General features: G+C 41.3%; 2 protein-coding genes across 2 annotated transcripts; one reads left to right on the top strand and one right to left on the bottom strand.

Annotated features, from left to right (window-relative positions):
• Positions 1 to 7,493: 7,493 nt before the first annotated feature.
• Positions 7,494 to 28,070, bottom strand: LOC122563611 (uncharacterized). Its single transcript, XM_043717563.2, has 5 exons — positions 27,929 to 28,070; positions 20,789 to 21,127; positions 18,679 to 19,023; positions 13,719 to 13,829; positions 7,494 to 7,880 (listed from the first exon to the last, which is right to left on the bottom strand). The coding sequence occupies exons 1-4, from the start codon at positions 27,996 to 27,998 to the stop codon at positions 13,720 to 13,722; spliced, it is 864 nt and encodes a 287-aa protein (XP_043573498.2). The 5' UTR covers positions 27,999 to 28,070; the 3' UTR covers positions 7,494 to 7,880; position 13,719.
• A 9,558-nt stretch (positions 28,071 to 37,628) lies between these two features.
• Positions 37,629 to 58,584, top strand: LOC122563612 (B- and T-lymphocyte attenuator-like). Its single transcript, XM_087976976.1, has 6 exons — positions 37,629 to 37,692; positions 51,145 to 51,474; positions 53,029 to 53,145; positions 53,256 to 53,299; positions 56,215 to 56,313; positions 56,508 to 58,584. The coding sequence occupies exons 1-6, from the start codon at positions 37,629 to 37,631 to the stop codon at positions 56,550 to 56,552; spliced, it is 699 nt and encodes a 232-aa protein (XP_087833102.1). The 3' UTR covers positions 56,553 to 58,584.
• The last annotated feature ends 362 nt before the right edge of the window (positions 58,585 to 58,946 follow it).

The raw sequence follows: 58,946 nt of genomic DNA, 5'->3' as shown, positions 1-58,946 counted from the left end.
GATGTGGGTGGCACTGAGAGGAGATTATTACCCATTTCTAGTTGTCCAAAATGGTTTGATAGAACTGAGTAGCTTCTTGGGAGCTATCAAGAATCGATCCATTTGCTGTGGGTCCAAGTCACATACAGATGGAATGAGAACAACAGGTTTCCTTGCCCAAATGCATATGTGGAAATTTGTTGTTGCTTTAACAGTGTCATTAGTGCAGCATTTTCTTAGGAACATTGATTTAGAACAACTTTCATAGAAACCCTACTGTGCAAATAGAGGTTATTTAGTAGCAAATCTGCACCGATCCTCCAACCAGCATCTGATCCCCACCTAGCCTGCACACTCCAGAGCAATTTAGCATGACCGATCCACATAACTTGCACATCTTTAGAATGTGAGAAACCAGAGCACACAGATACAGGAAAAATGTGCAAACTCCACACAGGCAGTCACCTAAGGCTGGAATTGAACCTGGGTCCCTGGTGCTGTGAGGCAACAGTGCTAACCACTGAGCCACTGTGCACCCACAAGCTACAGTTGAAAGTAGCAGTGACACAGGTACAGAGGGCTGCATATTGGCACCTCAGTCATTCACTGTCCAGGGATGGTTTGTCCATGGCAGGATATTATCTGAAAAGGTTACAAAATTGCCAGCTTGCAGAGTGGCCATGATGTTGGTATCGAATCACCCATGAGGTTATCAAGGTTAGATCACATGGAATACATGGAGAACTAGCCAGTTGGACACAGAACTGGCTCAAAGATAGAAGACAGGGGCGTGGTAGAGGGTTTGCTTTTCAGACTGGAGACCTGTGATCAATGGTGTGCCATGAGGATCAGTGCTGGGTCCAATGCTTTTGTCATTTACATAAATGATTTGGAAGTAAATATATGAGGTATAGATAGTAAATTTGCAGATGACACCAAAATTGGAGGTGTAGTGGACAGTGAAGAGTGTTAGATGGGCCAATGGGCTCAGGAGTGGCAGATGGAGTTTGAATTAGATAAATGCAAGGTGCTGCACTTTGGAAAGACAAATCAGGGCAGGACTTATACACTTTATGGTAAGGTCCTGGGGAGTTTTGCTGAAAGAGACCTTCAAGTGCAGGTCCATAGTTCCTTGAAAATGGTGTTGCAGATAGATAGGATAGTGAAGGAGACTTTGGCATGCTTTCTTTTATGGGTCAGTGCATTGAGCATAGGTGTTGGGAAGTCATGTTGCAGCTATACAGCACACTGGTTAGGCCACTTTTGGAATACTGTGTGCAATTCTGGTCTCCCTGGATGTTGTGAAACTTGAAAGGATTCAGAAAAAGTTTGATAAGGACGTTGCCATGCTGGGAGGGTTTGAACTATAAGGAGAGGCTGAATAGGCTGGGGCATTTTCCCTGGAGTGCCAGAGGCTGAGGGGGTGACTTTATAAAGATTTATAAAATCATAAGGGGCGTGGATATGGTAAATAGACAAAGTCTTTTCCCCAGGGTGGGGGGAGTTCAAAACTAGAGGGCATAGGTTTAAGGTGAGAGGGGAAAGATTTAAAAGGAACCGAAGGGGCAACTTTTTCACAGGGAGGGTGATGCCTGTATGGATGAGCTGCCAGAGGAAGTGGTGGAGGCTGGTACAATTACAACATTTAAAAGGCTTCTGGATGAGTATATGACTAGGAGGGGTTTAGAGGGAAATGGGCCAAGTGCTGGCAAATGGGACTAAACTGGGTTGGGATATCTGGTTGGCATGGATGAGTTGGACTGAAGGTTCTATTTCAATGCTGTACAGCTCTAGGACTGTATGACGTCAGCACTTCTCAAAGAGCTTTACAGCCAATGGTGTACCTTTGAAATGTAGTCACTCTTTTTGCGAAGGAAACACAACAATTAACTTGTGAACATCAAGTTTCCACAAACTGCAATGAAATAAATTACTTAAGAAACTGTTTTATTGACTATGCCTCTGGGATCTATATTGACCAGGGAGAATTCCCCTACTCCTCTTTGAAATGGCACCATGGGATCTTATTTTAAATTATTCATTCACAGGATGGGGATATCACTCTGCAGGGCAGCACCTAGCCCCCATCTCTAATGCTGATAGGGCAGTTAAGTGTCAACCACATTGCTATGGGTTTGGAGTCACTTGTAGCCCAGTAGTTTCCAAAGAATCCACTATACTCACAGCCTTTCTCTTGGACAGACTTAAAACAACAATTAACTTATCTGATTCTGTGCTGTGAACTTCGCCAACAGTTCCTCCAAGATTAGTTGTGAATTTCACTGTTTGTTAATTTTCCCAGATGCACTCCGATGTCCAGCAATACACGAATTCTAACTGTGAAGGTTCTCGTTTTTTTCTCTCTCTCTCTCTCTCCTGAACTGTCCTCACCATGTGCTTCCTTTGTCTGTTCTTCTCCCTTTTAAACTGCTGTTGTTTTGACTTTTTTATTCCAAAGTTCCGAAACAATGCAACGGCATACAAAACAGTAATTGCTGCTCCTGGAATTCGAGGAAATCACCTCCAGCACCTAAAATACCTCAAAAAAAGGAGCAGCTCTTACAGCCAGAAACTTTTTCCGTCCTCCATCTTGGATTTGGCAAATAGAATTAAGGAGAATCCAAAGGGTTTTTACAAATATATTAAGGCCAAAAGGGTAACTAGGGAGAGAATAGGGCCCCTCAAAGATCAGCAAGGTGGCCTTTGTGTGGAGCCACAGAAAATGGGGGAAATACTAAATGAATATTTTGCATCAGTATTTACTGTGGAAAAGGATGTGGAAGATATAGACTGTAGGGAAAAAGATGGTGACATCTTGCAAAATGTTCGGATTACAGAGGAGGAAATGCTGGATGTCTTGAAATGGTTAAAAGTGGATAAATCCCCAGGACCTGATCAGGTGTACCTGAGAACTCTGTGGGAAGCTAGAGAAGTGATTTCTGGACCTCTTGCTGAGATATTTGTATCATCGATAGTCACAGGTGAGGTGCCGGAAGACTGGAGATTGTCAAACGTGGTGCCTCTGTTTAAGAAGGGCGGTAAAGACAAGCCAGGGAACTATGGACCGGTGAGCCTGACCTCAGTGGTGGGCAAGTTGTTGGAGGGAATCCTGAGGGACAGGATGTACATGTATTTGGAAAGGCAAGGACTGATTCAGGATAGTCAACATGGCTTTGTGTGTGGGAAATCATGTCTCACAAACTTGATTGAGTTTTTTGAAGAAGTAACAAAGAAGATTGATGAGGGCAGAGCAGTAGATGTGATATGGACTTCAGTAAGGTGTTCGACAAGGTTCCCCATGGGAGACTGATTAGCAAGGTTAGATCTCAGGGAATACAGGGAGAACTAGCCATTTGGATACGGAACTGGCTCAAAGGTAGAAGACAGAGGGTGGTGGTGGAGGGTTGTTTTTCAGACTGGAGGCCTGTGACTAGTGGAGTGTCACAAGGATCGGTGCTGGGCCCTCTACATTTTGTCATTTACATAAATGATTTGGATGTGAGCATAAGAAGTACAGTTAGTAAGTTTGCTGATGACACCAAAATTGGAGATGTAGTGGACAGCAAAGAGGGTTACCTCAAATTACAATAGAATCTTGACCACATGGGCCAATGGGCTGAGAAGTGGCAGATGGAGTTTAAATGCAAGGTTCTGCATTTTGGGAAAGCAAATCTTAGCAGGACTTCTACACTTAATGGTAAGGTCCTAGGAAGTGTTGCTGAACAAAGAGACCTTGGAGTGCAAGTTCATAGCTCCTTGAAAGTGGAGTCGCAGGTAGAAGGATAGTGAAGAAGGCGTTTGGTATGCTTTCCTTTATTGGTCAGAGTATTGAGTACAGGAGTTGGGAGGTCATGATGCGGCTGTATAGGACATTGGTTAGGCCACTGTTGGAATATTGCGTGCAATTCTGGTGTCCTTCCTATCGGAAAGATGTTGTGAAACTTGAAAGGGTTCAGAAAAGATTTACAAGGATGTTGCCAGGGTTGGAGGATCTGAGCTACAGGGAGAGGCTGAACAGGCTGGAGCTGTTTTCCCGGAGCTTCGGAGGCTGAGGGGTGACCTTATAGAGGTTTATAAAATTACGAGGGACATGGATAGGATAAATAGGCAAAGTCTTTTCCCTGGGGTTGGGGAGTCCAGAACTAGAGGGCATAGGTTTAGGTTGAGAGGAGAAAGATATAAAAGAGACCTCAGGGGCAATGTTTTCACACAGAGGGTGGTACATGTATGGAATGAGCTGCCAGAGGATGTGGTGGAGGCTGGTACAGTTGCAACATTTAAGAGGCTTTTGGATGGGTATATGAATAGGAAGGGTTTGGAGGGATATAGGCTGGATGCTGGCAGTGGGACTAGATTGGGTTGGGATGTCTGGTCGGCATGGACGAGTTGGACCGAGGGGGTCTGCTTCCATGCTGTACATCTCTATGACTCTATGACACTAGTTTCCTCCCCTAAATGACACTAGTGAACCCCCAATTGGGTTTTCCCTAACAGTCAACAATGGCTTCATGGTCATTAGACTACTAATTTCAGATATTTTAATTCAACTTGAATTCAAATGGTGGGATTCAAACTCTGGTCCCTGGGTTTCTGGATTAATAATCCAGCAATAATGCCACTGGGCATTTTACATTCCAATTTTACATTCTCCTGAAAAGTGAGAATAAGAATTGTTTAGCCCATTAGTTTGAGGACCTACATGATAAAATCTAATCTAATGAAGGTGAATCCATGACAGATTGATATGCAATGTTCAGTTATGAGCAAACTAAAGGAATTAGCTTTAGTGTCATGTGCACTCAAATAAGTGCAGAGAAAGGTTTGTAATATTGCTGCTTTGGCATCATCTTAGGTACAGGGTACCTCGGTACAGATACATAAATATTTGTTACAGACTTGAAAGAATAATCAATAAAAGTTCAGCATAAGAATAAAGATTATTTTTTAAAAACGTGCTCTGATTTTAGACTTTTCACCAAGTCCGTGACAACACTGAACCTTCAGACCACCTAGGCCAAGTCTCTGGACCAAGCTGAACTTCAAACCTCAAGACTGTGCTTTCAGCCCACAAGGGCCTCAGTAGGTACAACAGTACAGCTTGGTTAAAGAGCCTCACACAGTTTTACAGTTTTATTGTATTTCCTGGCGATCTGAAGATCAGTATGTCTACAACACTCTCATGTACACCATATTTAGCTTATAATTCAGGGTACTTGAAGCGTTCAGGCTGTGGAGAACTCCTCATAATACTTTGCCTTGATTTCCTGTTATCTTTTCAAACTGTGAGGACAATATGCATGTCACCCCTCCCCCATCAACCACCACAAACTGGAAAGTGTGCAGCTGGTCGGCATTTTGGCACATCACTTCCTTGGACGGCAATATTCCTGCCTCACCTGAAGCTGATGGTCAATCAGAGGCTGGCATCCATTGTGAGTAATTGTGCCATTTCAGGGGTGGATGCTGCTGGCTGCACAGCAATGAAGTTTTGCAGCAGCAGGCATTGTAGCTGACTTTCTGGGCATGCTGGGTGGGAGGCAATCAAGGGATAAGGGCCATGTAGAGAGGGGAAGCTGTCAGCAAAGGCAGGACTGCGGCTTTCCACCCCATACTGGGGAAGAACAAGGCCTGTGCCATTAATCATAATACTTCAGCCATCATTACTGATGATGGGATTAATGGACCAGGTAGCCTTTTCTGCTGATTAGCTTGCTCTGTTGTAATAGATCCTGCTTTCCCTAAAAGGTTATCTTTCAACATTTCAGATTTCTTCCAGCCTTTCATATATGTCAGGTTTGTGGTAACCTTAAGGTTATAGATTTTTTAAAAATCAACCTGTTCAAAGTTGTGGTTACACATCTCTGGAGTAGTTGGGACTTCAACTCAGGCTCCTGGCCGAGCGTTTGGGACACTGCACCGCAGAGCCCTGTACCTTAAGGTTATATCCTCTGTTCTTATATTCAGAAAGAGTCAATCAGACCAACTTAGAGTGCTAATATAATTGTAAGAATGTTGGCTTTTAGCCTTTGTTAATGAGAAGATTGTGATATTTAAATTGTAAATCTTAAAATAGCATCAGATCTACAGCAAATTTGAAAAAGTGACCAATGAACTTGGATTGACCTTTACAGTCACCCATTTAATTAGAAAGTGAGAATAGGAAGAAGATGTGGAGTTGGGCTGAGGAGAGGTGAAGGGAAGGAGCAGGAAGGATGGAGAGAGAGATGGAGGGAACGATGTGGAATGAGTGAAAGAGAAGGACAAAAGAAAGAGATTTGGAGAAGCCGGTGTTGGACTGGGGTGTACAAAGTTAAAAATCACACAACACCAGGTTATAGTCCAGCAGGTTTAATTGGAAGCACACTAGCTTTCGGAGCATTGCTCCTTCATCAGGTGATAGTGGAGAGCTCAATCCTAACACAGAATTTATGGCAACCTTTTAAAAAAAGGTTTTGTGATTTACACATGAAAGAAGTGAAACTATCATGGTATTCAAACAGATGAAAGACTTAACAGGCAATCAATTTTTCAATGTATAATTTCAGTTACATCACACTGTAAATATTTGCTATAAAGTCTGTGTGTTAGGACTGAGCCCTCTACTACCACCTGATGAAGGAGCGTCACTCTGAAAGCTAGTATGCTTCCAATTAAACCTGTTGGACTATAACCTGGTGTTGTGTGATTTTTAAAAGAAAGAGAGAAAGGAAAGAGTGAGAGAGGTTGTTGGCTTTGATTGCATGAAAACACAGGTGGCAATCACAAGTGAGAAAAGAAAGCGGTATGGTCTTACTTTAGCCAAGTTAAGGATGCTAGAACTAATAAGGTTTACAAGTTTACTTATGTTAACCTGAGTGAATTATTGTAGAGTTGACCTCTGGCTGTTAGGACAGAGTATCTATGTCATGCTTTCATGTTCCACTTCTGAGTTTAAATCAAATTACTGTTGACTGACACATGATCAAATAGATTTAGAAAATGTGGGAAATGCACACAATGTAAACTCTCCTGATTCTTTTTAGCTTGAAGTTATAAAGCTCTCATTGGTGAGGAAAGCAGCATGTTACTGAGAGTGGATAAGCTATTGGTACTGATTGATTTCCTTACTTGGAGACGTTTTTATGTGGCTGTGTATTATCAAGATATAGATAGCAGATCACATCATTCATGTGTAAGAAAGGTATAAAAGTCACAAATGCTAATGACAATTTGAGTTTCAAAGAGTTTGGTCAACCTGATTAAAGTAGGGTTTCTGAGACTCCCAGATATGATGGCAAATTCTTTGTTTGACATGTATGGCTAAATACCATTGTATATACAATACGTTTCATAAAATCTTCAACCTCAATATCTTGGAAACTTGGTTGAATTTGAGGAGTAGATAGAACAGTTACTTATAAATAACCTGTGTTCTAACGGTAGTGAAGTCTAAAATTTAGATCATTTAATTGCTGATCACCTCTGCTATTTAAAGTGAGATATTCGTTCCTGAAAGAAATTGCAACACTTTCTTAGAACATTTATTTCTGGAATTTATTATGAAACAAAAAGAGTGAATCATCAAGCTGAATTTTATGACAGTACCAGCACCACCATCAGCATAATTGCCTTTAGATGTATTAGCAGCGGCACGTAAAATCCACTCCATAATCTGTTTTCTCTACAAGAAGATACGATTCTGCATAATTGCTATAGCCTGTGTTCTTGCTAGCATGAAATCTTTCTGTGAATTTTAATTAATAAGGTCGTATTGAATGCTGGGCTGTCTGAAGAGTGCTGCTTCAGTGTGGTTTTGCTTGTGGGATATGTCGTGGCCAGATGTTGTTCCTTTTGGAGCTACCAATGGTTGATGAATTGTAGAGAACAGCAAGGATCAGTGGTGATGTCAACTGAATATTGTCCTGCAAACAAAATATTTGTTATCCCACAGCCACAAAGTTTATATCATTATTGCCATGATCTCCATTCAGATCAGTTAATTTTTTAAAAAACTGAACTTGCCCATGAGTAATGCAAAGGATTTCATGACAAGATTTCACAGTTTAAGACTTTAACTATAACAAACAAAGTAAATCAATATCGACTAAACATTACTTAGTAGGCAATTAAGACATCAAATTACAGAAAACGTACTCCCATTATCTTCCTAACAACTGAAAACCCATGTCTCATCTATATATTACACTACCATCTCAGCAAAGATGTTGCCTTATGTATAAAGTGCCAAGATTCCCCTGGTTTCAACAAGCAAGAATGCCTCTCTCTGCCCCACCACAGGAACCTTCCAATTGTTACAACCACAGAGTACAGCAATCTTGATTGAATGTGTTTTGATTGAACTGGCTTCAAGATGGATATTTGCAGTGACATCCTCAAGGTAAATGTCATGTGACTATGGCAAACCAGGAGGTACATTGGTAGATTATGGCATTTCCACCCCCCAAACAGATTCTTGTGCATAATCAAATGGATTTCCAGTAACAAGGCACAGCCTGCTGACTACTTGATCTTTAAATCTCCACTAGCCTTGCATGTTGAACTGGGAATCTATTCTGGCAAGTACTCTGCTTGGTGGTTAACGCAATAACAGCCCTTCTCCTTTACTTATCATAGCAGCAGCTGTTTTTGGTAGTTCTCACCAAATCTCTGTCTAGATTAGAGCAGTGTTGGAAAAGCACAGCAGGTCAGGCAGCATCAGAAGCAGGAAAATCGACGTTTCAGGAATGAAGGATTTTTGCCCGAAACATCAATTTTCCTGCTCCTGACCTGCTGTGCTTTTCCAGCACCACTCTAATCTAGACTCTAATTTCCAGCATCTGCAGTCCTCACTTTTGCCTCACCAAATCTCTGTCTGACTGACTCTGAGCTTGGGATATTGGGTCACTGAGAACCTTGTGTTGCTTTAGTTCTGTAAAGCTCACACATTGTGCACAACTCAGCAGCAAATCTGGCCAGCACTGAGCCTTATCCGAAAGTCCTGCCTGCTCAAAACTCTCAGCCAATCAGAGACTGGAACCTTTTCTGTACTCAGTAGCGCCACCAGGAAGGCAATGGCTGCTGTTGGTATTACTCTCATTCGAGGCCTCAGATCAAAGAAGGACCTATCTAAAACCAAGTCATGTTCGGAAGGCTGCAGCTGCAAGGTAGGAAGGATGAGGAAGGTTGGCAGGAAAGATTGGGGCAAGGTTGATTTCAGCAGGTCCACCTCTCCCTCAGAGAGAAAGTAAGGACTGCGGATGCTGTAGAGTCAGAGTAAAAAAGTGTGGCATTGGAAAACTTGCCAATTAATGTCTATGTAATGACCACATTTTGATGTTGCTGGCATTCACCAACAGCAGCCAGTTGTTGGAGTTTTGGGGGGGAATGAACTCATCATGCAGGAAGCATGAGAAGCAAACCCTGATATGTCTGCTCATGGGCTCCCAATGGGACCCCTTACTCAAGGGTACTCAGAGCTGAAAATGTGTTGCTGGAAAAGCGCAGCAAGTCAGGTAGCATCCAGGGAACAGGAGAATCGACGTTTCGGGCATAAGCCCTTCTTCAAGGGTACTCAGTCTGATTGAGGGGAATTCACCTGAGGAAGAGGTGAGGGTTGAAAAGCGGGTCAGGCAGCATCGAAGGAGCAGGACAGTCAGCATTTTGGGCATTAGCCCTTTATCAGGAATGTCTGCCTGACCTGCTGTGCTTTTCCAGCCCCACACCTTTCAACCCTCATCTCTTCCTCAGGTCAATTCCCTCAATCAGATTGAGTGCCTTTGAGTAAGGGGTCCCACTGGGAGCCCATGAGCAGACATACCAGGGTTTGCTTCTCATGCTTCCTGCATGATGAGTTCATTCCCCCCCCCTCCCCCCCCCCCCCAAAGCCCCCACAACTGCCTGCTTTTGGGTGAATGCCAGAAACATCAAGATGACAGAATTACATAGACATTAATTGGCAAGTTAAGGACCTCACTTGACAGACGGGCATAAAAGACATCTGCAGGTCTCCCTACCATGGACTTAATCAGGGCCCAGATGGGAAAATGGTGGGGTGGGGTTCCTATCAGTAACTAGGCAAAAAATTAGGACTGCAGATACTGGAAATCAGAGTCTAGATTAGAGTGGTGCTGGAAAAGCACAGCAGGTCAGCCAGTATCCAAGGAGCAGGAAAATCGATGTCCTGATAAAGGGCTTTTGCCCGAAATATCAATTTTCCTGTTTCTCGGATACTGTATGACCTGCTGTGCTTTTCCAGCTCCACTCTAATCTAGACTTCCTATCAGTAACTGTCCCACCTGGTTGAATGCCACCAGACCCTACTTTTGTCAAAGGTGGTGAGTCTGCACAAGACAGCTGCCTTTTCCTTTGTGCTCTGATATTAAAACCTTCAATATATTTTCACTTGGGGCTCTGTTTCAACGATAACCAGGTCACATGGACTTATCACTAGGCATTTTTTACCCCCTCCTAAAAATCCCATTTTACCTTGAATTGAAGGAGACAGTTTACAACATAACCGTCTTACACAGGCCAGCTTTTAAGATGTTATAACATTACACTCCCCCTGCAGGTGGAGGTGAGAATTATAAGGAGATAATCCACACCAGGGCAAACATAAGCTCAGTGCTTTTAGAGATTCTGCTGTTGGTTAATACATCATAGAAATATAGGAAGAGGCCATTTGACCCATTGGTCCTGTGCTGTCCAATTAGGCCCAATTTCCTGCTCTATTCCCACGGCCCTACAAATTTTCTCCCTTCAAATATTTAACCAATCCTTTGAAAGTTATTGTGTAATTTGTTCTAAAATATCCTCAGCTTGTCTCTGATCCCTTTGCCAACTATTTGAAGTCTTTGTTCTCTTGTTATGTTCAAATCTTCAGCCAGAAGTGCCAGATGGATGCATATCTGAATCTGCTCCAGTGGTCCCCAGTATCAGACACCAGTCTTCATTCAGTTCAGTTCACTCCATGTGATTTCAAGAAATGAATGGAAGCACTGGACAGTCCATCTTCGGCAGCTACACTGGCACCACCCCCCACCTTTTCCTCCGCTACATCGATGACTGTATCGGCGCTGCCTCGTGCTCCCACGAGGAGGTTGAACAGTTCATCCACTTTACCAACATTTTCCACCCCGACCTCAAATTCACCTGGACTGTCTCAGACTCCTCCCTCCCCTTCCTAGACCTTTCCATTTCTATCTCAGGCGACCGAATCAACACGGACATTTACTATAAACTGACCGACTCCCACAGCTACTTAGACTACACATCCTCCCACCCTGCCCCCTGTAAAAATGTCATCCCATATTCCAAATTCCTTCGTCTCCGGCGCATCTGCTCCCAGGAGGACCAGTTCCAAGACCGTATAACCCAGATGGCCTCTTTCTTGAAAGACCACAATTTCCCCCCAGACGTGATCGACGATGCCCTCCACCGCATCTCCTCCACTTCCCGGTCCTCTGCCCTTGAGCCCCGCCCCTCCAATCGCCACCAGGACAGAACCCCACTGGTCCTTACCTACCACCCCACCAACCTCCATATACATCGTATCATCTGTTGTCATTTTCGCCACCTCTAAACGGACCCCACCACCAGGGATATATTTCCCTCCCCTCCCCTATCAGAGTTCCGAAAAGACCACTCCCTCCGTGACTCCCTCATCAGGTCCACACCCCCCACCAACCCAACCTCCACTCCCGGCACCTTCCCCTGCAACCACAAGAAATGCAAAACTTGCGCCCACACCTCCCCCCTTACTTCCCTCCAAGGCCCCAAGGGATCCTTCCATATCCACCACAAATTCACCTGCACCTCCACACACATCATTTATTGCATCCGCTGCACCCGATGTGGCCTCCTCTATACTGGGGAGACAGGCCGCCTACTTGCGGAATGTTTCAGAGAACACCTCTGGGACACCCGGACCAACCAACCCAACCACCCCGTTGCTCAACACTTCAACTCCCCTTCCCACTCCACCAAGGACATGCAGGTTCTTGGACTCCTCCATCGCCAGTCCATAGCAACACGACGGTTGGAGGAAGAGCGCCTTATCTTCCGCCTAGGAGCCCTCCAACCACAAAGGATGAACTCAGATTTCTCCAGTTTCCTCATTTCCCCTCCCCCCACCTTGTCTCAGTCAAATCCCTCGAACTCAGCACTGCCTTCCGAACCTGCAATCTTCTTCCTGACCTCTCCGCCCCCACCCCCACTCCGGCCTATCACCCTCACCTTGACCTCCTTCCACCTATCGCATTTCCAACGCCCCTCCCCCGAGTCCTTCCTCCCAGCTTTTATCTTAGCCTGCTGGACACACTTTCCTCATTCCTGAAGAAGGGCTCGTGCCCGAAACGTCGATTCTCCTGTTCCTTGGATGCTGCCTGACCTGCTGCGCTTTTCCAGCAACACATTTTCAGCTCATTACAGTGGCTACAAGAGCAGGTCAGAGGCTAGAAATACTGCAGTGAGTAGCTCACCTCCTGACTCCCCAAAGCTTGTCCATCATCGAATCGCTACAGCACGGAAGCAGACAATTCAGCCCATTGAGTCCATGCTGACCATCTGAAGAGCATCCCACTCAGACCCACACCCCCGTCCTGTCCCTGTAACCCACATTTTCCATGGCTAATCCGTCTAGCCTGCACATCCCTGAATATTATAAACAATTTAGCCTGACTAATCCATGTACCCTGCACATCTATGGATTGTGGGAGGAAACCAGAGCACCTGGAGGAAACCCATGCATTACAGGGAGAATGTGCAAACTCCACACAGTCAGTTGCCTGAGGGCAGAAACAAGCCTGGGTCCCTGGTGCTGTGATCCCTTCTACAAGGCACAACTCAGGAGTGTGATGGAATACTCCACACTTGCCTGGATGGATACAGCTCCAGCAACACTCAAGAAACCTGATACAATCCAGGACAAAGCAGCCTACTTGATTGGCACTATATCCACAAGCATCTACTCCCTCCACCACCAGTGCTCTGTAGTACTATCTACGATGCACTGCAGAAATTTGCCAAAGGTCCTCAGACTGTACCTTCCAAACCCATAACCATCTTCATCCAGAAGGACAACAGTAGCAGATACATGGGAACACCAGCTCTGGCATGTTCCCCTCCGAGCCACTCACCATCCTGACTTGGAAATATATTGCCATTCCTTCACTGTTAATGGGTCAAAGTCCTGGAATTCCTTCCCTCAGGGCATTGTGGGTCAATCCACAGCAGGTGGACTGCAGCGGTTCAAGAAGGCAACTCACCCTCACCTTCTCAAGGGCAAATAGGGATGGGCAATAAATGCTAGCCAGCCAGTGATGCCTATGTCCCACAAAGGATAAAAAAGACTCCTCGTAGTGTTCTCTGCTATAAGAACAATCCCAGCTTCTCTAGTTTATCTAATATCGAAACAAGAACAGAAATTGCTGGAGAAACTCAATAGTGCTGGCAGCATCTGTGGAGAGAAAACAGAATCAATGTTTCCAGTTTAGTGACCCTTCTTCAGAATAGCTACTGCTAATGAGGAGAGTTAGGAAGGGGCCAAATTGTTTTTTTTCTTTTAGTGTGTTCTGTTTCTAGAGGCACAGGCGTTGCCTACAGCAAACCTCAAATAGGTAGGTGAGACCCAAGGACCAACACCTTGTGACCATCAGGCTTCTGGCTTTGTACATGTGCAGTTCTGAGGGCCCCAGAATCCTGTTACAAATTAATATCTTTATTAACTAATGGAAGTGTTAAAATCTTGTCTTGGTCGCTACCTTAGCCACACCCCAGGATACACAATGATATAGGCATCATGGCCATCAAACCAAATGCGACCCATCTGCCGATGTTGTACCACCTCCACACGGAATGTGTTGGTGAACCTTCTGGAAGATACACAAAAACAAATTAAATTGTAGAAAATATTAAATTTTTAACACAATGAAGACCAGTCATTGTCCTTGTACAGGCAACCACAATCATCAGTACGTACACAGCAATATACCATCAATGCTAAATTAAGTACATCTTCCATTCTTTTAGTTTTTTGGTGGTGACGTAAGGAGGAGGAGGGGGCTAGAAGACTAGGCAACATACGCATTTTTCGTCAAATGCTAACCCAAGGGCTGTTACATTCACAACAGACAAATTGGAGTGTTGTGTTAAGAGCTAATGTGTAACTTTAAGTTGAATTTACAGTTTATATTTTATTCATTAAGTCAGGGTGACATGGTTTAGATTCACTTTATCTTTGCACTATGAATGATATCAGAGAATCTGGAGATTTATTCTCTTTACATGCATTTCACTGAGGTTTTAAACTACTGGGGTAAATAATTCAGTGTATTTGAGATCAAATAAAACCCTACTTTCACCGAGTGGCTGGAGTCTCGACATGCATAGAAATGAAACAATCCAAGATGAGTTAGTTTGTGTGGGAGTGCCAGAGGTTTGAGGCAGGTCAGCTGGATCGCTGAATCTAGGAACTTGGTATTTGTTCTAAAGTTTAAAGTAATACCAAGTTTAGTTTGCGGTTGTTTCAGGTGTCTCGGGGAGACATCCGATAAAAGCAAAAGGCATCTAAAGCATCTACTACATAGAAAATCATCATGAGAAAATTGGTTGCAACTGTCCCAATTGGAGTGTGAACAGGGAGCTTTAGTGTGAAGATAGTTCTCACTGAAGTATTGTAAGGTGTGATGAAACTGTGACATTTATGTATATACATATCCTAATAACAATTACTGCAAGTTTGGCTACTTGGAATTTTAAGTTAAGCATATAGGTTTGTCTGGGTATTTAGAATTTTATAAAAAATTGTTGGAAAAGAACAGCAGGTTTGGCAGCATCTGTGCAGAGAAATCGGAGTTATAGTTTCGGATCCAGTGAGTCTTCTTCAGAACTGGACCTGAACTATTAACTCTGATTTCTTCCTACAGATGCTACCAGGCCTGCTGAGCTGTTCCAACAATTTCTGTTTTTATTTCTGATTTACAGCTTCTGCAGTTCTTTTAGTTTTTATTTGGAATCAATAATTAGTATCTGAAACTACAATACCCATGATTCCAAGAGAGAGGAAGTTACCTAGAGTTCCTAGGGAGAGAAACACATCAGGTGTTCAGAAGTCTTTTAGTGAAGTAAGATGCCAGCAGTATTCCTAAGAAAGGAAGTTTAACATAATGAGATTATCATAGATTGAGAAGTTATGATTGATCCCAGATTGAGATGTTGGAATGCAGTCAGTTTTTTAAAGTTTTTAAAAACAAACTAGCAAAAGAATTGAAGCTGTTTCAGGAATAGTATAGCAATAGAAGTTAAGTCAGGAGCATAATATTAATAATTAAGAAAAGTTATCTGGAGTTCCAGCAGATGAGTAGAAATTTTAAATATTTTAAGCCCATCAAAGTATTAAAAAGAAAAAGTCACTCCCTCTGTGGGGAATGAGCTGGACTGGGTCTTGCGAGAAGTACAGCGTTAGATGTTCTTAGAGTTGTAACAATGTTTGGAAGCTATACAGGATGCATTGATTCTGATACAAAGCCAAGTTTCTGTTCAATCTATAAACAGTGCTCGACTTTTATCATCTGTTTAAAATCCTTTCAATCTGTGTAATACAGGAACAGGGTTTTTTTTTCTTTGTTTATCTTCAGTTCTGTTGTTAATAAACATTTTTATTGTTAAACTAAAAACTGCAACATTGAGTGCTTATGTTTAGTAAAAGATCATTTCAGCCACAAAAATAAAAAGAAGTTATGATCTATCCAACCAGATTCCTGTCAGGATCGGACTTACTTCGTATTAACTTGAGCTGGGGCCAATCGATCATAATAAAGCATATTGTTGAGATAAAAGTAGTGTGAAGATCAACTTTTTTCTGATGTCTATAATTAAATCTTTCTAGACTTTCATTCTCTCTAGTGTAACATGGATAATTTTATTATTTCTTGTTTAAGAATAATTTTATTCCTGTGTTAAAAGCACACTGACAGCCTCTTGTAAATGTGTTCTGTACCTAACCTCCATAGTTTGAAACAAAATAAAGTTAGGGTCTAACAAGCCAGGTTTCATTCTGAGATTTGAGCTGAACAGTAATAACATCAATTGGAATTATAACTGTCAGTTTAATATTTCATCTGTGCCTCCAACAAAGCTATATTACATCCTGTGCATGAATTAAAAGTGCTTTAGTTTGGCTTGGACCATCACCTGTTCCTCGGAGTCAAGAATTTTATCAACTGAGCCAATCTCATAGTGTTTAACCAGCATTCAAATATTATTGGACTTCCAAATGATATAATGCCATAAAACACTGCTTTTTCATTGTTAATGGATCTCTATTGCTATTGTTGATCTGTCATCATCACAGGTCTTTTGCAGTTTGCAGAAGTCCACTGCCATCACATGGCATCAGGGATAAATCTAACAATGTTTCTGGAATATCAGGTCTACACCACAGAATCAGGCTGATCAAGCAAACTGACCTATTCTGGCATTTGTGAACTACTTGGGTGTTCTTGGCTCAATTTCATCTGACTGTACCATTGTACACTTCTACTCTTCCTATCCTGTATGCTTATGTAGTTTTCCCCTAACTGTGTCTATGCTACTCATCTCAACTTGTCTTTTTGGGAGCTGTTCCTATGTTTTAAACATTATGGGTAAAGAAATTACACATAAGTTCTTAGTGACTGTCTTATGTTTGACTGCACCAACAGCTTGAAACAATGGACTGAATTTTCGCATGTGCAGTTAAAATGTGGTGCCCAGTCTGTCATGTCCCAGGATTAGGGTTCCCTCTGCCGTGCACACACTCCAAGGGTCCCTGCATAGCAAGTGGCATGCCAATATAATTCGCAGCATTAATCTTCAGTCCTGGAAGTTGCAACTGTGCACAGTCCTCCAAAAGAAAAGAACAGTGCCCAGGATGTATTTGGTCATGCAATCTTCCATTTTTCACTTCTAATCTCATAACCGCGACGTCTCGAGCACTGTATTTCTTTCACACGTTCGTATTTACTTGAAGAACATGCAGTGGCTTTGCAGTGTAAGCTTCTGGTGCGTGTGGCAGCTCTGGTGTTGATGAAGCCTGGTGCCATCCCGTGCCATGTCTGCCCATTGTCTGACTGACTGTTCAGTGCTCCCACTGTGATAAATTCAGAGTGAAGTAGCAGAGAGTGACAGCGTGTAGCTGAACACACAAGAACCTGTGTGTCAAGCAAGCGATGTTATCCAACCAGAGACTGATGGGCTCCAGGTAAATGCTAAAGTAAATGAGCATGATGAAAACAAGTTAAGAGTGATAAGATCCACGTTAGAACTAAAGCATCCTGTGTTGATGCATAAGATCTGAGGCTGCCTCTGTGCATAAAGTGACTAAGCAGAAGCATGCAGTTGATGGGTGTCCATCTGGTCTAAAGTAGTTGAAAGCCTGAGGTGATATTTAGTTAGTCCAAGACCAGGGTTGATGTTCAAGTGAGGACTGTTGTTCGCCAATGTGCTGTGGTGAGATTGAAGGAATGGAGGTGGAAGAACACTCTGCAAGGACACTCTGCCGAGGAAGCAGTTGCCTGATGGCCAGGTCAAACGGTTAGTGCGTTGCAGTTTTGATTAGATTAGATTACTTACAGTGTGGAAACAGGCCCTTCGGCCCAACAAGTCCACACCGATCCTCCAAAGAGCAACCCACCCAGACCCATTCCCCTACACCTAACACTAACCTGCACATTTTTGGATTGTGGGAGGAAACCGGAGCACCCGGAGGAAACCCACACAGACAGGGGGAGAATGTGCAAACTCCATACAGACAGTTGCCTGAGGCGGGAATTGAACCCGGGTCTCTGGCGCTGTGAGGCAGCAGTGCTAACCACTGTGCCACTGTGTTGCCCAGCTGCCACCGTGCTGCCCAGTTTTGTTTTATCTGCAATGTAAATTGAGTGAGTCGGGTTTTTAATGAAACTCAAATCCATGGAAATAAGGTAGTTCCGACTCAAAGGCGTGATTCTGAAGTCACCACTCAAGGCTTAAAGGGAAAATTTATGAGTTTTTCTAAAATATCTGATCATTTTTATTCTTTCATGCTTTGTCACATTTCTCGTGATTAGTCATAGAGTCGTACAACAGGGAAACAGACCCTTCACTCCATCTTGACCAATGCTGACCAGATTTCCCAAACAAAACTAGTCCCATTTGCTGCATTTGATCCATATCCTTCTAAACCTTTCCTAATCATTTACCTGCCCAAATATCTTTTAAATGTTGTAACTGTACTTGCATCAACCACTTCTTCTGGGAATTCATTCCATATATAAATGACCCTGAATGTAAAAAAGTTGCCCTCGTGTCCCTTTAAATTATGTCCTCTACAATGGAAAATTCTGTGCATAATTCTATGTCTACTTAATCTAACTCCTTCGCAATTTGAACGTACTCAAAGAAATCAAATTGTAGACTAGATTAGGTTGAACGCAACAACAAATTATAAAAAGGCATTCTCTGATTATCTCAGTCATTTCTCCAAGATTTTCCAATATATTCTATGGTTGGATGATTGAGGATTCTTCGGCCCTCTTTGCAATGAGGCAGATAATGGCCCTAACTGCTGTAGATAGCAAGTCAACCCATTGTGCAAGTCAAGGTTAGCAGCAGCACGTCACTTGAGGAACGGTTGGCTGCTTGACCATGCTATCATGATGTAAGTAACCTCAATAAAGTGAAACAAAGAAAATCTATGTTTACCTGTCACATTTACACGAACAAGCTGGCCCACTGTGGTTACAGCTCCTTGTGTTGCTTGACACTGGTAAAAGCCGCTTGTACTCAGCTCAACATGAGTAACAGTGTGTATCACTGACATCTTCATTTCCCTGCCCTGAAGAGAATAGCTTATGTTTGGATAATGAGTCCTTCCAGTCACTGGCTGACAAAGATTTCCATACATCTTACACCAGTGAGCCTCAGGCAGTTGTACTTCATTAACACAGAACTGAACTGTACAATTCAAGGTTAGACTATCTCCAACACTGTAATTAAAAACTGCCCTCTGGTGCAGTATCGAGAGAGAGCAGGCAGTTTTTGTATTTTCTGAAAGAGAGAACAATCAGGACATTCTGTTATATATATATATATTTCTATAATTTCATTACTTGCCTTAGTTGTAATATTACATTATAGACTCATAATCTATAAAGCCAGTTCTGGAAAATCAAGTTCAAATCCCACAATGGCAGTTTGAGAAATTATACAAATATTAGAAAATGCTGGAAAACCTCAGCCGGCCTGGGTAGCATCTGTGGAGAATCTAAAGAATGGTCACCGGACCCAAAACATTAAATTTACTTTCTCTCCATAGATATTACTGAAATTCTCCAGCAGTTTCTGATTTCCAGCATCTACAGTTCTTTGGATTTTTGAGAATTTATATTCTGGTTTTAAAAAGAATCCAACTGTAAGTAAAACAACTGTAAAAGACACAAATTAATATTGATCATAAAAACTTAACGGCTTTAGTGAAATCCTTGAGGACAGGAAAAATCACCTCCTTATCTGATCTGGCTTAAATATGACTCCAAGTCCCATAGTTCAGGCTCCAAAATTGGCCTGGAGTCTGCAGGAACTGATAAGTTTCCATGATACTGCTATGTGGAAACCTGGAGAAAATCATAGAGATATTCAAAAGGATCATTTTTTTTTAGAATCCTCTTTAAATATTTGATATAAAAATATCAAAAATCAGGGGGAAAAGGTTATTTGGCTGATGACCAAGCATCATTCAATTGGATAGTAAGTCTTTTACCTACCATGTGGAGCAGAAAGGTACAAGAATGGACCTGTTGGGCAGGGGTTGTTCTTGTGATAAAATGTCCAGAAAAGATTTACAAGGATGTTGCCAGGGCTGGAGGATTTGAGCTACAGGGAGAGGTTGGGACTGTTTTCCCTATAGTGTCAGAGGTTGAGGAGTGACCTTATAGAGGTTTATAAAATAATGAGGGGCATGGATAGGGTAAATAGCCAAATCTTTTCCCTGGGGTGGGCAAATTCCAGAACTAGAGTTCATAGGTTTAGGGTGAGATGGGAAAGATATAAAAGGAACCTAAGGGGCAACTTTTTCATGGTGGTGTGTATGTGGAATGAGCTGCCAGAGGAAGTGGTGGAGGCTGGTACAATTGCAATATTTAAAAGGCATCTGGATGGTTATATGAATTGGAAGGGTGTGGAGGGATATGGGCTGGGTGCTGACAGATGGGACTAGATTGGGTTGGGATATCTGGTCAGCATGGACGAATTGGACTGAAGGGTCTGTTTCATCTGTACATCTGTATGACTCTATGACTCCATTTAATCCCAACGAGAAATTCTACCCTTAGCAGAATGTGTGGATTTTTCACTGCCCTCTGAAGTTGCATCTGGATCACTTGGAATGGACAATTAATTCCAGTCTTGACAGCAACATCTACATCCCATAATGAAATAAACATGTTAGAAATTATGCAACGTTTTACTTAAAATCTGATCAAACTAAATTTAAATATTTCATTTGTGTGATGTGAGTGATCCACTGGTGACACCCTTTAACCCATTGGTCTTGTAATATCCTTTGGTTTCGCCCTGATCTAATAGTCTTGCATTGACCTGTTGCTTACATGTACATCATGAATGAATTACCACTATGTGGTGTCAGAGTGCTTAACTGGGGTATGTAAAGGAGCTTTATTTTGTACCTGACCTGAAAACATTTTATGCTGGTACTGGTTTCCTGAAATGAGATTACTGTGCTAACTGCCATACCTTGATCAACACAATGTTCACAGAACTAAACGGGTATGTCTATACAGAAAGCAATCCTTACCAAATACGTTCACAATAATCGAGTGTCCCTGTGATTCCACACCATTTTGTTGAGCATGACAGGAATATCTGCCACTGTCGGCCAAGGTAACAGAAGGGACTGTGAAAACCACTAGTAACATTCTTTCAGTGTTTTCAGAAGAATGTGAATTGAGCTGCTGATTCTTTGAACTATTCAGTCGCTGACAGGTGTTCATAAGTATCTTACACCAGTAAGTCACAAGAAGATCTTGAGGGCAGAACAGAACTGTACAATTCAGTGTTAGACTGTCTCCAACACTACAGTTTAACTTAGCTCTGGGGTATCCTACTCTCACTGAACAGGTGGATGTAGTGTTTTCTGAAAGAGAGAACAAACAAGATCATATATTTGTATAATTTCAAAATTGTAATCAAGCGAAAGGCACAAACAATCTTTTCTTAATAAAACACAGTTCTGTTATTGTTAATCCATTTTAAAGCTGAGAGGAGAGAGATTTTAAAAAGACATAAGGCAAATATTTTACACAGACAGTGATTCATGTGTGAAATGAACTTCCTGTGGAAGTAGCAGATGCTAACAATTACAATATTTAAAAGACATTTGGATAGATATGTGCATAGGAAAGGTTTGGAGGAATATGGGCCAGGAGCAGGCAGGTGGGACTAGCTTAGTTTGGGATTTTGTTCGGCATGGACTGGTTTAACCAAAGGGTCTGTTTCTGTACTGTATGAATCCATCACTCTATGATTATGGACTTTTGTCTCTATTAAAATTTAGATGTGACTCACAATCAACATAAAATATTAGCCACTCAAAATTGGCCAAGATAATTGAAATCCTTATAGTCAAAGGCTGTTACCATGGGATAAAGAGAGAATAGCTGCTGACAGGTAACAAATATAAATATACATATTTTATATATATTCTAAATACTTATATATAATATGTATATATATATATATATTCATTCATACACTATATATTTATTCATATACTATATATATAGTCTGCATCTGAAAATCCTGTTCGTAATCATGCATTGGTGACCATCCCTTTTAACTGTCCAGGCCTCAATCCCCTCCCTCACTGAAGCTTTTGGTTCTTTTTTTAAGCTCTCTTTCCTCCACTTAGACACTCCTTAAAGCCTTATGTCCGTCTCCAACCTAGCCATTATTTCCTTCCATGACTCTGTGTCAAATTTTCTTTGATAACATTCCTGTGAACTACAATAGAATGGCTTGCCACGCTAAAGGCTCCACATGAATACAAGCTGTTGTTATTGTGGTTGTTTCCCAAGTACGGGGACCGTTGAGTGAAATGTGAAGGAATATGTGAGAGAAGAGATTCTTCCTGAAAGATCTAAACTTGTTGCACTGATGCACTTCTTTAGTGAAAATTGGAGGAGCATTGCTGTAAGTTGAGAAGGTCATCAAGACTGACCATCACGAGGACATAGCCACAGAGGTAACCCCCATTCTGATGGTTTTACCGTGGATTGTTAACACACGATAAATGAGAGGTGCAAACAGTACAAGGTGTGAGTTGGTGCCTACTGTCGCAGGAGGTTTCAGTGATAAGTTAGAGCATTACCCTGAAGGGAAATATGATTGAGAAGGAGAATTTTGCAGTCAATACACTTTGGAGAAAGAACTGACAATAGATATTGATGAAGACACTGGGAGAGCAGGACTTAGTATGGGATAAGATGGAGGTGTGGCCTGAATTGGAACCTTCAAAGGCAAATGAGAAGAGTTTGAAAAATTCAGGTGTGGAGGTGACAAACATATAGAAATTAGAAGGGCAAAGGGAGATGATGGGGAGATAATTAAAGTGGTTTGAAGCTTGGCTGAAAGTCAAATCAAGGTTATACACCATTGGATTCTACCTGATCATAAGATGGAATTGATGACTACTGTGGAAATCCTGAAGTTCGAAAATATAGAATTGACCTTTCGATAGTAAGTTGTTATGGTTCATTCAGGATGTGATGTTGCACAAGCACGCAACCAGTTCTTACGTTGAGTGAAGTTATGAACTATGTGTGAAAACTGAACCTTGGCTTACAAATAATGTTGCTGAGGGCCAGCATATAGACCAGGAACTGGAGAAGACCAAATAAATCTGAAAGTGCAGGGAGAGAGATTATTATGTGAGAATGCTGCTGCTACTCTGCAACTAACAGATGGAGTGACTTTAATAGTGGCAGGCTGGCTGTGCCTTGGAGAAAGAAGGTCAGAAGTCAGGTGACACCAGGTACAGTCCAACAGATTTATTTGGAATCACAACCTCATGTTCCCTGATGAAGGAACGGCGCTCCAAAAACTTGTGATTTCAAATAAACCTGTTAGACCACAACCTGGAGTTGCCTGACTTCTGACCTTGTCCACTCCAGTCCAACACCGGCACCTCCACATCTTGGAGAAAGAAGACTGAGGACAGCTGATGGAGATAAGTACTTCAGTATAATTAGGGGGAGAGGCAAGGATCTGTTAGCCCAGGCACCCAGATAATGTTCTGGAGATCTGGATTCAATTTTGAATTCAATTTTTAAAAATATAATGGTGACCATGAATCCATTGTTGATTATCGGAAAAACCCATCTAGTTCACTATTGTCTTTTAGGGAAGGAAATTGGCCATCCTCACCTGGTCTGGCCTACGTGACTCCAGACCCATAGAAATGTGATTGACTCTTAACTGCCCTCTCGGCAATTAGGGATGGGCAATAAATGCTGCCTCGCCAGTGATACCCTCATCGGTGAATGAATAAAGAAAAAAGAATTTGGTAGTTGGGGGTGAATGGCCTGTTACTCCACTGCTTATAATACTTCTGAGGCAATGATGGAACTTTGATATGGAAACCTACTTGAATAGTGAAGATTGAGGGAGAACAGAGAGCAGCACTGTTTAATTACTCAGGAATAAGCAAGTGCCAAGCCTCTTTTGAGTAAAGTGTCTTTTTCCACAATGGCAGTAATGAGCTATAAAGAGAATATGATTGAATTGTTAAGACTGTTAGAACATAGAACATAGAAAAATACAGCGCAGTACAAGCCCTTTGGCCCTCGATGTTGCGCCGATCCAAGCCCACACTAACCTACACTAGCCCACTATCCTCCATATGCCTATCCAATGCCCGTTTAAATGCCCATAAAGAGGGAGAGTCCACCACTGCTACTGGCAGGGCATTCCATGAACTCACAACTCGCTGAGTAAAGAATTTACCCCTAACATCTGTCCTATACCTACCACCCCTTAATTTAAAGCTATGCCCCCTCGTAATAGCTGACTCCATACGTGGAAAAAGGTTCTCATGGTCAACCCTATATAAACCCCTAATCATCTTGTACACCTCTATCAAGTCACCCGTAAACCTTCTTTTCTCCAATGAAAACAGCCCCAAGTGCCTCAGCCTTTCCTCATATGATCTTCCTACCATACCAGGCAACATCCTGGTAAACCTCCTCTGCACCCGTTCCAGTGCCTCCACATCCTTCCTATAGTATGGCGACCAAAACTGCACACAATACTCCAGATGCGGCCGCACCAGAGTCTTATACAACTGTAACATGACCTCAGGACTCCGGAACTCAATTCCTCTACCAATAAAAGCCAGTACGCCATATTCCTTCTTCACCGCACTATTTACCTGGGTGGCAACTTTCAGAGATCTGTGTACATGGACACCAAGATCCCTCTGCTCATCCACACTACCAAGTATCCGACCATTAGCCCAGTACCCCATCTTTCTGTTACTCTTACCAAAGTGAATCACCTCACACTTACCTAAATTGAACTCCATTTGCCACCTTTCTGCCAGCTCTGCAACTTATCTATATCCCGCTGTAACCTGACACATCCTTCCTCACTGTCAACAACTCCACCGACTTTCGTATCATCCGCAAACTTGCTCACCCAACCTTCTAGCCCCTCCTCCAGGTCATTTATAAAAATGACAAACAGCAATGGTCCCAAAACAGATCCTTGCGGAACACCGCTAGTAACTGCACTCCAAGATGAACCTTTACCATCAACTACTACCCTCTGTCTTCTTCCAGCCAGCCAACTCCTAATCCAAACCTCCAACTCACCCTCAATGCCATACCTCCGTATTTTTTGCAGTAGCCTACCATGGGGAACCTTATCAAACGCCTTACTAAAATCCATATATACCACATCTACCGCTTTACCCTGGTCTACCTCCTTAGTCACCTTCTCAAAGAATTCAATAAGATTTGTGAGGCACGACCTGCCCTTCACAAAACCATGCTGACTATCCTTGATCACATTATTCCTATCCAGATGTTCATAAATCCTATCCCTTACAATTCTCTCTAAGACTTTGCCCACAACAGTTGTGGGAGCACAGTCATTGAAAGAGGAGTGAAGGCAAGATAAGGAGAAAGAAAAGAAACAAAGAATTTAGATGTTAACATATTAGTGAATCAAGGTAAAAATGAACAAGTGTTAAACAAACAGATGCCTTTTGCAGATGCTGAGAACAGGGTGAACATATAGAGTGGAAGGTGACTCATCCTCTTAATTTCCCTTTCTCCTTCACTTCTCTGTGGTTTTCACAACTCTTCCATTATTAAATAATTCAAAATTTACATTTCTCTACTTTTTTTTTTACATTTTTAAGGCATTCCAAACTGTTTCACAAACCTTGAAGCACTAGAAGTGTAGTCGCTATTGTAGTATATCGAGTTGCATAGAACAGGATTCCACAAACAGGATTGTGATAATAACCAAATAATTATTGAGGGATGTATATTGACCAGGACTTCCAGAATAATTCCCATGCTCCTCTTTGAAATTGTGTCTGCTCTGATGAAGAGTCATCTAGACTCAAAACGTTAGCTTGCTCTCTCTCCATGGATGCTGCCTGACCCACTGTGATTTACAGCATTTTTTGTTTTCAGTACAGATTCCAGCCTCTGCAGTAATTTGCTTCTATCTTTATTGATTGCTTGAAAAAAGGGAATATTAAATATATTTAATGAGCTTCCATCTGTAGGAACCACAGAATGTTCCTGTTCCTGTTTCAGGTCTGCCTAACCCTCCCTCATCCTATGATCCAGGATCAGAAATAGGAACAGAAAATAATGGCCAACAAAGCTGTAGTGTGAACTGGTGACAATTAACACAAGCCACTTTTTTTTTTAACAATGTCACTAAAGAAACACCATTGCTTTTCGTCTCCTTTACATTTCTTCTGCCTTCCTGTGGATATATGTGAAAGCAAATTGTTTATTTGAAAAGTAAGACATTGCAGATGCTAAAGCAAACACAGACAATAGAGAAACACGGAGACACATTTTCAGAACATTCTGAAGAAGGGTCACTTTGGACTCTGAAGCATTCACTCTGTTCCACAGATGCTACCAGACCTGTTGAGTTTCTCCAGTTTTCCCTTTGTTTGTTTCTTTCCATATTTACTGTCACAATTTGTTATTCTTTCAAAAATAATTTCAATGTGATTTGGCTCAAGTGGCTTTAAACAACAAACTTTACTAAATTGAACAATTGGTGTGATACAACTGTTCGACAGTCGGCGTTAAATGACAAGCAATTAATGCAAACAGGTCATGCTGTCGCTTTCAACATCATTTAGTTTGATCATCACAGACAGCCTTCAAAGCTAAGGATTTCCCAACTCATCACTGAGAACACTAAATTTTGGATGGAAAATGTTTTATCTTAATACAAATGAGCTGCCAGTGGAAGTGATGGAGGAAGGTACAAATTCAACATTTAAAAGGGATCTGGATGGTTATATGAATAGGAAGGTTTTAAAGGGATATGGGCCAAATTCTGGCAAATGGGACTAGATAAATTTAAGATATCTGGTCAGCATGGATGAGTTGGGTCTGTTTCCGTGCTATACACCTTTATGACTCTATTCACCTGCACTGGCTTCCACATAAACATCTCTGTCTTTATCTTCAAGTAATAAATTATTCCATCGAGCTGACAGCACACCACCATTCAAGATGAGCTATTTGGTCAGTGCCCTAACCTCCTTGATCATCAACTGGGTCTATGAGCTTGCAATTGCCCTTTGGAATGGGTAGGTTTCTCTTTTGCCTGTAAAGGTTTACTTCATAAAATTCATTTCTGAAACATAATGTGTTATGTTTAAGCTTGGGTGGTGAGTCAAGAACCAGCACATGACAAAGATATTTTAAGTTACTGTGCTGATATCAAAATAATATCTTGCAAAATTTTGTTAGCTTCCCAGGCACCTTCCAAGTCTTGTTGGATTTTCAATCACCTGGGTCTTTCTGTCTGCATCTCTCTCCCTGAACTGACCCACAGTTACTCACCCTGTCTTTAAGCATTCTTAAGATTGGCCTATTTGATGATAATCTTTAGTTGTATCCTCCATCTTTTACAATTACTCCTGCTCACTTCGAATGCCCTGATAGTTCTTCTTCTGCAAAAGCTGTTATCTAAATACTAATCTGTAACATGGAAATTGCGCAATTCTCACAAAAAAGAACTGCTGGAAGTGTAGGAGCCGAGGTTGGATATTCAATGATGAGTAAATTAGCTCGTGACTCCCCATACCTCTCTACCACCAACAAGGAAAAATCCAGGAATGTCTGGAATATACCCCACCTGTCTTGATTCAATAGGTGTAGTTATGACCATACTCAAAGAGCTTAATACATTCAGAGCAAAGCATCCCATTTAATCAGCACCCCTTTTCACTTCCATAAACACCAATTTTCTCCATCACCAGCACAATATAACTGCCATACATGTCCTAGAGGATTCACTGCAGCAATTTTCCAAGTCCTGTTCAAGAGCACCTCTAAAATCCATGATTTCTACCACCAGGAAGGATAAGGGCAGTGGGTGGAATATCATTATCCTCCAAGCCGTTCACAACATCCCAATCTGCATCTGTATCTTAATTCAATCATTGTGATTGAGTGAAAGACGCAGAAATCCTTCACTAAACGTGAAGGCCAACTAATTTACGGGGAAATGATTTATTACTCGCAATATCCTCATTTGGAGAACGAATCATTAGAAAGCACAGAGGATTATAAAATCCATAATCACCATTTCCTTGAACTAGATTCAATGCTTTCACCAAACCTTCACCCTCTAATGACTATTAAGTACTTCCATTAGTTTCTGTATGTCTTACCTTGTAATTGAATCAAAACCAGGAGGAGGAACAAGCCAATGGCAACTCTCAACTGCTTGACAGGGATCATATCTTGTGACAATTTGTGAATCCCTGGGTTTGAAGTAAATAATGTATATTCGAAGTGTCTGACAATCTAAATGGGAATAATGTGAAGTGTTTTATATTTTACTTCCCATCTTCACTTTGTTGGCAACCTGATTTAGTCATACTGTGGAAAGATCACATCTCCTTTTGTTCACTTTGGTTCCTTATATTATAAAGCTGAGGTTGACTCTCCACTGATAATTAAAACTGAAACACCCAGAGAAGCTTGCCTCAATCTATAATCCGTTAAAAGAAGTGTGAAACATGGTATAAGCTGCCTCTCATCCCCAAGCTGTTAGAAAGGAGTGATCAAATGAAATAAACCCCAGACACTCACTCTATTATCAACAAGTAACAATTTAGTTACCTAACTCTAATAATAAACAAACTGACTGAACTATTAACAAACTGAACAATTCCCCTCTAACTACTACTTCTGAATAAAACAAGATTCTAATGGTATGCTGTTCTAATAAATACAAATCCCACCTACATAAACCAAAATAAAGAAAAAAATAGAATTGTGTCTCTAATTTACAGCAAGGCTACATCTTCTGGAATGTTCTGTGTCTTCTCCATTGATCTTCTATCAGGAACGCCTTCTCAGTTGAATTCTTTATTCAGGTATGTCTTTTACCAGAAATCTTTGAGGAGAAAGTGAGGTCTGCAGATGCTGGAGATCAGAGCTGAAAATGTGTTGCTGGAAAAGCGCAGCAGGTCAGGCAGCATCCAGGGAACAGGAGAATCGATGTTTCGGGCATAAGCCCTTCTTCAGGAATGAGGAAAGTTTGTCCAGCAGGCTAAGATAAAAGGTAGGGAGGAGGGACTTGGGGGAGGGGCGTCGGAAATGTGATAGGTGGAAAGAGGTCAAGGTGAGGGTGATAGGACGCCATCCCATCCCATCCCATCCCATCCCAACGCCATCCCATTCTCCCAATTCCTTCGACTCCGCCGCATCTGCTCCCAGGAGGACCAGTTCCAAAAACGCACAACCCAGATGGCCTCCTTCTTCAAGGACTGCAATTTCCCCCCCGACGTGGTCGACGATGCCCTCCACCGCATCTCTTCCACTTCCTGCTCCTCCGCCCTTGAGTCCTGCCCCTCCAACCGCCACCAGGACAGAACCCCACTGGTCCTCACCTACCACCCCACCAATCTCCATGTACAGCGCATCATCCGCCGTCATTTCCACCACCTCCAAACGGACCCCACCACCAAGGATATATTTCCCTCCCCTCCCCTATCAGCATTCCGTAAAGACCACTCCCTCCGTGACTCCCTCGTCAGATCCACACTCCCCACCAACCCAACCTCCACTCCCGGCACCTTCCCCTGCAACCGCAGGAGGTGCAAGACTTGCGCCCACACCTCCCCCCTCACCTCCCTCCAAGGCCCCAAAGGAAACTTCCATATCCGCCACAGATTCACCTGCACCTCCACACACATCATCTATTGCATCCTCTGCACCCGATGTGGCCTCCTCTATATTGGGGAGACAGGCCGGCTACTTGCGGAGCGTTTCAGAGAACACCTCTGCGACACCCGGACCAACCAACCCAACCACCCTGTGGCTCAACATTTCAACTCACCCTCCCACTCCACCAAGGATATGCAGGTCTTTGGACTCCTCCATCGCCAGACCACAACAAAACGACGGTTGGAGGAAGAGCGCCTCATCTTCCGCCTAGGAAGCCTCCAACCACAAGGGATGAACTCGGATTTCACCAGTTTCCTCATTTCCCCTCCCCCCACCTTGTCTCAGTCAAATCCACCGAATTCAGCACCGCCTTCCTAACCTGCAATCTTCTTCCTGACCTCTCCGCCCCCACCCCAGTCTGACCTATCACCCTCACCTTGACCTCTTTCCACCTATCACATTTCCGACGCCCCACCCCCAAGTACCTCCTCCCTACCTTTTATCTTAGCCTGCTGGACAAACTTTCCTCATCCTGAAGAAGGGCTTATACCCGAAACGTCAATTCTCCTGTTCCCTGTATGCTGCCTGACCTGCTGCGCTTTTCCAGCAACACATTTTCAGCTTTGGGCGGCACGGTGGCACAGTGGTTAGCACTGCTGCCTCACAGCGCCAGAGACCCAGATTCAATTCCCGCCTCAGGCGACTGACTGTGTGGAGTTTGCACATTCTCCCTGTGTCTGCGTGGGTTTCCTCCGGGTGCTCCGGTTTCCTCCCACAGTCCAAAGATGTGCAGGTCAGGTGAATTGGCCATGCTAAATTGCCCATAGTGTTAGGTAAGGGGTAAAGGTAGGGGTATGGGTGGGTTGCGCTTCGGCGGGGCGGTGTGGACGTGTTGGGCCGAAGGGCCTGTTTCCACACTGCAAGTAATCTAATCTAATCTTTTACCAGAAATATTAGCTTTAAGTGCTGCGATACCTTTATTTAGACTATGCTTACTCTGAGGCTCTGAGAATTCTGTGAGAGTCAATAATTCCTTCTTTTGAGCTGATGTTTGTTAACTTGGCAGTTTGCTCTCTTCTGATTTTCCAAATGCCCCCCACTTTACACCCTTGATTACCTATCAATGTTTTTCCAATCGGATTGATCCTCCGTTGTCAAAACCATCAGATTTAAATTTGAAAGATTTTTATTATGTAAGCGCTTAGTTCAAATTAGAATTAGAATTCCTACAGCATGGAACAGCCTTTCGGTCCAAGTCCACACTGACCCTCTGAAGAGTATCCTAACCAGACCCATTATCCTACAGGTCCCTTGATTAATGTACCTAACCTACATATTCCAGAACACTCTGGGCAACTTAGCTTGACCAATTCACCTAACCTGCACATCCCCAGAGGAAACTGGAGCACATGGAGGAAAGCCATGCAGACATGGAGAGAATGTGCAAACTTCACACAGTCACCAGAGGCTGGAATTGAACTCTGGTCCCTGGTGCTGTGAGGCAGTAGTGCTAACCATTGAGCCACCATGCCACCCCAAATAGAGTTTATCATCAAAATTGTTTGAGACCTCCCAAAATAGAATCACTTCAAAACAGCACAGAACCTTGTACATACCATGTCAGAGGCAGCAGAATTAGAAGGCTAGGATCTGGCACAGGTACCAGTTTGGTTATTTTTAGCCAGATTCAGCTAAATTTATTACTTCCTCCAACCAAAGAAGAAATTTGATGGGTCACCAGGAAAATGGGTTTTATTTGTCCATCATCCAGTGCTAACTTCAAATTTGCATGGTGCAATAAATAGCAAGTAGCCTGCATAGTACTTTTGAGTTACTATATGCTTTTGAGAGAATTACCACCAAGAGCCATTCCACCACTCAGGTGAAAAGTCTGCCAGTCAAGGTGAAGAATATTGGCATATTACAAATACTATAAATTTGAAGAAACTTCATAGAGATGTTATAAATCAGTTTCATGCCACGTATATTAAGAATGGGGTCAGATGACCAAATGTTTGGTCCAAATAAAAGGGAGGTGATGAGATTAAGGTACTCTAGGCCTAGGCAACTGAAGCTGCAGCTATCAATGATGGAGTGATTTTTAAATCAGATGTACAAGATAAGAGAGAGGGAGAGATAAGGCCATGGAATTGTTTGAAAACTAAGATGAAAATACTATTGGATGGGACTGTTCTCACTTATTTCAAATTAGTTGGCTAAATTCAAGCTGGTTGTCTTGATAACAAAACAAACCTGTGGCTTGGACTGCTAACCGTACAAACCTTTGATACAAATGTTTCACTTCAGGTGCTCTGTGCACCTGCAAACCTACAGACATCCTTTTGAATCGCTAAACATAGAAAAGCACATCATCTTTTAAAGGGACTACACACTGCCTTTCTCCCCTATCACTTTACAGACATGAATATTTTACACATTAAATTCTAACTTCCTGTCTTCCAATCCACAAACACTCTACCCAACTTCACAACACTTTTTTTTTCCTATTTCTTGTTTTTAAATTCTTAAAAGATTCATCGAACTGTTTGTATCCAACTCTAAATGGCCAGTTATCAATGGAGCCTATAAACTATTTCACCATAATGCATCATTAAAGACAATGTTATGCTCATCCATCTCTACTTAAGCATCATTGCCTGGGTCAGGAATGAGGATCCTGTTTGATTTCCATCTCTCCCTAATCCAGGGATACAACGCACAACTCCTGTTATTTGCTTACCTAAATGAGAGCAGTTAATTCAGCATCGACTTTTGTTTCATCTTTATTTTAATTCTGTCCCATTTATTTTCTACTTTTTCCCATGAATATTTCTTCAGGATTGTTTTGTTATCATTATGATATCAACACTGGGACAAAACACCTTGGTGGATCCAGCATTGGTGTAAAGTACAGTCATCATAGGGCTACTTTTTCATTAGCGAGAGAGATGACTGGCAGTGGTTTAACCTGAGGGTCACAACGTTTCAGGCACGGTGCAAGGTTGAGAAGGAGAGCCTTCTTGGGAACCTTAAACAGTGTAGGAATTGAATCTACACTGTTGGCATCACACTGCTTTGCAAATCAACCATCCAGCCAACTGAACTAATGTACATTATGGGCCATGTGCAGAAAATAACATCTCTCTATTTTGACCAACAATTTACACTGTGATACTGTAAATTAATAACTGTTTATTGAAAGAAGCAGCAATAAGTCTGCCTGGAATAAACTATTGAAAGGCAAGGACAAACTGTTATACTGGAATTGAAAGCAATGAACTATGCCTGGGCAAAGGAATCAAAGCTACCTGAATAAAACAGTTTTGACATCTGCCTGATAACTGGCTGCCTTATGCCACAAGGATAAATGATTGTTCTGTGGAAGAATGTAAGGAGTTAATTACATGAAAGCTCTGTCTTCAAACAGCCAAGCCAATAACAAATGCAACAATGAACAAAGAAGTTACTCCTGATAAGAAGGCAAGGTGCAATATTTTGGATGAAAGAATCTAAAAGATCATCAATAACTACCCCATAGATCTGAAGGATGAGAAATTGTACAAGACTGGACAGCAGAACATTGAAGAACAACACTGGACAACGAGTAAACTCTGGACATAGAGAGATGTTAGGAATCGTAGCTAAATTCCACATTAATCAGGTAATAGCCAAGTTGAGTTGTAAAGCTTAACTTGCTTACTTGAGGGGTTTTATTTTGCACATAGTTTCATATTGCCACACGCAATAAAATTTAAATTAATGTTTCAGTATTTGATTGTGTGAGATTTCTTAATAAATAGCTGAATTAAAGTGGTGATTTACCTACAAAAGCCCTAAATCTATGCATCACTCCATGTTGTAAAAGTGATGGCTCTGAAGGCGTTAACATTTATGTTGCATGGACATTATAATGTCACACGGTCTTTGGATGGAAGCAGCTGAGGTCTGTTGTTATGCACAGCCATTGATGGTCCAAAGTAATTATGCCCAACAAGTTAATATAAACTGCACCTACTGTTACTATGCAATTGACTACCTTATCATGCCAGACAAGTACATCTGTTTAGACTTGCCAGTGGTCTAATTGATAATTAGACAGGCCTTAAACTCAGCAGAGAGAAAGGAGGAGTGGTGGTAGCAAACTATTCCCTGTTAATTCAAAAGTTAAAGCATTTTTAAAAATTACCAACATCCAAGTAGAAAAATAGGCAACACCTTGCCCTTGAATTTGAGACGTGGATGTGCTGGTGTTGGACTGGGGTGGACAAAATTAAAAATCACACAACACCAGCTTATAGTCCAACAGTTTTATTTGAAAGTACAAGCTTTCGGAGTGCTTGTCTGTCCTCTGCATTGGGAGGGATTTGCCGATCAGTTTTTATTCCCTATCAACTTGATGCCTGAAATGTACCATTGCTCATGTTTATAATCCCAGAACTAACAAGCCTCAGACATTTTTCAATTTGAGCGAAAATATTAAGAAATTACGTTTGGAAAGTTAAAATCCCCTATTATTATAACCCTATTACTCCTACAGCTACCTGCAATCTCCTTACATATTTGTTTCTCATTTTTCCGCTGAGTATTGGGGGCCTATAGGATAATCCCGTCAAGATGATTATCCCCTTCTTATTTCACAGTTCCACTCACATAGCTTTACTGGATGATCCACAGGAATATTCTAAGTGCTACTATGATGTTTTCCTTAATCAAAACCACCACTCCCCTCCTCTATTGCCTCCCCTTCTATACTTCCTATATATACCATCCCAGAATATTGAGGTGCCAGACCTGTCTCTCCCTCCGCCATGTTTCCACAATAGGTGTGTTATCCCAGTCTCATAGAATCACAGAAAGTCTACAATGTGGCCAAATAATCCACACCAACCCTCCGAACAGCATCCCAGCTAGATCGCCTGCCTACCCTATCCCTGCAACCCTGTACTTCCCGAGACTAATTCACCTAGATTACACATCCCTGGACACTGGGCAATTTAGCATGGCCAATCCACCTATCCGTAGTACCATCCATTCCCTGAGTTCTTCTGCTTCAGCTCTCAGGGCTCTTGCATTGAAATAAATGCAGTTTAATTCATCAGTCTTACCTCGTTATATGCTGTGCTCTGTAAGTGTTGCTGTTTCTCCAATCTTCCGTCATGCACCTTTATCGACTGGAAATTTACATAAACCTTTAGACTACGAGCTATATTTTCCTGATTAATTGCCAGTTCTTTCCACAATTGAGGACAATATTATATGCATTATTGCTGAATTTCTAATCTTAGGATTTTGACCTATTATAAAATAAAATCTGTGACTCATGCATGAGTAATGAGATGTCTTGCTGAGGCCTCTGGAAATGGTTCTTCTTCTGTTTCTGCTAATGTGTGATCTGTTTAAATTTCCATTACCTTTTGGTCCTGTTTGGTGGTTTATTAATGCCTTGTGGTGCTTTCAAAAACAGGAAACATTTGACCAATTTAGTTCACTCCACCTACACACTGTGCAGTTCATGGGCTCTGTGCTGGTGTCTGTTAGATGTGCATTCACTCCTAAATATTCAGTGCATGTATCAGTTGGCTTACACTTTTGCAACAACGCTAAGTACACAGAGAGTAAAAACAACTTATATTTATCCAGTGTGATCAATCCCAAAGCACTGAATTACAATAGAAAGTAGTCAGCCATGTTTTGGAGTTTAGAAGATTGAGGGGAAATCTAACAGAAACTTACAAGATAATACATGGCTTGGAAAGGGTGGACACTAGGAAATTGTTTTCGTAATGCGAGGAGACTAGGATCCGTGGACACAGCCTTAGAATTAGAGGGGGTAAATTCAGAACAGAAATGCGGAGACATTTCTTCAGCCAGAGAGTGTGGGCCTGTGGAATTCATTGCCGCAGAGTGCAGTGGAGGCCGGGACGCTAAATGTCTTCAAGGCAGAGATTGATAAATTCTTGATGTCACAAGGAATTAAGGGCTACGGGGAGAATGCGGGTAAGTCGAGTTGAAATGCCCATCAGCCATGATTGAATGGCGGAGTGGACTCGATGGGCTGAATGGCTTTACTTCCACTCCTATGTCTTATGGTCTTATGGTCTTATGTTACCAAAAGCTTTGTCAAAGTAGTAGGTGTTAAGGAGTATTTTAAAGAGGGGGGAAACAGACATTTAAGAATGAATCCTAGAGTTAAGGCCTTGGGTAGCTGAAGGTACAGCTGCCAACTGTACCTAATTAAAATCAAGGGCAAGAAGGTCAAATTGGAGAAGAGAAAGAAGGTTGTTTTAGCTGTTAGTGAGCATAAAAGAGAAGCAGAAATTACTTTGTTCCGATTGACTGCGGTAAGCTGGATAAAATTCCAGTTAAAGTGAAAATACTGCAGATACAGGAAATCTGAAACTAACACAGAGAATGCTGGAGACACTCAGCAGGTCTGACAGCCTCTGTGTAGAGAGACACAGAGTAAATGTTGTGAGTCCAGTAATACTCTTTAGAACTATCCTGAACACACTCTATAACTGATATTCAATAGCCCTCTGGGATCCAGCAATGAGGTGATGGCCTAATGATACTATCACTGGGCTTTTTATCCAGAAATCGAGATAATGTCCTGGGGATCCGGGTTTGAATACTGCCGCAGCAGAATTCAATAAAACTCCAGAACAAAGAGTCTAATGAAGACAATGAATCAATTATTAGGAAAGCCCACCTGGTTAGGGTGGCACAGTGGTTAACACTGCTGCCTCAAATAAATAATTACTCTGCTAGACAAATTTGGCTTCAGTGAGAAGATTCTCAAAGTTAACAACAAGGAAAAACACAGGAAGTTTAGCCAATGCATTTTGGATTAAGGTATTTATGGAGCCTCCTCACCCAGTGAGTTATTTAATTGCCCATCACCATTCACAGTTGGCTGTGGCAGGCATGCAGAGTTTAGCTCTAAGGTGTAAATAGTTGTGAACTTTGGAATGTGCCACTGTGTGTAACATTCTGATATAGACAGGTCTTTGCACAAGAAGGTCAGCAAGTGCAGACCAAAGAACAGCTTTCACCGAGTTAATGATCCTCTAGCAAGAGTTGATGTTTGTCTCAACGTGATCCTTATGAACTGTAGAGAAGAGAGTCCTACATAACTAAGGCCCCCATTGAATTTTGATGAAGATCACTTTATCTTGCTGGCAGTATCTAAAGACATTTGACATTAGTAAGTCTTAAAGTGAATCAAATGGCAGCTTATTGATCAATGGAAGAATTCCTACAGGGAACAGCACCCAGAGATTGCTCCAATTCGACAATTCAGTAGATCTCGAAAAGATTTAGACCATTCTTGTAACATTACTTCATGGCCAACAATTATCATGAATTTACACTTTTCTATTTAGACTTTTATAGCAATTTAAAAATAAACCACTACTGACAATCTATAATTTTCCTTCGCCTTGCACAGGATATCTGGTCTGCATCACTAGCTCTGACCTTCTCAACATTCCATTTTTATCTTTTGGATATATTTTTATCAATAATGGTAATTTGTCAAAAATATTGCACTGTCCTAGTCTATGTGACTATATACTTTGTCAATGAATTTGAAACTACCCCCCTGACTTTACCACTTTTGCGCTTACAGCAGTGTCTGGTGGTCTCAGGACCCATGCTCTAATTAGTCTGTTAGTCCTGATTCATTTCTGCAAAGTTAGCCAAACTAAGACATTATGTAATCTCATGCATCTACATAGCTTTGTGCATTAATGCCTTCAATGTGTCTTCAAGCCTCTTTGTTCAATCGAGCTACTTATTCCATAGAGGTTTTTTACAGCCTTCTCAGTTTGTCCTGTCAGCTGTAAAGACTAGGTTCAAGTCCCACTTGCTCCAGAGGTATATAATAATAACTGAACAGGTTGAATAGGAAAATATCGTGTACTTCCAGTGCTCTTTGTTCCAGCAGAATCACTAGGGAAGTGAACTGTGGAGCAATGTAAGTAGGGAATAAAAAAATACATATTTGCCAGCTACCAGTTGTGTTGGTTTAAAAAGTATTGACAGAGAAATGAATGGCTGCTGGCTGAGAAGTTGGCTGGTCACTTTTCATTTTTGAGTTCACAGTGACTGATAGCTGAAGCCACACCAAGCTGTGGTTTCTCTTTCTTCAGATAGCAGTGAGAACCCCGTGTTAGATTGTGCAATTTACTCAGAACCATGTGGTTCAGCATATTGCAGCAGGTTTGTCTTCAATGTCTCCTGATAATCTCACTAATACAAGGTAGGACTGATGAATAACTTACTTAAAATATAAAGTTTCCTTTTTAAACTTAATGTTTTAAAATTATTTTTGAATTGTCGTGTCTGCAAATGGTAGTGTATAAATGACACATCAGATCTAATGAGAAATTTTGACAGTACCAAGCTTACAATTTTAAGAATTAATAATGATAGGTTTAAATGTGGGAATGTTTAGAATCCTAATTCCCTTACTTGATTGGCTCATTAGACCGGGAGAGCAACCTTGGAAAAGGTTTCTTCAAAGACAGGCTCTTTACTATTTTAAAGAGTAAATTTATGACCTTTACAATGACGATGGAAGTGTCCACAATTTTAACGCTGTTAAAATTTGTAACTTATTTCCTATTTTTGCCATTGATTTGATCAGTTGTGCTGGGATAAGATTTTTTTTTCCCTCTGATTGTTCTTTTTTTCTCCTCCTGATGGTGATGATCACTTCTGGCTCCAGAGAGCAATCTTTCCACAGTATTGCAGCCTTAGATGGAGCACTGTAAACAAATAGTTAGAGAGGGTAAGAGAGGAGAGCAAAAAAGCAAACTGAATTTAGTCATGTTCTCATTCAAATCCTTCCTTTAAAATTGTATTGCTGATAGAAATGTAGAAAAACAGCGGACATTTACATTTAGAGTTTAAATGGCTGAAGCTGATCATTGTGTTGGGAATAGTAGCGTGTATCATTGTGGTATCTCCTTTGCATTTGTGGATTGGACATTGACCCATTAGCTATCATGGCCTATTGTGAGTAACCACAATCACAAACTGGGAGGCGATGTCCTTGTGGACTGTTAATCTAGAAATCCAAGTAATGTTCTAGGGACTGGGGTTTGAATCTCAACATTACAGATGGTAGAATTTGAATTCAATAAAATCTGAATTTAAGAGGCTGGAATTAATGATGACCTTGAATCCATTGCCAATTGCTGGAAAGCCCATCTGATTCACAAATGTCATTTAGGGAGGGTAACTGCCATTCTTACCGCGTCTGGCCTATATGTGACTCCAGACCCATAGCAACATCATTGACTCTTAACCGCTCTCTGGGCAATTTGGGATGGGCAATAAATGCTCGTCTATCCAGCAAAACCCTCATCCTATGAATAAAACAAAATTAAAGATTTTTAGTTTTTAATCTGCCGCAGGTTTTCTGGATGTAATTTAGGATTACCCATAAATACTGTAGAAAATCCAAACCAAGGATCTTTTGTATCCAATCTTTCATGAGACGATTATCTATGATTTCCTGTGAACTGTCCAAACTTCATCAGGCTTGAAGTTGTATTGTTAACGTTGAGAGTTTAGGTCTCAAAGAGCGCTTCGAGTGGTGTTAAGCGGCAATCTATTAATATCAGGCATTGTTGGTTTCTTCGTGGATGAAAAGAAATTTCTTTTCTTTTATTCACTGAACTACCAGGAGTAGCTTCTTGCAGTTAATGGATGGGAGTGTATTTTTTAATACAACAGGCAGTAAGGATATTGAGGTTGACGTAAGGGTCTCATTGACACACCACACTGCAATATAAAGGTGAACATCAAAATCTCAAGTGTCACCAATTCTAGTTCAAGCCTGTGCACGGTGATTCATTGAAGACTATATAAGGGCCATTGCTGATTTCCATAAGACAGCTCTAAAATTATGAAGAGATTTGGTGAATATGAAATATGTTTTCAACTGTTAGATGAATTTAGAATAAGGATACATAAATATGAGAGAAGTACAGAGTCATCAAATATGAAGAATGTGTGGTGAAACTGTGAAACAAACCATCCTGGGGTGTGTGTGGATTACAGGATATTTGATCCATTTAAGAGGAGAATTAATACAGACATGAGAAGATAATACAGGAATGGGACAGGTTTGGGATGAGGAGTTGGAATGTGAGAAGATTTATGTGGTGGTTGAATGTCACGATTCTCAGCCACATTATGTAACCTTACTTCAATTTAGGAGGTTTAATATGAAAGGACATTTCTTGATGATTCTGAGATAGGCATGCTGAAAAGCTGATTGGGTCAGGAAAGAAAGATTTACTCAACAGGTTTTAAAAGGGGAGAGAAAGTAATGGACTGACTTCAGGAGATATCAGAAATTAAACCCAATTTGTTGAAGACTAGGCTAGAACAGTGAGCAAAGGTCAGGAGGGACTGCATAAAAAGCCAGAGTCAGAGGAATGCAATATTGACCAAGATATGGGGCAGGATGTTGGACAAGGATATGCAGGAATTTATAATTAGAGATTGAGCAAGTTCTAAAACTTTTAATCAAGTTATGTTCCCAACTCACTGAATTTAAAAGTTGCAATTTTTAACAATCATTTGTACGAGGTGGAACTGACAAATTTAACTGCATTTACTTCAATGCAAGAGGCCTGGCAGATGAACTTAGGGCATGGTTAGGAACATAGGACTGGGATATCATAGCAATTACAGAAACTTTACTCAGGAATGGACAGGCTTCCTATCAGAAAGATGTTGTGAAACTTGAAAGGGTTCAGAAAAGATTTACAAGGATATTGTCAGGGTTGGAGGATTTGAGCTATAGGGAGAGGCTGAACAGGCTGGGGCTGTTTTCCCTGGAGGATCGAAGGCTGAGGGGTGACCTTATAGAAGTTTACAAAATTATGAGGGGCATGGATAGGTTACATAGACAAAGTCTTTTCCCTGGGGTGGGGGGAGTCCAGAAAGGAGGGCATAGGTTTAGGGTGAGAGGGGAAAGATATAAAAGAGACCTAAGGGGCAACTTTTTCACACATAGGGTGAATGAGCTGCCAGAGGAAGTGGTGGAGGCTGGTACAATCGCAACATTTAAGAGGCATTTGGATGGGTATTTAAATAGGAAGGGTTTGTAGGGATATGGGCTGGGTGCTGGCAGGTGAGACTAGATTGGGTTGGGATATCTGGTCGGCATGAATGGGTTGGACTGAAGGGTCTGTTTCCATGCTGTACATCTCTATGACTCTATGACTGGCAGATTAATGCAAATAGGAACGATAGAAATTGCAGGGGGGAGGGGGATTCGGGGAGAGGGCGGCAAGAGAGGAGAGGGAGTGGTGTTATTGATTAGGGATAACACCACGTCTATACCTATGGAGGATATTCCAGGGAATATGTCCAGTAAAGTTATTTGCATGGAACTGAGAAATAAGAAAGGAGTGATCACCTTATTGAGATTGCACTATAGTGCCCCAACAGTGAGAGGGAAATTGAGAAGCAAATTTGTAAGTAGATCTCAGTTAACTGGAGGAATAAAACAATGGTAATGGAAGGGAATTTTAATTTTCCAAACATAGACTGGGACTGCCATTTTGTTAAGGGATTGAATGGCAAGAAATTTGTTAGGTGTGTACAAGAAACTTTTCTTATTCGATATGTGGATGTACTTACTAGAGAAGGTGCAAATCTTGACCTATGCTTCAGAAGTAAGGCAGGGCAAGTGAGTGACGTGTCAGTGGATGTGCACTTTAGGACAAGTGATCATAATTCTGTTAGTTTTAAAATAGTGATGGAAAAGGATAGGCCAGATCTAAAAGTCAAATTTGAGGAAGGCCAATTTTGACGGCATTCAGCAAGAACTTTCAAAAGTTGATTTGGACGGGGACTGGATATTTGCAAATAAAGGGATGGCTGAAAAGTGGGAAGCATTCATAAACAAAATAATGAGAGTCCAGAGACAGTATGCCCCTGTTAGGATGAAGGACAAAGCTGTAGATGTAGGGAATTCTGGATGACTAGAGAAATTTAGGTTCTGATCAAGAATAAGAAGGAAGCATATGTCAGGTATAGACAGCAGAGATTGAGTGAATCCCTAGAATAGTAGAAAGGCAGTAGGAGTACACTTAAGAGGGAAACCAGGAGGGCAAAAAGGGGACGTGAGATAGCTTTGGCAAACAGGGTTAAGGAGAATCCTATGTGTGGGACTGCAGGAGATAGGGGAAGTAATAAACAAGTATTTTGCATCAGCAATAGCGATATCTTGAAAAGTGTCCATTTTACATTGAAGGAGATGCTGGATGTCTTAAAAATGCATAAAGATGGATAAATTCCTAAGACCAAATCAGCTGTGCTCTAGAAATTTGTGGGAAGCTGGGGAAGTGATTCCTGAGCCCATTGCTGAGATTTTCTGTATCATCCATAGTGCCAGAAGACTGGAGGTTGGCTAACATGATGCTATTATTTAAGAAAGGTGGTCAGGAAAAGCCAGGAAACTATAGAGCAATGAGCCTGATGTCGATGGTGGAGGGAATCTTGAGGGACAGGATTTACATGTATTTGGAAAGGTGAGGATTGATTAGGAATAGTCAGCATGGCTTTATATATGGGAAATTGTATCTGACTAACTTGACTTAGTTTTTTGAATAAGTGACCAGGAGAATTGATGAAGGCAGAGTGGTGGATGTAATCTATATGGATTTCAGTAAGGTGTTCAATAAGGTTCCACATGGTAGATTGGTTAACAAGGTTAGATCATATGGAATATAGTGAGACCTAGCCATTTGGATACAAGATTAGCTAGAAAGTAGGAGACAGAGGATGGTGGTGGAGCGATGCTTTTCGGTCTGTAGGCCTGTGACCAGTGTTGTGCTGGTCCACTGCGTTTTTCATTTATATAAATGCTATTCATGTGAATATAGGAGGTATGGTTAGTAAATTTGCAGATGGCACCAAAATTGGTGGTGTAGTGGACAGTGACGAAGGTTACCTCAGAGTACGAGATCTTGATCAGATGGGCTAATGGGCCGAGGAATGGCAGATGAAAATTTGTCTCATTAAATGTGAGGTGCTATATTTTGGTAGGGCAAATCAAGGGAGAACTTATAGAGCTAATAGTAAGGTAATGGGAAGTGTTGCTGAACAAAGGGACTTTGGAGTGCAGGCTCATAGTTCCTTGACAGTGGAATCACAGGTAAACAGGGTAGAAGAGAAGGTGGTTGGTATTCTTGCTTTTATTGGTCAGTACATAGAGCAGTGGTGGGGAACCTTTTCATGTTGGAAGGCCGCATTATGTTAGTTGTAATCTAATAAGACTGCATCCAAGAAACTTCAATTATATATTCTTCAAAATTCACATTATTTTGTACAAATCTAACTACTATGTATTAACTAACTAAAGAAAATGAAAAAAATGTTAATTCTAACGTCAACTAACCGTTTAATGACGTTGTTGTGGCTGCTTTTTGTGGAAAGCATTTAAATATTTGGCTGCAGCGTGGAGGTCTGCAGTTTTAGCTGATCCTCTAGATGGGTATCTGTCATTTGTGACCTTAAGGGCGTCTTGATTTTGGTTAAGTAGGAGAATTTAGATTTGCAGCAACAAGTGGTTGAAAAGCAAGAAAGCATTTTTCGTGCATGTTTCCGAAGGCATGGGTATTCTATTGCATTTTTCCATATTTCAATCAGATCTTTCTTAGTGTCAAATAAAGACTTAAAAATGTCATCTTTTGAGAGCTCAATCAATTCCATCTGTAGTTCTTTCTGAGCCTTGGAGACATCAACTAGGTGAGGCTGAAATGCTAATTTGAGTGTGATGTCATGATTCTCAAAGTCAGAGAACCTTTCATTGTATTCTCCAATTAATAAGTCTATAACAGCTGCATATTCTTCAAATGATTCGCAAGAATCCTCCTGTTCATCAATGACCTTTGCTAACTGGGGAAAATGTTCATCTGAAATTTCCTTTTGAAGAAAAAGAGTTTTGAAAAAAGATAGCCTTTTTCGAAACGCTTGGATTTTTTGCCACATATCGTATATAGACCTAGTTTTATATTCAAGTCATTTTGCTTTGACATGATATCACGCAGAAATACAACGGTAGTGGCGCCAGTCAGGCGGGGAAGGTAACGCCATTCTAGAGTCACATTATAACTAAATCATGAGCATAGCAGGTGTCGAAATAGCCCTTATGATTTACCAATTTTTTAATTGTGGCGGTCAGTCTGTGAGGATTATTTTGTTGAATTTTCTTTTACTCTGGTATTTTAAATACATTTATTTTAAGAGTAAAATAAAAATAATAAAGGATGAAAAAACATATTAATAAAAAATAAAAGATTAGTTCTGCAAAATTTGGATTAATTCAAAAGGCCACACACAATGGCCGAAAAGGCCGCAGGTTCCCCACCCCTGGCATAGAGTACCGGAGTTGTTGCAGCTGTATAAGACATTGGTTAGAGCACTTTTGGAGCACTGCTTTCAATTCTCGTCTCATTCCTTTAGGAAAGATTATGTTGTTAAACTTGAAAGGGATCAGAAAAGATTGATAAGGATGTTGAAATGGTTGGAGAGTTTGAGCTATAGGGAATGGCCAAATAGGCCGGGGCTATTTTCTGTGGAGTGTAGGAGGCTAAGGGGTGACCTCATAAAGGTTTATAAAATCACGAGTTGCATGGATAGGGTGAATAGTCAAGGCCTATTCCCCCAGAGTAGAGGAGTCCAAAACTAGAGGGCATAGGTTTAAGGTGAGAGAGGAAAGATTTAAAGGGACCTATGGGACAACATCTTCACTCAGAGGTATGGAATGAGCTGCCAGAGGAAGTGGTGGAGGCTGGTACAATTACAACATTTGTAAGTCAGAAGTCACATGACAATGGGTTATAGTCCAACAGGTTTATTTGAAATCACAGGCTTTTGGAGTGCTGCTCCTTCGTCGAGTGAAGGTAACTACACCTGACAAAGGAACAGCGCTCAAAAAGCTTGCGATTTCAAATAAACCTGTTGGACTACAACCTGGTGTTGTGTAACTTCTGACCTTGTCCACCCCAGACCAACACCAGCACCTCTACATCATAACATTTAAAAGGCATCTGGATGGGTATATGAATAGGAAGGGTTTACAGGGAAATGTGCCAAGAGGTGGCAAATAGGACTAGATTAATTTAGGATATCTGGACTGCTGTACATCTCTATGACTCAATATATGGTCCCTTTGGTATGAGGAGCCGTTAGTAAAGCAGGATGTTTATCACTGTAGCAACATTGAAGTAGAGGCATTCTCTATACATTTTATCTGTTTACACATATATATGTAACTCAAGATGCGTGAGGAGGTCATGGAACCACAGTGAGACCAGTCTGCACATGGTAATCTGATTATGAACTATTTGTTAACTTTGCAAACTATTTTTATTCTAAAAATGCACAAATATTCTTTCCCATCGAAACAAATTATTATATTCTCTGCTAAGTTCATTGACATCTATGAAGAAAAAAAGTGAAGATGGTATTTCAAGTAATTATGTTATTCACCTTGAAGATTTTTGAATAAGACTTTTGGGATGAAGCTATATATTTGGTTTTATGTCCTTTGCTGCTGGCACTTAGGGATATTAGCGATTTTGCAGATTGCAAAGTTAACAAATGGTTCATAGTCGCATTACTGTGTGCGGATTGGACTCACTGTTGCTTCATCATCCTTTCACACATCTTGAGCCACATACATATGGGTGTACAGATAAAATAGTGCATTTTTTTCAATGTGGAGGCAGAGATAAACATCCTGCTTTACTGCCAATTAAAATTCTTTTTGCTGAATATTTTCAAGGGACAGGAAAAAAAATTAAACTCAAAGTGAATTATATATCGGAATAAATGTAAATTAACTCTTTGTTCCTACAATACTGAGTCTTAAATGGTAGCCTTGAAAAAGATTGATAAACTGGAATAGTAGGGTATAAGGGCGAGGCACATACCAAAGCATACGTTAACAGTAGAAATGTTGCTGGATACACAACAATTTGAGTGACTGCACCTCATGACAGATAACTTGACATGCCACTAATCGCTGTAATTTTCATATTAATCCTGTTTTAATTTGGATTCCAGGAAACTGCAGCATCAATAAGCTTCTGACATTTTGCATGCTAAATCTTTAACATGTTTAACTCCACCAGCAGGTTTGCAACTATGTAAATAACCAGACCCATAATCAACTGTAAGATGGAGGTCAACTCATTGTAGGAGGATAAACTCTGCAAGTATATTCAGAAATGTTGGTTTACTGGAATTAGAACTGGAGAAAGCACAATATGTTTTTGCAAACCACATCATTATGAAGCAGCTGGCTAGTCTCAGATCTCTGGACTCTCCTGCCTTTGTTCGTCTTCTGAGTTATTTGCCTCTTCAGTTATACTTCAACTGAGTTGATAGTCTATCGAAAATGAATGTATGGAAAATCATAAGCTACATTCGTAGAAGTGAAATTTTTACTCAACCATGTTTTCAAATCTCTAAGCCATTATAAACAATTTACAGCCAATTCTTTACTTTTGAAGTACAATCAATGTTGAAATATCAACAAATGGTACACAGCAAGATTCCACAATCATTGAATTTAATGAGTAACCAGTAGGTTAATTAAAATCATTGCCTTCTGACTATTTCACAATTCCCTTCTTTAGCCAATACCTCCATCTCTCAACCAATCCCTTACCTAACATCTTCCATTTTCATTGTTGAGAGTGTGTTGCTGGAAAAGCACAGCAAGTCAGGCAGCATCCAAGGAGCAGGAAAATCAACGCTTCGGGCAAAAGTCCTTCATCAGGAATGTGGCTGGGAGCCTTGGGGGTGGAGAGATAAATGGGAGGGAGGTGGGGCTGGGGAGAAGGTAGCTGAGAGTGCAATAGGCAGATGGAGGTGGGGGTAAAGGTGAGGTAGGAGAGGAGAGTGGAGTGGATAGGCGGGAAGGGAGATTGGCAGGTCGGACAGATCATGAGGGCGGTGCTGAGCTGGAAGGTTGGAACTGGGGCAAGGTGGGGGGAGGGGAAATGAAGAAACTGGTGAAGTCCACATTGATGCCCTGGGGTTGAAGTATTCCCAGGCGGAAGATGAGGCATTCTTCCTCCAGGCGTTGGGTGATGAGGGAATGGCGATGGAGGAGGGCCAGGACCTGTATGTCCTCGACAGAGTGGTAGGGGGAGTTGAAATGTTCGGCCACGGGGCGGTGGGGTTGATTGGTGCAAGTGTCCCGAGATGTTCTCCAAAGCGCTCTGCAAGAAGGCGTCCAGTCTCCCCAATGTCGAGGAGACCGCATCGGGAGCGACAGGTACAATAAATGACGTGTGGAAGTGCAGGTGAAACTTTGATGGATGTGGAAGCTCCTTTGGGGCCTTGGAAGGAGGTGAGGGAGGAGGTGTGGTGCAGGTTTTGCAATTCCTGCGGTGGCAGGGGAAGGTGCCAGAAGGGGATGTGGCTTCTTAGGGGGCGTGGACCAGTTTCTTCATTTCCCATCCCCCCACCTTATCCCAGTTCCACCCTTCCAGCTCAGCATGTCCTCATGACCTGTCCCACCTTTCAATCTTCCTTCCCACCTATCCGCTCCACCCTCCTCTCTGACCTATCACCTTCATCACTACCTTCATCCACCTATTGCACTCTCATCTACGTTCTCCCCAGCCCCACCCCTTTCCCATTTACCTCTCCACCCTCGAGGCTTCCTGCCTCATTCCTGATGAAGGGCCTTTGCCCGAAATTTGATTTTGCTGCTCCTCAGATGCTACCTGTCCTGCTGTGCTTTTCCAGCAACACACTCTCAAATCTGATCTCCAGCATCTGCAGACCTCCCATCCTCCATCTTCATCTCTGCTCCACTACTCCAGTGACGGGACTCCGAGCCACCATCCTCCATAAACTTGAACTCATCCAAAACTCTGCAGTTAACTCCAACCAAATCTTGCTCACCCCCCAGCGCTGCACTTACTGAGCTACATGGGCTCTGGAACTAGGCATCACTTAGTTTTAAGCATTCTCACACTTGTTTGCAAATTTCTGCATGGCCTGTCTCCTACCTGGACTCTGTAACTTCATCTTTCTTGACAACCCTTACAGATCTCAGTGGTCCTATAACTCTGGCTCTTGTGCAATGATGATTTTTGGAACATATTGGCAATCATCAATAGCAACCATGCCCTTGTCCGCTGGGCCCTAAGCTCTGAAATGCCATCTTTAAACATCTCCATTTCTCTTTACTCCTTTAAAATGCTCCATAAAGCCTACTCCCTGACCAAGCATGTTTGGCCATCTCGAACATGTTTTTCCATTTATTCATTCACGTAATGTGGGGATTACTGTCTAACCCAATATTTATTTCACGTTATTATTGTCTTTGAGAAGGTTATGGTGAATCACCTTTTGAAGCATTGCAGTCTAAGTGGTATTGGTTAATTTGTAGGATTCCACTGATTTTAATACTTATCAAGTGAAAGCCTAGGGTGAAACCTGGCTTTTCTTAAGCTATCAGTTACTGAATACACTCACAAGAGGCTGCCAGTGTACTTTTAAGACAAAAGATAAAACACTTAACACACAAGAAAAGTGCAAACTAAGGATAGCTGGTCGTGTCGTTTCGTGGCTAGTTGATGTTCATGTATGCGGACTGTTAGCTGTCTTCCTGTTTGTCCTATATAGTGTTTTGTGCAGTCCTTGCATGGTATTTTGTACACTACATTAGTTTTGCTCATGTTGGGTATCGGGTCCTTCGTTCTGGTGAGTTGTTGTCTGAGCGTGGCTGTTGGTTTGTGTGCCGTTGAAAAAAAAACACACCGGATCATCAACGCCACACTCACAGGAATCCGATTCACGAGAGAAGAAAAGGATCGCCAACTCCCATTCCTAGACGTGATGGTACAGAGAACACCGAACGGAAAATTCACTACAAGGGTATACAGGAAAGCCACACACACAGACCAAGTCCTAAACTATGAAAGTAACCACCCCAACACACACAAACGAAGCTGCATCAGGACACTATTCAAAAGGGCCACAACACACTGCAGTACACCAGAACTGCAAAAAGAAGAAGAGGAACACCTATACAAGGTATTCGCCAAAAACGGATTCCCGCGCAACTTCATCAACAGATGCCTAAGAGAAAGACCACGGAACGAGGACATACCACAACCAAAAGGACTAGCCACACTACCACACATCAGGAGCATCTCAGAACTGACAGCCCGACTACTGCGACCCCTAGGACTCATAACGGCACACAAACCAACAGCCACGCTCAGACAACAACTCACCAGAACGAAGGACCCGATACCCAACATGAGCAAAACTAATGTAGTGTACAAAATACCATGCAAGGACTGCACAAAACACTATATAGGACAAACAGGAAGACAGATAACAATCCGCATACATGAACATCAACTAGCCACGAAACGACACGACCAGCTATCCTTAGTAACCACACACGCAGACAACAAGCAACATGAATTCGACTGGGACAACACTACTATCATAGGGCAAGCCAGACAGAGAACAGCCAGGGAATTCCTAGAGGCATGGCATTCATCCACAAACTCCATCAACAAACACATCGACCTGGACCCAATATACCAACCACTACACCGGACAGCTGAAACTGACAACTGGAAGCGGCAGGGACAGACCACTATAAACACCGGAGAAAACATCAAAGAAGCGCTTCGCAGGAGGCTCCCAAGCTCTGATGATGTCGCCTAGCCAGGGGATGAAATGTTTGCAACAAAAACTTCCAGCTCGGTGAACAGAACCACAACAACGAGCACCCGAACTACAAATCTTCGCACAAACTTTGTGTTTCACTGGACAAAGTAAAAGGTTACAGATGTCAAGAAGCTCACACTATTGCAACCATTTCCTGTCAGCTAATTTCTATTCATTTTTTAGATGCCCTATTTCCTTCATCTAGTGTCTCCCTGAGACACCTAAAACAAACTGCAAATAATCTCACTATGAATTTCCCTAAATTCAGCATACCATTTCTGGTATGTGCATACTTTCTGCTTTGTTCTATTTCTCTGCATCAATGGACTTGGTCACTAATGAGCAGTATAATATTTTTATAATTGTTAAGCAGCTAACTCTCCACCCTCCAACTCTTCAAATCAAGTTTATAAAAAAAAGTAAATGAAACAAACTTCCAGACTTCTCAACACCAAAATCCCAACTCACAAAAAAATCTCTAAAAATCAACAACCATGTTTTCACCTTCTTAACACAAATGGTGCAAAATTATAATTCAAACTTGAAGTTATAAATTTTTCTTAACAATATTCACAGTGCTGTTAGGAAGGGAGTTCCAGGCCTTGAACACAGTGACAGTGAAGGAGCCGCAATATAGTTCCAAGTCAGGACCATGCATAGCTTGAAGGCAAAACTCCTCTTGTGGATTGGCACCGAATGATGTTTGAGAATACTCCTGTGAAGCAGTTCAGGACGTTTTATGACATAAAAGATACTATACAAAAGCATGTCGCTAATGTGACGTGGAGTGAAGAAGATATTTCAGACATGGCACTCGAACATCTGTGCTCATCCTTAAATAGTTCCATGGGGTCTTTTATAAAAAACCTCATGACTAATGATGGTACTTCCAGCCACACTCCATTATCACAGCATTGCAATGGAATAATAATTTCATTGCAATGAAATTTAAGTCAATGTCTGACAGAGACAGCCATGTGATCAATGGAACTCTAAATGCCATGGCTTATCTCATGGAAATTCAGAAACTGAATTGGTGCTGGACAGCATAAACATGAATCCAAACCAAGCAAATGGTATAAGTAAGTGAAATTCAGAATAGTGGGTTACAGATCATTTGGATGGGTATATGAATAGGAAGGGTTTGGAGGGATATGGGCCAGGTGCTGGCAGGTGAGACTAGATTGGGTTGGGATATCTGGTCGGCATGGACGGGTTGGACCGAAGGGTCTGTTTCCATGCTGTGCATCTCTATGACTCTATGACTCTAATTGGTCAGAATGAAGGACTTACATTTCTAAAGCCAGGATGAAGCAAGGAGTTTTTTTCTCGCGAAAGGAGTACTTTTGAAATGCTGTCACAATCTTAATTTGCAAGTCCAATAAGCAGCAACAGGATAATGGCAAGGTGTTGTCTTTGTAATGAATATTGGCCAAGATACCAGGCAGCACACATCTGCTGTTCTTTGAATGGCATGAAGAATATCTTTTGCCTGCACCAGTGGAAGCAGACAGGCCTCTTTTAAATGTTTCCTCCAAAGACTGCATCTCCAACAATGCAGCAATTCCTGAGTCCAGAACTACAGTTCAACTGTAACTGAGAGATCAGAGTGCTATCCACTGAGATAAGACGAGAAAAATTGCTGAAACTGTAATGATTCTGGAACCTTTTGTTGATTTATGAGAATAATTGATTTAAATGCAAACAGGAAAATATTCAGTCGCTCTTTGGAAATTTTCATTCTTACTCAAGAGCACTGCATGAAAACATGACCGGGAGCCAACATTCCTTGATATCACCAACTCCCTCTGGAAGAATCAATATCAGAAACTCTCAAGTTCAAATCCAAAGGTACATTTAAAGAGTAGGTATTGTTTCTGGAGGGCTGTTGTATAGTATTAAAAAATACATAGAATGTAATGAGAGGGCAGTGTAGAAATGGTACATAGATTGACCTACAGCTTCTCTATTTCAGGAAATGGAAATTGTGCCTGTCCAGTGAGAGTAATCTATCCCCGATCTACGTTGCACCTCACCGTGGGAGATAGTCTAACACTAAATTGTACAGTTGAATTCTGTACTGGTGAAGAACAAAAGCCTGTAGTAAACTGGTGCATAATTGAGGCACACCATTGTCACCCGGTGTCTACAAATGGGCTTAGTTTCAACCATGACCAGCAAGGAAACTTACTTGTCAGTTACAAGATCGCCGCCCTCAACTACAGCGACAGTGGCACATTCCGATGTGAAGCTTCTCAAGGAAATGTGATGGCAAGGGGTCATTCCATTGTTGTAAATGTGACTGGTAATTATTTGAATGTACCTCATTATTAAACCCCAAGAACACACAATGTAGTCTTTCTCTTCCTTTTCTTGATTGAAAAGAATGCAAAGAGTAGGATTGTCCTACCCTGGGTTCAGCATTGAGCATAGGTTCCTCAGGATACCCTGAATGCACATTGATTTAAAGAGTGAATAGGCTGAGTGTATGATACTTGAGGACCACTGAGGTGCAGATAATGTTTTACACTAACACAGGAGAATCTTGTGGTGCAGTGGTAGTATCTGTACCTCTAAAGCAGGAGATCTGGATTCAAGTGCCCATCCAACTCCACAGGTGTGTCATATATCTTTGAACAGATTAGTTAGTAAATATCTGTTCAACACTAATGTAACATGTGAATCAGATATAACTCCTATTACCTTATTCATTGCAACTAAATTATCATTGTTTTCTACTTTAACGTAAGGGCACTCCACTGAAGTTATGCTTTCAACGTTTTCACTTAATAATTGTTGACATGAGAAGTTTGTTTCTCTCCCTTCCAAACTTACTTTTTCCATCCAATCTCAGATTTTCTAATAACTCTTTTTCATTCACCTTGCTTTCTGGCAACAGCTTCAATGGAGATATTTGTTTTTCCTCCTCCTCACAAGCCTATATAATCTGTTTATTGATATATTAATTTTATTCCAATTTGTTTTCCTTCAGGTTTTAATGTCAAAGTTTCTCCATTTTCTCCTGCAATATATTTTCTTTATTTTCCTTTCTTAACAGCTTGAACATTTTACACTCTGTATTCAACCTGGTTTCATGAATGCTGTGCATGCCTGATAGGACATCCTAGATACAGGAAAACCAGATGTCAAGGGTGCAGAGAAGCCTCATCTAGGATCAAGTCTGGGAGTGTTTTATGTACAAATCAGAAGTTTTTTACATGCCTAGTTCCAATAGTTGTTCCCAGCTCATTGAAATTATCTGATTTGCCTCTGTAGGACTCGAAAGGAACTTGAACAGAATCAAATTAGGGTCCAAGTTCCCATTGATGCATTAAATGGGAAACAGTTCCAAAGTGGGCTTAAGCGCATCATAGGGAAAGAATACAAGGAACTTTACTCTCTCCACATAGCTGGAGGGCCCTTGTGGTGCAGTGGTGATATCCCTACTCCTGGGCCAGGATGCCGAGATTCAAGACCCATCCGCTCCAGCAGTATGTAATTGTGCCTCTGAACAGGTCTATTAGAAAATATTTATAATTATCCTGATTTGACATGGCAGTGTTTAATGTTGACACTAGGTGCCTGAAATGGAGACGGTCACATTCACAGGCATCATTACCTTTTGTGTTGATGAGATCAAAGGGGCTGTTTGGCTAGCAAAAATTATAACAAAAAACTTTTATGTCCCATATCATTGAGTCTATATGAGAGAGACACACAGAGAACATCAAATCAAAAACAATGTCTACAGAGTAGAAATTGGTAACAGAACATTGGGTGAGAAAAATTGCTTGTATGGGTATATTATACATTGTTCATGTCCTATACGGATTGTTCATGCACAGTGTGTGTTTTTCAGAAGCTTCTGATGCTCCCTTAATACCAGTTGAACACACTGAAACCACAAATAAATGGTACTTTTTGAGCATTCTGCCTCTGTCGGTGGTGATAGTCTGTATCATGCTATACTGTCGAGGTAAGCACCCGCACAGCAGAAGAGGACACTCATTTATCAACATTACTATAAATACATAGCTGATTTGTTGCCATGTGCATTGATACTATTTGTTGATTTGCTTTTTAAAGAAAAACGGAAGTTGGCGCTGAGAAGACAAAGAGCCCAAGTAAAGGTAACTGTGGTGACATGTGAGGCATCATTCGAGAGAAAAATGTACAAATGTATGAAATTGCAGGGTGACGATGGGAGGGATGGAAGGGTTGGTGGCAAACACCACTTGAACCTGTTTCAATAAGATCATGAGTGATCTACCTTCTTGCTTTATTCATTGATTCTTATTGTGCCAAACAATCTGTAATGATTGTAATGATGAAAACTCAATGACTGAGCATTCACGGCTCTATGGTGAAAGGACTCCAAAGATTCACAACCCTCCAGCCTTTAACTCTCCAGGTATCTTCATTCAATGTATAAATTCAACACCCCATCCCACTGTCAGAAAAGCTACCCAATTAGATTTTAGCATCTAACTCAGTCCACAGTATCTTGACTTGAAGTATAAACTTCTTGCACCTTACCATTGGATTCCAGACTGTTACTCAATCCAGATAGACCATTATTTTGATTTCTAAACAATGCAAGACCCTTAATTAGATTCCTGCCTGTAAATTTCTACCATGGTTCTGTTATTGCATATACACACCACTAGAGCTCCCAGATTAGATGCCTCCTGATGTTCACCACTGAGGCTTCCTTGTATTTATAATTCAGATTATTTAATATAATGTAAATACTCCATTGCATATTACAAAAATGGTAGTTATTTACAGTGAACAAATAAAATAGAATCTGGAGTTCCCTTGAAAAGTACGTAATTAGATGCAAATGGCTTTGGGGTGTTTGAGTGGTGAAAGGTGCTATTGAAATGTAGTTCTTCCTTTCAGTGAGCAATAAAACTTCAGGGATATGCCCTTTTTGGGTAACTGCTGGGAATATAATTTCAACCAGGTTAATTACATATGTTTTAGTCTTAGATTATAAATTATTATTGCTTTTTGAAGTGATTTTTCTGTTCAAATGAGTTTAAAGCTGAGCAATCTCTCTGTGACTGAATTTTTATCATAAGAATTAACTTGCGTTTATGTAATTCCTCTGTCATCCTGAGTCAACACAAAACACTTTACAGTAATGATATACTTCTGAAGTGTATTCACTGTTCTAATGTAGGAAACATGGCAAACAATTTGTGCACAGCAATGTCTCACAACAGCAAAAATAAAATGGAAATAGCAATAAACATGCATACAAATTAGGAGCAGGAGTAAGCCTTTCCCCATTCTGCCATTTATTAAGATCATGGCTAATTGATTGTGACCCCAACTCTACTCCTGTGAAGAGTCATGTAGACTCGAAACATGAGCTTGTTCTCTCTCTGTGGATGCTGTGGATGCTGTCTGACCCACTGTGATCTCCAGCATTTGTTGTTTTCAGTACAGATTCCAGCATCTGCGGTAATTTGTTTCTATCTTCCTGTCTATGTATTAAACACTTGACTCTCTTGTTAATCAAGCTATCTAAGTCAGCCTTAAAACTTTTCAATGAATCTGCCTTCCTGTTCTCTCGAGAAGAGAATTCCAAAGGTTAAACCTCTGAAAGAAAAGAAAATCTCTTCAAATCCATTTTAAACGAGAGACTCGTTTATTTTGAAATTGTTTTGCCTGAGTGCTTGTCTCTCCCATAAGTGAAAACATACTCTTAGCATCTAATATTTCTAGTGGGAAAAGGTAGGTGATGGACATCTCAGATATAAACTCTTTATTGCAACAGCCGCAGATGTTCAGACTAGGTTTCCATTCACCTCCATTGCAATAGCAGAAGGTTAGAGTCAGGTAAATTAGAGTCAAATTTGTGTTTATTGTTCTGGCCAGCTTGAACTGAAAGCCCCATAAAAGAAAGAACTTATGCTTATTATAGGGTCTTTCATGATTTCAGAACATCGCAAGGTGGTTTACAGATAGTAAAGTGTTTTTGAAGTCTCGGCACTGTTGTCATGCGTGAATTACAGTAACTGAAACAAAAGCAGAAGTTGCTGGAGAAACTTAGCAGATCTGTGGGAATAAAACAGAGTTAGTATTTTGAGTCCAGTGACTCTTCATCAGAACTGACAATAGCCAGGACAAAGTGGTATTTATACTGAATCTGAAGTGGAGAGGGATGGGAGATAATAAAAGGTAAGAGTGAGAAAGGGGTTAGCTGTGCTGAATGCAACTCATATAATGTGATAATAGGCCGAGGAGCATGTACGAATGGGTGACTGTACTAGAAGCAGCCCCTGTCATAATAAGAGTGAGTGTGGGGTGGGTAAAAAACATGGAAGGCGTAATCAAGCTCTACAGTTGTGAAACTCAATGCTGGATCCGAGAGGCTGCAGGATTCCCAATGGGAAAATGAGCTTCGAGCTTGGTGAAGGGGTTGCCCGGACTGCATTTTGTCTCCCCAATGTAGAGGAGACGGCATTGTGAATAGCAAATTCAGGAGTCTAGATTGAGTGAAGAACAGGTGAATCACCGCTTCACTTGGAAAGTATGTTTGGGGCCTTGGATAGTGAGGAGGGTGGAGGTAAATGGGCAATTATTATACCTTCTGCAATTGCAAGGGAAGGTGCTGTGGGTGAATGAGGCGATGTTGGGAATGGAGGAGGAGTGGACTAGAGTGTCCTGGAGGGAATGGTCTCTGCAGAAAGTTGACAAGGAATGGAAGGGGAAGATGTGTTTGGTTGTGACATCCTGTTGAAAGTGATAGAAATGGTGGTTTACAATTCTATATTCTACTATTTACAGCAGCTAATTGACACACAGCAAGCTCGTACAAACAGCGATTTTATAGTGAAGAAATCATTTAGTGAAAGTGATTGAAAGATAAATGTTTATTATCAAGTATTAGTAAGAATTTGATCATTAGAGAGAGGTTGATTCACTGTTGAGGCATTTTATAGAAAACCATCAAGCCCTAGTGGTATATCCATCCACCGAGTAATGTATTTGTGTATATTTATCCAATAATATTTTTATGTTTGATCCTTTCCAGAGTGTTACCCTGGCTTCCTCGTCACCCAACATCACAGCAGTTACCCCTCAGCTTACTTCTTCGACTGGCACAACTGAGCGACACGTAGTGGAGGCATATGTAAATATGAAACACATGGAGCCCTTTTATATAAATGAGACATTTTCCATAAATGTACAGTCTGAAGAATGTATCTATGAAAATGATCCTCCTAACCAATAGTGAGTCTTGGTTATATGGCTATTGATGAGCTTGTCAAGAATTTCTTTTTCCATTCAATGCTTTCACAATTGCCTTATTTTCTTTTGATCCAGAGGCATGAAGACTTCAAGTTTCACTTCAGAGAGTTGAACAAGTAGTCAAGATTTGCAAACCCAGCACAGTATTGGGAGAGTGCTACACATCTGGAGGCACCAACCTTTGGAAATGACATTGAATCAAGATCTTATCTGCCCTTTCTGTTGGCCACAAAGCAGCCAGTGGCATTATTTTGGAAAGCAAGGAAAAGCTTGTTGCATAAACATTTGGCACCTTTTCGCCCCTCACAGTCACTGGGTCAAACTTCTGGAAGTACCTCCCTAAGGGCATTGTAGGTCTTGCTTCAGCATATGGACTGCAGCAGCAGCTCACCACCACCCTCTCAAAGGCAGCCAGTGGGGGGAATTAAATGCTGGCCAGCCTGATAGGCTCATATCCCATGGGTAAATTAAAAAAACAACTCAGCTGCCATTGAGGTTCCAGTTAATATGATGGATTATAGCTTGGAACTTTTGAGACCATTTTAGAATGAACATTTATCAAATTTGGGTAGTGACAGTAATGTGGATTTGAATCTGTGTTAAGTCCTGTTCCTTTAAGACCACCTTCAAAAATTCCAAGAGTGGCATTAACTTGTGCAACCTGTACCCACTCCCCCCACCCCACCCCATCCCACTGTGTGTGACACGACACCAGAAGGCGGGACCAGTGCTTGGAACATGAGAGTGAGTTACTCCCCCCTTTAAAGTTTTCACATGACCGTGAGTCCAAATGTATTTGAAAAGGTAGTGTTGGGGAACTTTGGGCTGTTACATTGCCATTAGCCCATTAGCTAACAGATATATTGTGTGGTTCCACTAATTCCAGCAAATGTGCAAGGGATCTGTCAGATTGACTATTGATGGGCAAGAAACAACAACATAAGCAATAAATCTTTGGAACATTTTGCAGAACTGAAGGAGGCCATTCTGTCTATTATATTTGGAAGAGCTACCCAATTAGTCTCCAACCAGCTCTTAAATCCCTATATTCCTGCAATGTTCCCCTTTTCAAGTATTTATCTAATTTCGCTTTTCAAATTTGCTATTGAGTCTGCTATTGCACTCCACTCATCTCCCAGCACTCAACTGTAGTCCCTGGTTTCAATCTGGTAAACATCTCTGCATAGTCTCTAAAGCTTTGCCATCCATCCTGAAGCGCAATGCTCTGAGATAAGCACAATACAATTTATTTTATCTATTTCAATTTATTTTCTTCCACATCTTCTGCTGAACGTGCAGATGTAAATTGCCCATCTTCCTATGGAGAAAACACCAAGCATCATTAATGGCAGAGTGTTACCTCTGTTATGCAAATAGTTATGTACCTGAGATTTGACCCTAAACTTATTGCGCTAGCTTCTACCCAACCAGGCATTCAGCGACATAGTGACCTGAACAGAATCTCCACTGGTCAATTGAATCCCATAATTTCATTCCTGGATTTAAGGTTTATATAGGAAACATCTAAAAGTACCTCCACATGACCAAAGTTAATTGTACAATTTAATAGGCTTAATATATGATAAAAATTATAGTAATTGATGTTGCCAGTTGCTTCCTGCTTGTTTTCTGTTCATTATTTTTACAGTTTATTAGTAAAATGATTTAAGCAACTTCTAATTGTGATTGAGTCAGCTGATAGACTCATCAGATTTTCGAACTAGATTAAGATTCCAAACCACTATTCTGTCAGCCTGTATGCATTTAAGAACTGAAGTAGTCAATGCTTTGTTTCATGTGTGTTCAATTAAGCTACTCTGATAACTGTCTCCTGTGGGCCCTCTTGTGGTACTGCAGTAGTGTTCCTATTCCTAGACTGGGAGTCTTGTTTTCAATTCCCATTGGCTCCAGAGGTGTGTCATAACATCTCGGAACTGGTTGATTAGAAAAATAGGTTAGATTTTTTAACAAAATGATCCTTGTACACTGCTTGATTGCCCAAGCTTGTGGTTGGAGATGGTGCTTTAAGTACCAACACCTGGGAATATTCCAGAAATGATCTGGGCTCTGAGCTGTAAATAAGCCTATGTACAAATCCTATATGTAATGAGATGCTTTAAAGTATTATAAATAAAGATTTAAATAAGCATCATCTCTGCATTCTTCTGATTACTCAATCATAAGATACAATGTAACCTTGTGAATACATAACAGGAACCTTTTAAAAGCAGCTGTTCAAAAGTAATTGTAAATTTATTGATTACTTGTCCCTCTTTTGCACAGCAAGCTGTTAGCCTCAATATTAAACCTTGATAAAGAAGGAAAGCTGGGGAGGGGAATCTCTGCTTCATCTGTAATGTGTGTGCAGACACCTTCTGCAGTCTGCGGTGGCCAGCTAATGTTAAGGACTGTGTCTGCATGTGTACCAGGACTATTTTGGCAATATTAGTAATCACTCCAATTTTAAGATAGAAATCCCATGTACTAACAATGGGATCTGGTTTATTTACTACA

The sequence above is a fragment of the Chiloscyllium plagiosum genome, unplaced genomic scaffold (genome assembly GCF_037043375.1).
Source record: "Chiloscyllium plagiosum isolate Xiang-an unplaced genomic scaffold, Cpla_swu_hap1 HiC_scaffold_30, whole genome shotgun sequence".
Taxonomy (NCBI): domain Eukaryota; kingdom Metazoa; phylum Chordata; class Chondrichthyes; order Orectolobiformes; family Hemiscylliidae; genus Chiloscyllium; species Chiloscyllium plagiosum.
This window is presented reverse-complemented; position numbering and strand designations above follow the sequence as displayed.

Excerpts from the sequence above, each read along its gene's own strand:
- LOC122563612 (XM_087976976.1), top strand. The coding sequence starts at position 37,629 with ATGTGGTTCAGCATATTGCAGCAGGTTTGTCTTCAATGTCTCCTGATA. Across the intron at positions 51,475-53,028 it reads CATTGTTGTAAATGTGACTG|AAGCTTCTGATGCTCCCTTA; the intron begins GTAATTATTTGA and ends TGTGTTTTTCAG. Across the intron at positions 56,314-56,507 it reads GACACGTAGTGGAGGCATAT|AGGCATGAAGACTTCAAGTT; the intron begins GTAAATATGAAA and ends CTTTTGATCCAG.
- LOC122563611 (XM_043717563.2), bottom strand. The coding sequence starts at position 27,998 with ATGATCCCTGTCAAGCAGTTGAGAGTTGCCATTGGCTTGTTCCTCCTC. Across the intron at positions 19,024-20,788 it reads GATTATTGTGAACGTATTTG|AAAATACAAAAACTGCCTGC; the intron begins GTAAGGATTGCT and ends TCTCTCTTTCAG. Across the intron at positions 13,830-18,678 it reads TGTTCGTGTAAATGTGACAG|AAGGTTCACCAACACATTCC; the intron begins GTAAACATAGAT and ends TGTATCTTCCAG.